The following is a 72,089-nucleotide window of genomic DNA, read 5'->3' on the forward strand; positions in this document are numbered from 1 at the left end:
CACAAACCAAGTCCCACAATTTTCCAATATCCTGGTTGAGATATTACACTATAGGTTTGCAAAATGTTACCATTGGGGGAAACTGGGCAAGTGTACAAAGGATTGTGTCTTATTCCTTTCAGCTGCATGTGAATCTACAATTATCTCAATACAAATTGAAATTAAAAATATAGTTTATAATGTCATCATTAGGCCTCAAACCTTATTAATATATTAATTCTTAACATCTGGGTGGCAAGATACATTTTAAAGGATCATGATATGATAAAACCAAACAGAATGAAATATACCTAGGAAAATGTAAACTGCAATTAAATCTGAATGACTGTGCATGTCTTTCTTCAGGAGAAAGCATACATGCGTGAAAATAGTAAGGGATTTCCTGTTTTTAGGACAGCTACATCATGTTAGTGCAATAATTTGCCCTTGTGTGACCCTCTTCTACCTGTGGAGAAGTTTCAGATCTCTAAATCTACTCAATTACAGATAAAAATACTCAGTCTCACCCATGAATTAAATTGAAATCTATTTTCTGGGCATTACAGGAGGTATCTCCGATGTTCTTATGCTATTTTACAGTGTACTCCAAATCCGTCTTTGTTTTGCTCACATTTCTGTAGAGCATATGCATCGGGTACACGCTGAATAAACAGTAATGCCCAAGAACTACTCATGCCAGGAGCCATTTAACGGGGCCACACAGAAAGTGTCATGGCATAGCACATTGGAGGATTCATTTTATTCTGGGACTTCATGTAGGAAATGACTCAACAAAATGGAAATGTGCTCAGAATCCAAGCTGGAAATGATCCTTTCCACCCAGGAAGAGTTTAGACACCCACCTCCAATTGTTAAAGAAGGCTGATTGTGTTCCTGAGAACATAGTTGAAGGAAGAAAAGTAACACTTTGTTATGCACACAGCATTCTCAATAACAAGAAATAGAATCAATTGGGCTGGAGTAGTGTGTATTTAGGTGAAGTTTCTGAAGAAAACAGCTAATGAAGACTCTGTCTGATATAAATATGCAGATGTAAAACAAAGGGTATAGTCAATTGGAAAAGGGGCGAACAAGCTCCAAGTGTGGGCAGGAAAGACATACTGGCCACATTGAGAAGGATGCAAAATCTAACCGGATTATTTCCTCTGCCAATTCTGGTTGAGTGTTCTCACCAGAGCTGGAGAGAGATACTGGAACCCACCATATAATGTTATGTGAATGGTTGTGCTTTTGTTACTATAGGATGAATTGTATTATAATTCTCATTCTAGAGGGATGAGCATCTCAGCAAGGCCTGTGGGATGGAGTCGTTTTCCATGGTGGTGTTTCTAATACAGACAGGTAACGCTGCCCCAACTATTAAGATTCTAGGGCATGGTGTGGCCAAAACTAGCTCAGCAACCTCTGTCAGAGGCTACATTTACAAAGATTATTTCTTTCTCTTGGGATATTTTGGTGTTCTAATACTACTGTAGCAAACTACCATAAAATTAGTGGCTTAAAACAACACATATTTATTATCTTATAACCCTATAAATCATAAGTCCAACATGGGTCTTACTGGAGTAAAATTGGGGTGTCAGCAAGGCCGTTTTTTTTTTTTTTTTTTTGGTTTGGAAGTGCTACAGGAGAATGTTTCCTTGCTCTTCCTAGCTTCTAGAGCATTCCCACATTCTTCGACTCATAGCTGCTTCCTCCGTCTTTACTGTTAGCAACAGCTAATTGAGCCCCTTTTACATTTCAGATTTTCTGCTGTCGTTTCTCTCTCCTGGCTGGAGAAAAAGTTGTCCACATTTGAGGACTTATGTGATTAGACTGGGCCCATGACCTCTAATCCTGCTTTTTCCAGAATATAATGGAGTTAAAATATAAGCCACATTTTTCTAGCAGTGAACTGGCTGGCAGTGCCTTTATCCCTCCAACCACATGGAAAACCCAGACACCATGGGATGCTATATTCTTCACTCTTCCTAATGGCATCTTGTCCTTATTTGTCCTAGACTTAAAGTGGAGACAGACAATGAAAACAATGAAACAAAGTGAAATAGAACACAGAAGGTGGCAAGAGAACCTGTTGAAAACAAAAGAAAGATAGGAAAAATCAGCATCCACAAAGCTGATTTTAAATTAAATTCTTCCAGTCAGCTATCCCAATCTTTCCAATCTTATTTGTGACTTAAAATATACACATGGATCTTCCTTTTGTTTACTAAAAGAAAACAGGACAAAGCAGTTAATACTCTCACGACTTCCTTGCTATGTGGTGGTTATTGAGCATGCAGTGAAAGGAGGCTTTCAGGAAATTTTAAGCCACAGAACATTTAAACTGTAAGCTAAAGAGGTTTTCAAGTAAAGAACTGTCACCACATTGCAAGTCTTGCTTGGGCTCTGGGGACACAGAGAATGAACAAGTTTCTCCTAGACACCAGGAGACTCATTCTCGTGGTTTTCTCCAGCAGAAGATATCTTACGTATGCTTTCCTGATAAATCAAAAGTTGGAGTACTGAGGGTTCTGATGAATCAGTGACTCTAACCTTGTGGCCTCTGAAAGAGTGTCTTGTTTACAAGAGTCAGTGATGTCAAATGGAATGACAATAGCTTTTTGATGACTTATTCACCCAGAAGGTTGAGAGATGTGGGGAAAACAGCAACAAAAAGCCCATGTTGAGAAACAGCCTTAGCGTGTGGGTGTTTATAAACTACCACGTCTCCGGAGTCAGCACCAGGGAAGTCATGGTGAGCGTATCAGAAAATAGAGGTGCATTCATCCATACCCACAGCAGAAACTCAGACCGCCTTATGGGCACTGCTGTTTTTGACTCCCTTCCCAGGAATTTTCTTCAGAAACAGCTTTGGGTGGAGAGAGCTTTATTAACAAAGGTGTTGATGTCTGTAATGAATGGTAATGATGATCAATTTAAGTGTTAGCCAGGCTCCGGGAGGCACTGGCCTCCTGGAGGTGGATAAAGCTAAGACACAACATTGAGACTGTAAGCGGGAGATGTGGCTGAAAGGTTCCCCCAGGATACATTGGGGCCCATCTCTTTTATGCCAATCTCTCCTGCCAGAAAGCTCCCTTCAAGGGCAGCTGTATTCTTCATTGTGTTTGTTTCCACCTGGACACACTGGATCAGTGATTACACTTCTGATACCACCACCCTGTGGCTTGGAAGTCTTTGCCGAAAGCATTGCACCCAGTTACAGTAAATCAAGAGTGTGAAAACAGCGGGCACTGTGTGCAAGTATATCAGTTCGTGGGGGCTGGTAAGCACGTGCATCTATTTGTAGTTTTTTAAATTTAAATACTAAAACATGGGTATCTGTACTTTTTTCCCCCAATGTTTTTTATCATAATACATCATCATTAGAGACTTGATGGATATAGATCTCATTCTATGTTGAGAAGAAAATACTATACTGTTCTTATAAATTTTTGGCTCATACCTCATTTATAGGTACTTCTTAACAGAAAGGCCAACTTGGCAGAAAGAAAAAGCGTGCGCCAAATTCTGTAATCCCCACAAGGAAGCATAATTTTCTCATGAAGTATTTCCAGACCAAATTTTTAAAACCCAACAATAGTCTATATTGCTAATATCTTGTTCATAGTTCTTGTTATTGACTGATCCTTTCTTTAGACTGGTAATACAACATAAGACATCAACAGTCCTCATCTGGGGAGTCTTTTAATGGTAAAGCAAGGTCCACTGGCTTAAACAGAAGAATAGCTTTTGTTCCATCAATTGACAATTAAATAATTATAATAATTATTTAATAATACAATAATTAAATAATAACATAATAATTATGGGAATGCCTCCAAAGAGTTTAGATGATCCACGAAATACATTTTTTGGTCTGTTTTCCATTTTTTTCTTCTATTATCCCACCTATAGTTATTCTAAACACTGAGCTGCTTAATATTTTTTTTCTCTGTGAAGTTGTATATATCATCTCCTATGACCCTCCAGCAACTTACGAAAATTCTTCTCAGGTCACTGATTCTTTCTTTTCTCTTTGTGTTTTTTCTTCCTTCCTAGAACCAAACATTTCAGCCCCAGTCTATCTTCATTAGGAAGATTCCTCTCTAAGTGTTTACTAATAAATGTGTTCTGCTTTTAGTAATTAAAGCCTGTAGAAAATACTTCAGTTGAATTCCCAGTTTCTAAAGGGCTGGAATTCCCAGTTCCTTGAAGTGATCTTCACCTATTTAATTAAGGGGAAAATGATGGAAAAGACACTTTCAAGCAAGAGCTGCGAATGGTCACGGACTGAAATGCCCTTGAAGCTGAAGCATGAACCCAAAATGAGTGAAGCAGGCTGGTGAGAGACTCTGGAAGAGTGAAGACTTGGCTGTCTGACCTGCAGGCACAGCCGTTGCTCAGCTGGATGTTGCCACGTGGGACCGTGGGCTCTGCTTGCCCAGATCTTCCACCTTTTCAAGAGAAACAAAAAACCCTTATTTTATGTTACATCTCTCAATTTTAAAACAATGGCAACAAAGTCAAACATTTTTAACTCTTTGCACACTAGAAAGAACGTATCTATGGGCCAGATGTGCCCTTTGAGGCAATGCTTTAAAGTCTTGACAAAGATCTGTTGGTATAGAGCTATTTTATTGGAGCAGAATTATCCAATATGTGAGAAAATTTGTATATGAAATTCCTTTGAAGACTTGTTATCAAACTGCCTGCCTCCCCCAGGGTTTTATTGTTTGTTTGTGTTTTTTGTTTTGCTGGGGATTTTTGCTTATCCTTTGAATTTCTATACATTACAGGCCTCTAGTGTGATTATACTAATGGTTTCCATAACCAGTTTTCCACTAAATGTCAGTATTACAATTACATAGTCATACCTGTGTGGCATTCAGGACTCTTGGGTACTCTGTGATTTAGATACTCAATATAGAGTGAAAATTATAGTCTTGATGTAACAATAGCTCTCACAGGGTGATATTATAAGCCTTAACAATGTAAAATGTCCTTGCAGAAGGCTCTACTTTGAAGCATAAAGAGTGCATTTCTCCCATTTTTTGTTTTCGTAGCTTTTCTAACACCATAGACCATTATGTCCAGGACTGACAGTTAGATTGAATGAAAATGAAAGAACAATACATTCCCTCAAAGCCATGCCTCAGATTAAATGACTTTTGTGGAAGTGTTACCATTTTTTGCCTTTCAAAGGCTCTTCCTGTATTTCTTAAACCATACTGCTTCCATTTCCCGGTTGCTCTCACATGGCCTCTTCCACTCACATCGGATTCACTGAGGACAGCAGGCACTGTCGGCCCAGGTGCTGCCCAGCAGGGAATGTGCAGAACCAGCCAGACTGAGCCAGACCAGCTCCTGGTCATCCTCAGTCCCCATTAGGGTCACTTTACTTGGACTCCCTGTGTGACAGTGGCAACCTATGGCTGGGTGGTCAGCAGGGGAAGGGGTGTCATATAAAACTTAGAAAAATATAAACATATGTAAAATGGCAGGTTTCCCCTTATTATTTTGTTCAGTTAGTGGCAAATGGAAGAGCAACACTTTCTAGCTCTGGAAACATGACGATGGTGTACAAATTACACAAATGCACTTCAGCGGTCTGAATGAGTTGAGGGTTAAAATGTTAAGATTTCCATCTTACTATTTGCTAAGGTGCTTTAAAAGAATTCATTTGCATTTATATTTATTGTAATAACTAATATGGAGTTTAACTATCACAGATTTTTATTACTTGTATTCTGAAGGTGGTTATATATCAGTTTGAATTATTAAAACTTCAAAACTTAGAAGAAGTCCCCTATGGAGTTGAAAACCAGATCTCCGGGGAGGCAGCACAGATTGGCTGGTAGTGTCATTTTGTGGGGGAGGGTCAGTTAGTCTGGTTTTACAAATGTTGGAAAAATTGTAGTTCAGCTGGATTCAGCTGCTGCTACAGGAAGGCGCTGCTGCTGCAGGGGGAAAGCAGTGTCCCTGGGCTGATGCTTTCAAAAGGAGTAAGTCCCTCTTCCTTCCCCAGTTCTGATTCTCCTTCCAGCACACTTGTGGGCAAAGCATAATGCAGAGCCAACTGGCAAAGCAGAAATGGGCCATACAGAGTCCCAGTACCAGCATCATAAAGCTGAGTATAGAAAAGAAGGTTGGGAGGATAGAGACAATAGGTTAAAAACCACACAACATTAATATCTCATAGCTCATAGAAAAATAGGTTTTTATTTTCCATAAGAAAAATATATCATTAAATTTTTTTCCTAAAAATAAAATATCTAGGAAAGGAAGTATTGTGAATCAATTCCTTAAGAACCATTGGTTCGGTATATATAGTTTTTTTTTTTTTTTTTTAAGAGATGGGGTCTAGCTCTGTTGCCCAGGCTAGAGTGCAGTGGCATCATTATAGCTCACTATAGCCTCAAACTCCTGGGCAAAAGTGACCCTCCTGCCTCAGCCTCCTGAGTAGGTAGGACTACAGGTGCATGCCACCATGGCTGATTAATTTTTAAATTTTTTGTTAGAGACTGGGTCTCACTATATTGCCCAAGCTGGTCTTGAATGTCTAGCCTCCCACCTTGGCCTCTCAAAGTGCTGGTATTACAGGCATGAGCTACCAGGCCTGGCCTCAAGATTTTTATTTCTGATTTTCAGGAAAAAGTGTATATTTAATAAGTCAAATTTCCCCCAAAACACATGCTACCTCAAAAAAATTCTCTAATGAAAAAAAGATCTTGAAATTTGAAATATCACTATTAGAATTAATTTGTGCTAAACCAATGACCACTATTAAAATATAGATATATCTCAATTAGTATTAGGTTTTCATGTGAGTAAGGGACCCTTAAAAAGTGGCTAAAGTACAAATAAACATTTATTTCTCTTACCTGAATAAAAGTCCAAGGAAGGCAGTCCAGGGCTCAGATCGTGGCTCCAACATTATCAGGGACCCAAGTCCGTTCAAGTCTCTGCTCTGTTATATCAAGGGTTATGCAGACGTTATCTGTTCTAATATGGCTGCTAGAGCTCCAGCCATCACATCTATATTCTAACCATCAGTACCAAGGAGAGGAAGAGAAGCAGACTGGGATCCTCTTACAAGTTCCACACAATACTTCCACTACCTACAAATGAGCTTGTAGACTTTTAACTGGGAAATCTTGTGTCCAGGTAAAAACTGGCACTCTGTTAATTTGAGGGGGTTGGGCAGAATGGTTATTGGTAGAGAACCAGCTGTCTCTGCCAGACGCTGGGAAGGATATTACTTCATCAGTCATAAGCCTTGGTGTGAAACAGTCCACAAGCTCCTTTCTGAAATGAGATTTCCTAGGGAAGAAGACTGGAGAGTATATGAGGAAAGTAGGCTGGGAGAGTGGAGGCCGCTGAGTGGGGTGGATGCAGGACCTTGAAGACAAAACTCTTCTATTTTAGAATTTTGCTCACAGCCAGCATCAGCCCCAACTCCATCTTCCTTATTTATATTTTCGTCCATTTAAAGAATTTGGGTTCTATAGTAACAGGGAAGGGGTCCTATCATGGACCATTTATATTTTGTTTCAAAGGACTAAATTATTTTTTAAAAGATTTAACCATACTTCTGGCTGTGCTCTTCCTCATCTCTTTTAGAGAAACACCTTCTAATGCCAAGAGGGGTTCTGGATTTCCATGGCTACTGCATTCATCTTTGTGACTTTGTCTCTGCCTTCCCATGAACCCCAAAGGGGATGGGAAAAAGGCATCATATTGATACAATGTGATGCCTTCCAAGACATTCTTTACATGTCCTATGTGCAAATATGGTCAAAATGAATAATTCAGGCCAACGGAGTGAACATTTCTCCAGAGATGCTTGGGTGAAACTGTCTGGTTTTGCAAAGTAGTTCTCTTTATAGACTAGCAACATTGCTTTACGATGTGTCTGGGTGACTGGCCAATTCTTTAAGTGATTTAAGTATATGTATTTAGTATTTTCCAGCACTTTTTCTTTTAGAACTAACTTATAGGGTAGAGCAGCTGACCATGCTGGGCCATGGCACATTGCCTTGGCAGAATCACTAGCAGAAACATCATAATTTCTCTATTAGGCACCTCAGTTCCCCCAAATTTCATTAGCTTCCAGCTACCTCTTCTTTCATACTTTGACACCTTCACTCACAATAAGCAAAAAATTTCAAGAGGACATTGGAGGAGGAAAAGGGTGGTAGAACAAAGAAAAGATGAAGATTCAAATGAGAATTGTATGATGTTTCATCATGTTTGCTGCAGAGAAAATATTTGCAGTACACCAACGTTTGTGTATGGTCAAGATCCATCCCGAATCAAATAGTGGAGTCCCTGCAGACTGAACCCCGCCTGGCCTCTGTGGGCAGCCCTCACTGTCACCCTGCGCCTGTTGTAAAGACAGATGAAATGCGCCATTCGTTGCTGACACACCCCAAGCTCCTCACTCATCCCTACCCCTGGCTGATTCTATTTTTCTTAAGATGTTGGTGCAATCAGAAAAATGATCTTCACTGAGCATCACTCAGGAAAAACCTTCATCTAGAAAACCACTTACACATAGTAAAATTAAACGGTCCCCGCCACCTAAGGAAAAACATTGCCTTCAGTGATCCAGTCCCCCTTCTGCTTTCCTATCTCCAGGGTTTCCCTTCTGTGCCCTGTCCCCTCTCCTCCCTTTCGCTTCCTCTTTCCTCTAAAGGCAAGCTAAAGACTGTGGGAGCTTCGTTACCTTCCCACGAGGCATATGAATAGTACATTAAAACAGGGATGAAAACTGAAGGGAAGAGGCTCTGCCGGTGGAATTTAGGCCGAATGAATAATGGAAAGAGCTGAGTATCGGCGCCAAAGAGAACTGGAAAGGATTCCCAGTCCTGTCATTTAGAAACGGACTGTCTTGGGCAAGTGACTTCTCTTTTCTGAGTCACAGTTTCTTTATTTATAAAATTGAAATAATAATACCTGCTTCATAACCATTTGAAAATTAACTAAAATTATGTTTATAAAAATTAGTGCAATATCTGGTATGTAGTTAGCATTCAGTAAATATTACTTCTCTTACCTTATCGGAAGGGAGATGGAGGAGTTGTCAGGGCAAGACATGGGGCTTTCTCAGTATTCTAATCGGCTGGGGACAGAATTGACAATGTGTGTGTGTGTGTGTGTGCGCGCGCGTGTGTATGTGTATGTGTATGTATGAAAAAGGGGGTGTTCAGGGGAAGGAAATTTACTTGATCGCATTAATTTTTGTAATGTCACCTTAAGCAGTGTTAGTGTGCAACTTCTTGGTATCAAGGAAAATGAAACACTAAAGGTCCTTTGTGAACAAGAAAGCAGAGCCGATGAAGCAGAGTAGTTTGAGGGTGATTTTGCCCATGGGCCGATAAAAACCTAATGAAATATTTTTACCCCATTCCTGTGTTCCTAGACCTACTTTCTCTTTTGGATGGTGCTGATCAAGTGATAAATTTCCCTAAGCTTCATTTTCTGTGCTGGTCACTCTGGGGCCAACACATACTTTTGCCACATGTGTTAATATTACCGTCTTAGGATCTGTCAAAATGAAGAATAACTTCCTTCTCCATGCCAGACCTGATTCGATATTCTTCATGGCAAAGATTCAGACCTTTCTTGGCACCAAAGTACAGGTACTGGGCACAGGTCTTCCAGCTCTTCTCATCCCTTGTCACACCCAATGCCCCATGTTTCCATATTACCAGCACTGCTGTCCTTGTTCTGCCTGAACTTGAGTGTTTGCATGGTGTGCAGGGTCCAGCCTCACATCAGGTAGGGCTTGCTCCTTCAGTGATTGAGGATGGGTGCTCTAGAGTCTCCAACCCTGATCTGGGTCATCATTCAGGGAATGAATAAGGTCTTGAGGCTTATGAAAACAATCATTTTTGGAGCTAGATTATAGATCCATGGTAAAATTTACCTGTGATTTTTCCCAAGATAAAAACTTAGGCTTCTCCCATAATGGGATATTATCAGCCCTCTCTTCTGGTTTGTGTGGAAAATACAGTGGCCTTGTTTTTTTAAAAATATTTGGAAGATATATATAATATATGTAACAAGAAAGTAAGTAGGATACCTAAAATAAAGAGCATTAAGTAGCATCTGAGCATCTTTATTCCATGGAAGAGCTCCAGATGCCCATGGGTGTAGGCCTAGGTTGCATTCGTTGCTTGAGAATTGTGGCCACACTTTATTAATATCCCTTTCCCATAATAAAGAAAAGTGGATACATGGTGAATTATACCCCTCTGAGGGTTTTCCTGATAATCCTTATATTAATAATATTCACTATTGCATTAAATTACTTCTTCTGCAGGGGTTCTTAGTTTCAGGTCCATAGAAGCTCAAGAAGTCTGTGAGACAACTATATCTCAATTAAAATGTATATCACAACTAAAAATATTTGACAAATTGTTTCAATGACTTGTAATAATAAAAATTTTATTCTTTGCTTTCAAAAGCATTTGTTCTGAGACGAAGTCCATAGGCTTCACAGAACTGTCTAAAGGATCCATGGAACTAAAAAGTTAAGAATTCCTGAGGTGGTGGAAGTTTCTGTGGGCTTCAGGAGGTCTTTCATATGACCTGCTGATTTCGTTAATCTGATTTTCAGTTTTCGGTTTCTTCTTCTATGGTCTCACTACCCTGGCCTGTCAGTTTCTGCCATCTGTGTCTACGTTGTGCTGTAATTGTCAGTTTTTCTGTGGACAGAACACTACTTTCATTATGGTAACGATACAATTCATGATGGAGAATTTCTTCATACTTATTTCAAAGTGTACTGAGCAAATCCTCTGGTGCTGGTTACGATGCCAGCCACAGGGGATACCAAGGTCAAAAAAACAACGCACTGCCCTTTATCAGCTCACAGTCTAGGGGAGGTGTGTGTGTCTGTGTGTGTGTGTGTGTGTGTGTGTGTGTGTGTATTTATACATAAAAACTTCTTGATTTGTGTCTCCCCCACAGATTTTGGAGACATCTGAGGCTTCCTGGGGACTTTCCAACATTCCAGACTGCTGCCCTGCAACGAAGCTCTGAGTCACCGGCTTTGGGACTGAGGTACTGGCAGCGGAGTGAACCCCAGGACAGCCAACCGCGCTCACCTTCACTCTAAGCAAAAGCCCAGAATGAGTCTGACCTGAAGTCAGAGCGGGCCCTGGAGAAAGACTTCTTTGTTAATGGAAAGAGGAAAGGAGAAAAGGGTTTCCAATAAATTGCAACAAACTTTTCACCATTCTAAAGAACCCACCTTCCTTATCAGCCAAGCTATCCTAGCCAGTGAGCCCTATTCCAGCCTTTTGCCAGAAACAGAGCGTGCCAATCCTGGTGAAAAAATAAAGACGAACGCTCAGAAAAATAGACCTGGGACTGTGATACTATCAAAACGGGCAAGTAGGAGAATCATGTCGGGAAGCCAGCTGAGCCCCCCTGTGATCCCGGCTCGCAGGCCTGGATTCCGGGTGTGTTATGTCTGTGGCCGAGAATTCGGGTCCCAGTCTCTTGCCATCCACGAGCCCCAGTGCTTGGAGAAGTGGCGCATTGAAAACAGCAAGTTGCCCAAGCACCTGAGGAGGCCAGAGCCCTCCAAACCGCAGCCCGTCAGCGCCAGCGGATCCTACAGTCTCCAGGCAGCTAACGAGGCCGCGTTTCAGAGTGCCCAGGCCCAGCTTCTGCCCTGCGACTCCTGTGGCCGCACATTCTTGCCAGACCGTCTTCTTGTTCACCAGAGAAGCTGCAAGCCAAAGGGTGAGGACCCCACAGCACCAAACCCCCACAGGTCTGACGGTCTTACTGGTCTCAAGAAAGTTCCCAGGGGAATCTCAGCCCGACCAAGAACTCTTATCTGCTACATTTGCGGTAGGGAATTTGGCTCCCTGTCTCTTCCGATTCATGAGCCCAAATGCCTGGAGAAGTGGAAAATAGAAAATGACCGGCTCCCCAGAGAGCTCCGCCGGCCACTCCCACGGAAGCCTCAGCCCCTTCCAGCGGGACAGTTGAGCCAAGAGGGAGCAAGTCAAGTTCAGCTTGTACCCTGCGCGAATTGTGGCCGGACCTTTGCCCCAGACCGCCTCCTGGCACATCAGAGAAGTTGTGAAGCTCAACCTCGTGGGCCAAAAGATCGGAATTTGACCTTAGGGAGTAAAGGTGGCCTAAAGGAGCCCACTAATCCCAAGCAGCAAAGGACCATGGCAGAACCCAGTGTAACTGATAAGGTAATTCAAGCTACGTGAGATGCATTAGGTGGACCTGGTGGTACCTTCTGCCTCCAGGGAGTGAGAGAAAACTCTCCCCATAATCAGCCGCCTCAGCCCCTAGGAACTTTTCTTTCAATGCCCTATTTCTGCCTCAGTGTAGCCTGTGCAGGTTGACTCCCTGTTGGACTCTAGGAGCTATAGCTCTCTTGGCAAAATAGATATAAGAACAACCTTGCCTGATGGGTTCATGTTCCTCTTCAATTCTGCTGCCTAAAAGAAAGAGAGATGGACTTTCTTTTTTCCCTGATCCTTCATACCAGTAATCCCTGGGAGAGACTGTAATTTGAAAATGAGTCATTAAAGCTGTGTCTACATTACAGAGATATAATTCCCATTCCAACAGCCAATATTTATTGCTGGTTTATTTTAGTCATCTACCTTAGGAATTCATTTTTGGCAATGCTGGGTCATGCTGAGTTTATCTTACTAAAATAGAAACTGTGTCAAAGACCCCAAATGACTTTAGCAACAGTTAAATACTGGAGCACTTTCAGAAATACACATGCTCTGTAAATACAGCATGTTTTCTATTAACACTTATATGATTATAGTAAGTAGGGAATTAACCCTAGCAACTAGATTTATGCTCATGGTTCTGGGAAGTGCTTAATCCCACTGCTGTTCTGTGCCCTGTGTTTGGGCTGAACACAGGGCTCTGACCTCCCGCTTGGGCCATTCTAAATAAGCATGATCCCAGGGTCCCCAGCTTATATGGTAAAGAGTTGTTGGGCTTTCACCTGAAGTTTCTTCATCAACCAGGACTGGGGAGGGATGCTTATGAGGGTGGCTACCTACAAGATGGGGCATGGTCCGGGCTCTTTGTCCTGCCATAAAGCCAGTTACCAGATGCAGTGTCTGTATGACCCTTACAGAATATCAAATCCCAGGCTTGCTACTTGACACACTCAGCCTGCAGGGATTCTTTAAATGAACTCTTGGGAAAACTACGGTTACACAGCATTTGTAAAAGATGAAACAGAGGGATTGGTGGGGGAGGGTGTATCCTTTATTTTTAATTCCATTTTTATTTCTTACTTTTTTTATTTTAGTACTTTGGGAACTGTCTAGGCCTTTTTCTCAAGATCCATGTTTAAAATAAAAGGATTATGGTCTTACTGGTTTAGGAGATTCCAAGACAATGATTCTAAAGCCGAAGAGTCAGACTAACAGATGCTGGGCAAGTTTTCCAATGAATGTTGAAGAAAAAAACGCTAGTTTCTTTGCCATATGAAAAACCAAACTCTTCAGTGTGGCATGGTCTTCAGGCTGGTCTCATAAACATGATCTGTTTTTCCCATCTTCTGACTGTTGCTTTTCTTCCAAAACGTGTGGGGTCTGGATTCAGAGAGCAAAAGAATGTGTGTCTCAGGGCCACAAATCAGGAACTCTGCTAACGTTCTGACTTGCAGCCCTGTTTCTTGATTGTATGCATTTACTTCAAACGTTCTCATTACAGATCTGGAGATAGGGAAGAGTGTGGTCAGGATTCTTGTGCTTGTTGTTGTAACACATACTTTGTGCTCAAGAGGGGAGCCAACAGGCTGGGCACAGCATGTTCTCACTCCGTCACGACTGCTAAAAGAGGCTGGCCTGGGCCCACAGCGTCCCAAGAAGACACCTTCCTGACTCACCCAGTCGTCTGGAGGGGAGAGTGTCAGGAGAGGAGAGCAGTGGTCCCTGAATGACTTGTGCCTTTAGGTAAGAGTAGGGGGAGGCCGTCTAGAGGACGGGGCTGTGTCAGAGCACTCCAAACCCTGCTCAGGCCTGAGAACGCACATGTCTCTGGGAAACTGTCCTCACCACGGTCAGATGTGTGCTGGCCTGTTTGAGGACCACACAGGCTTCAGTGGAGAGCACAGAAAGGTCATCCAAGATAGGGTCCCTTTAGCTGCCAGACTTACAACATGTGTGGGTTCATAAAAATGGAGACAACTCCTAGGCTTCAGAGAGGCTTAAGATCTTCCAAAGCAATGGCCTTTATCCCTTCCCTGGGGAAGACAGTGGCCCTTCTGCAGCGCTGTCAGCAGAAAGCCTTTCCTTCCTAGCGTAGTTTTCTTTTTTAGTTACTATTTGATTCTGTCAATGGTTTTCTTTCTTTGTGTCATTTAAATTTTAGATAGTGCGCTGAATCTCTCATTTTCCATAAAGAACGCTACCCTCTACGTTAGTAGACTTCAGAATTTCATCTATCCGTGACAGTTGACTTTTGGCAGCCTGTGACGTGCATACATTCCTTTTTACAGTTCAGATGATTTCCCTCTGGAATCCTTGATCTGACTTCAGATTAGAGCCAGCTATATTGCCTGATGTTCTCGAGGGAGTCACACTTGTAGTGAATTCAGGTGAGGGAAATGTGTTCAGAATCATGACCATAATGCCAGAACAATTCACTGCAGTTGGGCGACAGGAGCTGTTTCACTGGCGGAGTGAAATCACCTTCCCTCGGAACGTGCCTGCAACGCAGACTGGCTCCGTTCCCTTGTGACACAGGTGCTCCTGTTGTCCCTCAACCACATCTGAGCACAGACGCCAGTTAGACAAGTCCTGCTCCATGATCGCAGGGGGCATTTTGCGCTGCCCTCTAACCACCCACTGGCTTGAATTGTCCCGTTGTTTCTCACTCGAAATATCGGGCCAAATTCACTCTTCCTAATCTCACAGGAAAGCTGTGAAGGACACTAAAGCAGGATTTAAGAGGAATGAATGAAATCCTCAATGTGAATTTTTATTTAAAAGGCAGACTGTCCGGGTCTGCTGCTTTCCCGTTACCTGCTGTAAGGAGCAGCACCAGGCTCTGTCTTTCCTCTAAAAGAACAGCCCGGATGAGGAACATCCAATCTAGCAAGATTTTAAAAGTGGTGTTAATTTCTGATGAAATTTTGATGTATAATAGGGAAAACCACAGATTGTTGTTTTAAGTTTTAATATTGCATCTATTTAATGAGATCCTTTGATATCTACTTTAGCAAAGTGACTTTCTAAATTATGCTGAGAAATATAATGATAGAGGTCATCATTGCTCCTTATTTTAATATGAATGAATAACTTTTAACATTTAATATTTGATAAAAATATTGTCCTTTTCTAAAAGCTGATGATAACTCATTCTTTAGCTTCAGGCTCCTGGGAACACAGGTTGACAGAGTTAATTAAATACAACTGCAAACCAAGATGAAGCCTTTGGCTAATAACCTTTTATTAGTTAAGTAATGCTCGAGGTTATTTTCATAGGAATTTGCTCGCATCATGTGAAACACTCCTATATTGCAAAATAGGTATTATTTTTCTTAAGGGAAATGATCTTTTCTATAAATGATTGTCTGTCTTTGAAGGTAGTTTTAAGCAACTTTTGGCATCCTCGATGATCGGGTTTGAGCTAAAGCCCCGTCAGACACATCTCCAGCATCTGGTGCTGCCATCTGGTGTTTTCTTTTAAAGTAATGCCTTCTGCACTGTCAAATACAGTGTTGCCTTTCTCCTCTTTGTGTTATCTTCAAATGTATTTGAGAAGGTGCCCTTATGATACGAACTCCAGTTCCTTAGCGTGTGTTTGATGTGAAGTTATAAGTGCTGCTCCCCAGCTGAGTATCTCAAAGGCAGTGGGAAGGTCCCAATCAGAAAGAGGCAGAAGGGCAGGGTGGACATTCCCACAGTTTCAGATTCTGTATGTGCATGTGCATCTGTTGCGTGAGACAATTTTGGAGTTTAGAGGCAGTTACAAAAGAAAGGGAACTAACTTTTACTGAGTACCTTTATGTCTTAGTCTGTTTGTGCTGCTATAACAAAATACCCGAGCCGGGGTAATTCATAAAGAACAGAAATTTATTTCCCACAGTTCTGGAGGGCTGTGAAGTCCACTGTCGAGACATCAGCAGGATTAGTGTCTGGTGAGGGCTGTCGCCTGCCTCCGAGATGGCACTCTTTTGCTGCATCCTCCAGAGGGGAGAAATGTTATGTCTTCAAATGGCAGAGAAAAATGGAAGGATAAGGAGGTCCTCCCTTTTGTAACCTCAAGCCCTTTTATAAGGGTGTTAATCCTACTCATGAGAGTGGAGCCCTCATAACATAATTACTTCCCAAAATCCACAGCCCGTGAATTTTGGAGGGGACACCATCGTTCGATCCATAGCAGTTTATGATCAGAACCCTACATACATGATCCTATTTTAATCTTCATAATATTACCATATGATAGATACTATTTTCCCACTTTCCAGGTTGGGAGACTGAGTTAAGCAACTTGCCCAAAGACACATAGTTGGTTCACAAGTGGATATCAGAGCCAAGTCTGTCTGATTCCAGAGACTCATACTTTTTACATCACCATGAGAGAGGCATAGGGGTGGTGGTCAAAGGGGTATGGCTACCCTGCCAAGCTGTGAGTGTTAGATAAGACAAAAAAAAAAAAAGAAACAAGTTTGTGCGTTCACCAATATTTATTTTTAGGCATTGGACTGAGTCCTAAATATATAGTCATAAAAAATATAGACACAGTTCTTGATTTCTTGGAGTTTTTAGTTCTATTGAGGAAATTATATGAAATTTAAAAATACAAGTACAATTCTAAATTATGGTATGACAGCGTGAAATGGTGGGAGATAGACATTAAGGATCTTGGTTAGAGAAAACTTCTTGGAGGAAGACAGTTCAACCAAGACATGAAAGGTGTGGACACATTACCCAAGAGTACAGATGTGGGAAGGGAATGACTGGAGGAGGAGACATTCGGGTCAAGGGCAGCATGTGTGAAGGCCCTGAGGTAAGAAAGATCTGATAATGGAGCTAAAAAGTCCACATGTAGTCAGAGCCTCATTAGGGAGGGTGAAGATGAGGCTGAAGAGGTAGCATAGCTCCGTGCAGCTGCTCTGTGGACACAGGGACATCAGTTTGGCTATTGCAGGAACCCAGGTGAGAGCTGATTATGGCTCGGCCTGCGGTGTTGGTGGCAGAGATGGAGGAAAGGTACAGTGGTAATAATTGAGAGGTGGAGAGGTGAGGAAGATGATCAAGGATGACTTTCAGATTTCTAGCTCGACCAACTACACTAGTTATGCCATTTTCTAAGATGAGAAAGACTTGAGGAACGGTTGGCTTTGAGAGATTAAAAGCTATAGTTTCCTTTTGGACATATCAAATTTAAAACGCTTTGAGATGTTCAAGTGAGTAAGTTAGGCTGGATATATGAGTCTGGAACTCAGAAAAGAGGACTGAGCTGGGATATACTTTTGTGCATCATTAACATATATTTAATGTAATCAGAATGAATCCTGGGCTGGAATAACAGTCCCAGGGCTGAGCCCTGAGACATTATAATATCTAGGGGCTAGAGGAGAAGAAGCTGGAGAATGAGTGCCTGGGATGTGGGAGAAACACCTACACAGTATGATGCCATAACATCTGAGATCAGAGAAAATGTCAGAAAGAAGAGTATAGAAAACGGTGCAATGCTGAGAGGTTAAGTAGAGTGGGGACTAAAAACATCCCTTTAATCGGGCAATGTGGGTGCAGTTGCTGACCTTGGGAAGAACACAGTCAGTGTCGTGGTGGTGGCTGCAGAGTGTACAAGTGATAAAGACAGGATGTGTTTTGAGAAGTATGACTTTGAAAACTAGAAGAGAAATAGAAATAGAGATCTTGGGTTAAGAGAGGCTTCTTTAAAAGATGGGAGCTTTTAAACTACGTTTGAATGCTGAGGGTAATGATTCTATGGAGAGGAGGAGGTTGAAGAGGCAAGAAAGGTGGTAGGGCCAGTGGAAAACCTGAAGGAGAAACAGACGCCAGGGCAGGGGATCACCAGTGTGTTGGGGGAGGGCCCTGATAGGAGGGGGACTGCCTTGTTGCAGGAGGATGCTGAATGCAGAGGCAGGCAAGGTTACATGTTGGTAGTGGGGTGGTGACGGAGCTGCAATCTGTTAGCCTGTATCTTATATTTCCTCCATGAAATATCAGGCAAGCTTATCAATCCTACCAGATGAGAAAGAGTGAGGTATAAAGAGAGAGAAAAGAAGCTAATTTTAGGAGCCTTCTTAATCCTTTGTCTTTTTGGGCCATCTGTTAAACTGAGTTCCTGAAATCAAGAATAAGGCTCCTAGAACCATTTGCCCCTACAATCCCCAAACATGAAAATGACTTGAAATTCTTTGGAGATGGTCAATAAAACATTCAATGTGATCCTACTTGAGGTTCTTACCCTTTTAATCATCTCTAGTGGCCCTAGTTCACCTCCTCAGCTGTGCTGATGTCACGAAAACCAGCTTCGACCTCACAAACTGCCCTTTGATGATGCTGACAGCTGGACTACAAATGTCCAGATTTTTGTGCCATTTCTTCGTCTTTCCTTGGTGCCAACCATGCCCGCATATCAAGGCAACATTCTATGATCCCATGGCTCACAGCTCTACGAAGCACAACGTTAAGGTAAAAGGACTGGTTCTCTTCTACACTGTTGGTTCTAGAAGCCAACTCAAAGGAATCTGTGCATATATATTGCATGTACGGACTATGTGGGTGTTGGGGGTTGGGGGAGTTATAAATTTTTGAGAAATAGTATCATCAGTGAAATTGATGTATAACTTTCTAACATAAAAATTTAAAGGATAATACTCACCTGTACAAATTACATTCTAACATAATTATTAAAAGAAATCAGCCTGGACTTAGATATCACATACTGGTGAGTAGCGAGACCGTGATAGATTCAACTACCTACCTGTCCCAGAGCCCAAAGCCTGAAGCAAAAATAGATGCTCTTTGCACGGGGCCTCCGACGTGTGACTCTCTGCATCTCTAGAAAGAAGAGCATCCATTATAACTCCTGTGAGAGGAGAGGATCACATGTTATAAATTCAAAAATTATTTAGGCCTAAAAATGAGCAAAAACTATAACATGGTCATACTCTCAAAAAGTTAATCTAGCTTAACTGATTTCCGGTATCTTAAGTTTGCCTCTCCCTGTCACCCTCATCTTCTTGCTCCCAGCCCCAAACGCACAGACATCCCCATTTCCTATTGATCCGTGTGAGTATATCTTCATATAAGGACTGAATGGACATACATGGCTCTTAAAAATCCAAATTCCAAGGCAAACAACTAAAATCTCTCCCAAAGTTCTTAGAACTCCACCAAAGGTAGCGCAACGGCGCATCCTGGAAGGAGTCCTTATTGAAACGGAAGTGATTGTCTCGTGAACAGAATCTCACTGCTGAATGTGTGAGACACAAGTTCACCTTTATAAATAGGTGGAGCATTGAGAGAATTTTACTTAGGACTCTATCTCTTTCTCCTTCTTATATTATGTAATGCTCCTGTTCTTCAGGTCTCTTGTCTCTTTCTAACATTTACCTCTGTGAAGTTGTCTTGTGTAGAAAGAAATGACCTATGACTTGAAGAAGGGCCTAGAAAATCCAGGAACTCAATACGCTTCCAATATTCTCATTCCAAGCACCTGCTCTGACCCCATCTTTAAAGTTCCCCCAAGAAGTTCTCACATCCCAGGCTACTTTCAATCAGAGACGGTGAAAACTTAAGGCATCCTAAACTGGCCCCAGTTTAAAGCTTCAGGAAATTGGAGGCAGAGGGTAGAGAGCAAGGACAGGGAGGGATTAGGGTCAACAACTCTGATAGGAAACGGAAAAAAAGTTTCAAAGCTAGCATTCTTTACAGCCTATCCAAGGTGATTTTTTTTTGGAAAACTCCTTTCCTTGGCCATTCCCCCGTGTCTAGAGCATGTCAGCTGTGGACAAATCAGTCACTGGGAACAACTCAGCTTCCCAGTTCAGGTCACACAGTGTCTGTGCTGTCCTGTTATAGCCATAGACGCTGGACAAAGTGAATGTCTGCTTAGCCTATGGGCTTTTTCTGTCTGTGCCCCTCCACTCCCTTGTTGCTTCATTTTACCCTGAGACCTAGAGGCTACCCGACCACCAGGGTCAGGCCTCTTCCCAAAAGGGAGCACAGACACCAAACACCAGGAACACGCTCCCGCCATTTTCTTCAAGGAAAGTTATTTCTGGCAAGACTTTGGCAAGAGCCTTCATCAATACCCCAAATACTTCACTTTCCAACCAGTGTTCTTCTAAGGTATCAGAACAAAAAAAGTAACAAAAACCAAAAACTATTTTATCTCAAATGTGAAAAGAAGAAAGAAAAAAAAACTTCAAATAGGAAACTGCATTCCTTCCAGAAACGTAGACTCTAATTTGGAATTAGTTATTTGCCTTATATTTTTCAGGCTTGTACCTCAGGATGAACAATTAAATGACTAAAATGTCAATTAATGTATATTTAAATGTATATTTAAAATGCCAATAGTTCTTTTTAAAAAATCAAGTACATGAAGATATTTAATATTAACAGCACTTCCAAATGCATGGCAAGTCTTTCTTATTGTTTAAAAGGAGCAAGACAAAACTCCAAATCACAAGTAACAGACACTCTATAGTCGGCCAATAGACAGGCTGGATTGGAAAGTTCCTTTACGTGGCATCCAGTGATTTCCAAAAACAATTTAATTTCAAACAACGATCCTTCCAGATGTGACATTTGGGTAGAATTGTTTGGAAACACCAGAAGTCAATGTGAAATACCAGTGGTTTCTGGACAAACTTTGCAATTGTTGAGGTTTGAGACTGAACTATGCAGTTATTCCTATATATTAAAATGCTATTTATACTTTGTCTGCGTGTGTTGGACATGCCTGAGGGAGCAGGAACTTCACTGTATACATTTAGACTCAGTTAATTTAGTTGAAATTGTGTTTTAAATGGCTGAAGGCAAAATTCTGATTTTGGGAAAGGAGTCTTTGGTGGCGCGGCCTCATGTTCTGATCTCCTTGCTCACCCTACCTCCCCCACCCCGTGATAGTGTCGGAGGCAGAGAATCTGATACATTCCTTCCTGGAAAAATGTCTCTCGTATTTGCGTTCTGAAAGAGGATCTGGGGAGAAGGCAATGTTCCACTCAAAGGGATGAACTTTGGAGGCAGTTGGGAGGCCAAAAGCAGGAGTTTTGCTGGTTTGTCCCAAATCCCATCCGACGGCCGCTCTGTGGACATGGAAGGCAGAGCACGACACCCCACTGGCCACTGAGGCCCCGCCCCCCATGTTTCTGGAAGCTGCAGGAATCAGACAGACCTGGGTTCCCATCACAGATGCATAATGAAATCACATCTTTGAGCAAGTCACTTCACCTCCCCAAACCTCAGTTTCCCCACCGTGAGAAGCTGAAGTGAGAGAACCCCTGCAAAGGACCTGGGATGGAGCCGGACAGACCCTCGTTTTTCAGCTGCTCCCTGCGCTCCTCCCAGCAGCCGTGTGGTGAAAGGCTGGCTCAGAAGACCCCTCGTCTGGACTGAAAGACAGCTTTTGCACTTAGGAATCGCTGTGCGCCTCGGTTTCCTGGTTTGTAAAATGAGGGCAGCGAGTCTTGCCCGGAGGATTTTTATAAAGATAAATGAGATAAAGCAGGTGAAGTGCCTAGCAAAGAGCCTGTTATTTAGTGAATGCAGGGTAATTGTTAACGGCTACTATACTACTTGATCAAATATTTTTAATAATGCAATATACACAAGGATTTATAAAAGAGGTTTTACTCTTTCTCCTCAGTGTGGGGGGAGGGGAGCTTTCCCTCTTATTTCCCCATCCAAACTGCATTCCATGATATGCCCTGTGCACTTACCATACACATCTCAATTCTGTAGCCTAGTGGAAAGGATCAGGAGTGCGGAAAATCTAAAACAGAAGCTAAGGCCCAAATTCTTGGTTTCATTTTATCATGCAAAAAGAGAAACACTCGTTGATGGAATGACACCCATTCAAACAGCTACACAATCACATAATTCCTTCAGACCCTGGCAAGACAGCCTGGGGGCCAGCTGCTAGTGGGGAATGCGAAAATCCTCCAGAGAGTGAAGGACTGGAAGATTACCCTGCGTTGCTGCGTGCATGTGGTCTTGGAAATCAGTCTCACGCTTTAATGTAAGAGCTGTTTTGCGTAAGCTTCCCGTCAGGTTCTGTTGTCATTGCCATCATGCTTACATTCAAAGAAAGCTGGGAATCTTCGGCGTGATAATCTTGAACGTGTCACTGCTGTTTCTTGGCTGTAAAATACATCCCCTACTACCTGGCAAGTTTTTTTTAATTTTACAGTCAGAGATTCACTCCTTTGAGTTAAAGCACTGCCTTTATAGGCTACCCCAGCCATCAGGCAAAGATTCCCTAGATAAGTAACTAACTCTTTTTAGCCATCGGTGCGTTAATGCAAATTAACTATGAAGTTAGCCCATTTCCTAGAAATGAGATATAAGGGCTACAAGGCAATGCCTTTTACTGGGGAGATGAGTGAGGAGAGAAGTTGGGAAAATAGACAGCTCAGAGTCACAAGCTCAAGTGCTCTGGGGGCAGAGCATAGAGAACAATAGGGAGGGGTGGAGCCTGTGGTATCCTGGAGAGCAGGTCCCAGCTAAAGACATTCACATTTAAAACTTTTAAGAACTTTTGTGCTGGCCAAATAAAACATGCCTGTTGGCTGAAATGGCTGCTGGCCCATCAGTTTACAATCTGAGGTCCAGAGTGCGAAGCCAAGGGGAGGTAGTACCACGGGGTAGTCGGGGTGGGGCGCCGGGAAGACGACAGCCTGGGTTATGAGAAGACACCTGTGAACGCCGGAGGCATCCCCAGAGCCCTGTGACACTGCACGCAGGGACCAGGGCAGGCACACTTCATGCCTAACCCACCCCAGCTACCAACCACCGTTTGGAGTCTCCAGAACAGGGAGGCCATTTTTCTGAACCCCACACCTAAGGAGACAAACCTGAGAATTTCAAAATTCTCAGAATGGTAGAGGGGTTCCACGTCTGGAAAGTAGTTTTCAAAACTGATCTGTCCGCGTTCAAACATGCCAGTGGGCAGAGAAGCCAAGAAAATGCTTTCTCCACTCAGCAGGTCCCCTTCTCATCCTACCCCCGTTTCTCGACTACTTGCAGGTGGAATGTGCTCTGCACGTGCCAAACAGGGGTCTGTCAACCTGACCCTGCCCCAGAGATAGAGCTTAGGAAAAAGTAAAAAAATATTTTGCACATAAAGGTGTAGTGAGTGGCGTATGGTCCTTCCCAAGGGCCAGTTCCTGGGCCTGCACATCGCCTGGAATCCGAAAATCCTTCTGAGCAGCAGCACTGGGCTAACGGTCGAATCCCCTAGTGACAGAGTGACAGATGGCCCTGTCCTCCAGACGGCCTCCCTCTAGCGCGGTTCTCACCTGCATCGGCCCCAGCTGTTTTCGGCAGATGTCTCACAGCCCAAATGCAGGACCAGTATTTAGAGTCCCATTGCTTCATTGGCTTTTGTGAAATTGAAAAATACCTTATTCAGCCCAGCTGTTTAAAGACTAGCCGTACTGTGCTGTTACCAGTCACGCTGCCTCCGGGAGACAAAGTGCACATCAACGCACAGGGCCCACTCGGCCCCGTCGTGAGACAGGCTAAGGATTGGCGTGTCTGTCTCTTCCATGGTCACCTTTCTTTTTTTATTTTACACATTGTGACTTGTAGCCCTACAGATTAATGCTTACAACCATATGATTGGAAAGTATCTGAACAAGGAGCGTCTTTTTCTAATTTGTCCAAAATCACGGTTCAGGCTAACAGGGGCTCTTTCCTTTTCGGGATGTTCTCTCATCCCTGGGTTCCCCGAATTCTCTTTGACACTTAGGCTAATGAATGACCGCAAATGAACACAGGGAATATGACTGATATGGCTGTTTTGATGCAACGATGTTATGAAAAAAAAAGAAAAAAGAAAAGAGACTGCAAGCTGGGCACAGTGGAGTGTGTCTGTAGTCCCATCTACTCCAGGAGCCTGAGGTGGGAGGATCGCTGGAGCCCAGGCGTTCAAGACCAACCTGGGTGATACAGCACGACCCCATCATCAAAAAAAAATCATTAAACTTTCTGCATTAAAAAAATATTTCCAAGTAATATATGAAGCATGTTACTCGAGGGAAGGACTTAGGTATTTAATTTACATACATATTTAGTAATAAAAAAAGACATTTTTTACATTTTTATGTGGTTGCCTTGGCAAAGCCTCACTAAAATGGCCTCATCAAAAGAACAGGTCAACTGCTTCAACAACAACAAATAAATCTAGCAAACTACAGCTTTCCAATGCACGAATGCAGGCAGCTTCCTCTATGCCCTATAGCAGATGGGAAATTGTTCTTGTGACCTTCTAGAGCCAAAGTTCTCGGCCCTCCCTTCCTGAGCTGAATCACTCTAAAGAAGATAATCGTAGGCTGGAGGGTGGACCACGGCAAGGGCAAGAAAAATATAAAGGAGTAGCTAGTTTGAGGCCAGGGGAACCTTTCAGGATCCCTAAAATCGCCTGGAGATGGTGACTAACTGAACTTACATACTTTTTGTGCACATGCACACGCTTACACACTGATGGACCTTGAAGCTCCTCATACGGGAAGATGAGAAACCGGTCAGTTATGTTTCATACAGCCAAGATGCCCTGCGTATGGGCACAGAAGGGTCCTGCTTTTATGTTGTTCCTCCTGGCTGCAGGGCTCAGGTCCTGACACTCTAGAATTAGACCTTTCTTGATGAAATTTTATGTGAATGGAGTTGCTTCCTAGTGCACTTTCTCTGGCAGAAAAATTGAATGACCTGAGAAAGAAAAGACCTAATAAAATATTTTCTGATATTCCTTAGGTCTTTTTCGTTTTTGTTTTCTTTCATGGTTATGTATTTTGTGATTTTGGACTGGAGGACTTCTTGGGAGACAAGTCAAAGGGTTTAGAATCTAGATTATTAAAAAATATTTCAGTTTCTGGCAAAAAAAATCACTCTAAAATACATTACTTGATTTTGGATTTTTTTTTTTTTGGACAATGTGTACTTTGAGTTAATATATTGCATGAGCATGACAATGCAAAAATACTCCACTAACCTATGTCTGCATGAGTGTTTTCTAATCTGCTGTATTGAGAAATAATTTACAAACAATAGACTGTACCTATTAAACATGTACAATCCAGTGAGTTTTGATGGTTTTATATATCTGTGATATCACCACCATAACCAAGATACAGAACATTTTCACCATGCCCCAAATTCCTCACATTCCTTTGTCCTGCCTTCCACCTCCAGACACTTATTTTATTTTTGACCACTATACATTAGTTTGGATTGTGTATAAATGGAATCATGCAGTGTGTACTCTTCTGTGTCTGGCTTCTATCAGCATAACGATTCTTAGTTTCGTCAAGTAGCAGTAGTTCTTTTGTTGTTGTTGTTGCTGAGTAATAGTCAATTGAATGGCCGTATTATACTTTGTTGATCTATTCATGGATGTTTCCAGTTGCATTTGTGTTTCTATTATGACTTCGGAATATTGTCTACTTTAGTGCAGGCAGAACCAGTCTGCATTTCTCCAATATAGGATAATGAAGATGTTTTAGCATATAAAAAGTATAAATTATAAATTGTCCCATCTGGCCCATTTCTTAATCTGATTCTGTCCCAAAGGTATGAAGTCCTTATTCTTGCATTCAGGGCTCAACACAATCCCAAAACACTTTTCATCATGTTCTTTCGTTGTTTTGCCTCTGCCTTCCACAACAACACAACACCCTAACTTGGCTGATGCAGCTCTCTTAACATTCCAGTATTATCTGTCAAATCTCTGTTCCACTGTTGACGCATGGCCAGCTCCTGACATGAGGATTGAGTCTGGGATCAGGACCGACATGCGGAGGGGAGGGACACTTGGAAAAGTTGCCAACCTTTGACTGTGTTCTTCAGGTCTGACGACCCATGATTCAGCCCTTTATTGAGCAGACAGATCGTCACTTGTACACTTCCTCTAACCAGTCTTTTCATTATGGACTTTAAAGCTTTCATGTTAGCATACTACGGTACTAGTAAACAATTGTCGAAAAGGTTGTTCAGCAGTTTGCTTGAGGGAGTTCTACCCATTCAACAAACCCACATCAAATGTCATCCACTTCATTGGCTTCTGGTCAAAACTCTTCCCTTTCTTCATACTTCAGGGTCCCATGGCACTATGTCCCCATGTCATGGCACTTACACATTTTGCCTTATGATTTAACTTATATGTTTATCTCCATAACTAAGGAGAGCTAGGGGTCAGGCACAGGGAAGGTGCTATGTGCAGTTAAATGCATAATGCCAAAGGGAACAGATGAATGAAGGCATGGGGACAGCAAAGTTGGGGGCTTTGGCCTCCACCTTGGGGGATGGGGTTGAGTTTGATGTGGCTAGAAGATCTATTTCTTGGGGCTACGGCTGGTCATGACTGAAGTCAGCATGAAGTGTTTGTAATTTATTATGTAACCATGGAGAACCACAAAAATTACTGAAATCATGTCGACAGGCCAAGTGTGCACAAAACAGAGTCAAGTGCAGAGGGAAGGGAGATAGTTGAGGAGCTGACAATTATATAGTGATTTGTCTGTCCAGCTAGAATGAACAATACAGGACCCAAGGGATGGTTTTGGTCCATCCATCTTCTACATTATTCTTCTGGCTGCCATATACGCTGGCTAATACCATGCAGACCCATTTAGTCATTTGTGAGTTCATTTCTGGACTATTGAAACTAGGCCAGGGAAACAGCCTAAACAAAATTAAAATATGTAGAACTGTATTTAGGATTATCTTATGGTGGAAATGGTCTCATGCTAAATCCTGTCTTCGGGTTTTTTTGTAGGCCATTGTTACTTCTTTTTAAAGCAATGGAGTACAATCTAGGACTTCAATTAAGTTTCATCATATAAGCATTTAACCGATGTGTATTCAGCTATAAACAGCAAAATAAAATAGTATTGCTGTAATAATGTAATTTAAAATACTGTACATATTTTCACTTTGCAGTTTAAAGAAAAACTTTTTCTATTCACTACACTTCTGACTCCAAATGTGTGTCAACCAGTTCTCTAACTCTCCAGACAACTGGGTGTCCTATAATTCAATCGTGACACAAATTACCTGGAGTTAGTGCAGACCCCACAGGTTGAGGGCTCAGTCCCATAAGAAAGCCCCCTACTGCAGAAGCCAGTCACAGCTAGTGGGTCCTCAGGCTACTCATTCTTCTGTGCAACTTGGCTAAAAATTGGGGCTTCCCATGACCCCCTATTCATGTTTGATAATTTGCTATAAGGGCTCACAAAACACAGGGAAACACTTTACTATATTATTTATGTTACTGGTTTATTATAAAGGATACAAATGAACAGCCAGATGAAGAGGTATATAGGGCAAGGTATGGGGGTGGGGGGTGGCATGGAGCTTCCATGCCATCTGTGAGTGAACCACCTCCCCAGCACCTCGATGTGTTTACCAACCTAGAAACTCCTTAAAACCCCTTCATTTAGAGTCTTTTTTTAAAATTTCAGCTTATTATGGGGGGTACAAAAGTTCAGGTTCCATACGTTGCCCATGCACCCCCATCCCCCCAAGTCAAAGAGTCTTTATGGAGGCCCCATTACGTAGGGATGATTGATTAAATCACTGGCCATGGTGATTAACTCAAACCCCAGTCCCTCTCCCTTCCTCAGAGGTCAGAGGGCAGGGCTGAAACTTCCAACCCTCTGAGGAGGCCTTGGCCTTTATGGCAACCAGTCCCATCCTGAGGCTGTCCAGGAACCCCAGCCACCAGTCGTTCATCAGCATACACTCCCAGAGATTCCAAGGGTCTTAGAGGCTCCTGCTTCAGGAAGCAGGGACTAAGACCAAACATAACCAAGGAAAGCTCCTATCACTCCTATCATTCAGGAATTTACAAGGGTTTTGGGAGCTCTGTGTCAGGAACTGGGGGCAGAGAATAAATGTGCATTTCTTATTATGCTACAGTATTGTGCTTTTATGCTATGCAAAGCTGTATTCATTCCTAACATTAACTCTGATTCCAACTCTTAATTCATTATAATACTAAACTTTATTATATACATAATCTTTGAATATCTTTTATGAGTTATTTAAGAAATTTTCATAAGGTAATTTAGCTACACTTGATTTTACCTTTAGGACTGATTTTATTACCTGATCCAGCTTAAGTTTTGACTCTAGAGCTGATGTTCTTTTTTATTACTTTATTACTACATTATTCTTATAAAAATGATATAAGTTCATTATAAAAATTCAAGCCATTAGGAAAGTATAAAATTAGCATAAAACTTACCCCGGACTCCCCTTAATTTGATGGTAATGAATATCATTCCAGACATCATCTCTTTATGTACATGGACATATATAAGTAGATGTGCATATTTTTTCATAGAAGAGAGATCATTGCATACAAGTTATTTTAATAAATATATTACATTTAATTTTACTTGGATTTGACAAAAATAAACCAAAGCGAAAATAGTGATTTTGCTGAACTTTAGAAAAATATATCTTCACTAAAAAATTAAATTTTAAAAGACCCACTAAAGTAAAAAAATAAAGATAAATTATTAAAGGATTTGGGGAAAAACTCCATATTTTAATTTTACACTGCTTTAATTGACTGACATGAAAGGTGAGAAATTTAGTATTGTTAACTTCTTTGTACTTCTCTTTCCCCTGCCAATTTTGATATTAAAGTATTTTTATTTGTCAAGGGGCATTCCTTTTGCATTCCATTCTCTACAATTTCTGTAGTTATTTTGCCTTCTACGTTTAAATGGACTGATTGCCACTCTCTTAGTCACAGCCTCTATATTTTTGAGGTTTTTTGTTGTTGGTGTTTCATCTTTTGATTGCTTATATTCTATTAATTGGTGATTTTCAAAGGGGATCAGAGACAGGGTGGCTATATAATGAATTGACTCAAACTAAACAGGAACACTTTAGAGCTGCGGTCCCCAACCCCTGGGCTGGTACCAGTCTGTGGCCTGTTAGGAAACAGCCGGCTGCAAAGCAGGAGTGAGCAGCAGGTGAACAAGGGAAGCTTCATCTGTACTTACAGCTACTCCCCATCACTCACATCACCGCATAAGCTCCGCCTCCTGTCAGATCAGCAGGGACATTAGATTCCCCTAGGAGTGAGAACCCTACTGTAGACTGCACATGTGAGGGATCTAGGTTGTGCACTCGTTATGAAAAGCTAATGCCTGATGATCTGAGGTGGAGCTAAGGCCGTGATGCTAGCGCTGGGGAGTGGCTGCAAATACACATTATCATTAGCAGAGAGGTTTGACTGCACAATAAATGTAATGTGCTTAAATCATCCTGAAACCACACCCCAACCCCTGCTCCGTGGAAAAATTGTCTTCCATGAAACCAGTAACGGGTGCCAAAAAGGTTGGGGACTACTGCTTTAGAGAGCAAAAGAGAAGCTATTAATGCTTAGCCAAGACAATAGGTATAATAGTGCTATCCTAGGCAATGCAATACTTTAAAATCACTGTGAAGCCAGAGGTAGTGTATTTTATAAGTTCCTGCATGCTTCAACTCAGTACCTTTGGGGGCATTTAGGTGCCAAATGGCTTCTTAAGCAAAAGCAAAGAATTATCAATTTGAAGAAAAAATTTAGCTCTGGATAAAGGTCCTGTAGTTAGCTCACTTCCTGGGGCTAAGGGGTGGGTTTTAGGGAGTCCACCAATCAATCAAAATCATATCCACAATTCTGTATACATGTACGTGTTTTTCTGAGGGGATGACCACAACATTATCAGATTTTCCAAGGGACCTATGGCCCCTTTGAAACATTTCTTACTAATTTCTATTTCTCAGCAAGTCTCTAAAAAGCTGCATGCTTGGATCATGTTCCATTAACTCCCCTGTAAATAGCATTATGCAACTATGCTTTCACACTGTAAGTTGTCACTTAGTATTTATTGCACGATGAATAAAAGAAAGGAACAAATGTGGAGTGTTTCTGATCTTTTATAAAACTGCTAGTCATGACTTCCATTTTAGTTTTCAATATCTTTTTCATTAATATTCATGCAACAACATTAGCACTAGGAATATTTTTTCCCTTCTGACCAATTTTCATGCTTCCTTCTATAAACTCTATTAGTTGCATATTTCACCGTGGTTTCCTTTTAGCCTGAGCTATTGGGAAGGTCATCAAGAAATATTTGAAGCTATTTGAAATAAGTTTCTTAGTCTAGGTTATCTGAAACAATTATGCCCATTTCTCTTTTATCAATACCTCCCTTAAGATTCTCCACCAAACCAACCTCTATTCTTGGTCCTTATTCTTCCTTTCTGCCTTGCTTTAGTGGTGATGTTATGAGTATTTATTTTACCCTGTAACAACAAATAAATGGATAATAGGTCATACACACTGATGAGGAGAAAAGTTGTTAAATATCCACTTTTCTTCTTTGTGTTACCCAGACCTGGCCTAGAACACTGAACATGAGGTGCTCCTGACAGAGAAAGGCATTAATAAAAAGAAAAAGAAGCTGTGTGGAAAATAATATGACAATTCTCATAGTGGCCAGTGAAATGATTGAAAACATGTGAAAAGTTAGTGGATTCAAGTTAAAAGAAATACACACATACGAAAGCTTCCCCCAAAGTGTTCAAGTGCCTCTGTCTATATCCAGCCTACATCAACTTTCCCAGGAAACCAAAAGGGCAAAAGCAAAATCGTGATGAGCCCTGACAGACTTGTGTGTGTACGGTCATTCCATTGGCCCCGTAACACCGTTCACACTACAGTAACACTCATACAGAGCTAGTGCTTAACTTTAAAAAAATAAAAAGTCTTTTACTCTGATGTTAGGAAAGCAATGCCACATCATCAAAATGTTATCTGAACTGTTACAGGAAAACGATCTAATCCTTTGCTCTGCAGAAACTTCAGACTTCCCAGCTTCCTCTTTTACCTTCCTTCGATTACACTTGTCGGGAGCTGGCTCACCTGGCAAGGCCCCGCATAGACAAGACTCTTCGCCCTCGCATAAGCCCCGAGGCCACCCTTCCACTGCCCCTGCCTCGCTCTGTTACGCCAGGTCTCTGAGAGCTGCGGGCTGCACGTGAGCTAGGGAGGGCCTTCTGCTGCCTTGGGCTGCACGTGAGCTAGGGAGGGCCTTCTGCTGCCTTGGGCTGCACGTGAGCTAGGGAGGGCCTTCTGCTGCCTTGGGCTGCACGTGAGCTAGGGAGGGCCTTCTGCTGCCTTGGGCTGCACGTGAGCTAGGGAGGGCCTTCTGCTGGTTCTGCCAAAGCCCTACCTCGTCTTCCTCTCCATTCCCTTCCCCCCCATATCCATGTCTATCTGAAAACACTGAGAAATAGGCCAAACAGGAAACCTTGGCAGTTGGCACAGTGGCAATAACCACAGGTTGGAGCTTGCTCAGCTTTCCCTGGAAGTTTCAGACTGACAATTGCATTAATAAAATTAACGAAAAATAGAATAAGTTCACTTATCTCCATTCACACCGATGGAGGTGTGTTTTTCTCTTCAGCCATGTCTGGGTTGCTTGCACTTCCCTAGAGCGTGGCTTAGAAGTAAGATGTTCAAAACCTAAGGCTATGGAGTATGTTGCAAGTTCAACTGAAGTTCAGCCACAAATTTAGAGCATGGGAGAAGCTTTGGAAAATGTAATATAGAACATCTTAGCCTTTTTCTGGTATTAATCTTCTCCCACATCCCTTTCAGTTGTTCTGTGTGTCTTATGGCCTCTGTGTCTGCTGGTTTTCTTCTAACTTTTCCTTCCAAAGGAAACCTTCTGACAATGTGACATGAATGTCCTCATTTATGACCTAGGCCTTTTATTTTGCTTATATGCTTGGTTAAATACTAGATTTGGCTCATACATTTCATGTGGAATCTTAATTCACTATTTTCAAAGTAAAAAGAATAGCTTCCCATTTTTTAACTAGAAACCTGCATTTAATTAACCTTTCAAGTAAATAAATATGTAAAAAATAGTAAGGAACTTTTAGATGTCTTGAAAATTATTGCTTATGCTTTATACTTTCTCTTAGGTCTTGAAATTTCCTAAATACCTTTAAAGTCACTTTTCAGTTGTTAGAACCTGCTACGTGGCTAATAAAAAAAAAAGAAAGATAAATAACTATTTGGTTATTTTGATGAACGTAGTTAGGCTCTTGGCATAAGTTAATATAGAATAATAGAGTAAAAATATTTTACCTCAAATAATACCCTTCAATAAAAACTTCAATCATCCAGGGAGTGACTCCTTTTTCCATTTTGCTTGGTCTGTACTAACTGTGGATTTATTCATCTAGAATCTGTTTTTATTTCTGGTAGGCGGAAATCATAAATGTGCTTCCTTCTGATTTGCATCTTGTTCTGTGCAAGGTGTAACCCCCAATTAGTCATAATTAAAAGCAGGTTGATTCTAAAACATACACATTTACCAAGTTTTATTTCCCCAAAGGAGACCATGGCATTGGCTTAAATTGCTTCTGTTTTCATGCCACCTGGTGCTACTAAAGAACAGACTGAAAAAAGATCATTTAATTCCATCAACATTTTTTGCACCTTCGCTTAAGTGGGTCTTTTCCATTAGTCAGTGAGTATTCTTCCCTGATTGCATCACTGTTCCGTTCCCCACAGTGCCTCATCCCAGAATCTTTCACTCTTCAACTTCCCAGAATCCACATCTCTTCACTCTCTGAAGATCACTTTTCCTCTTATTTGGAACACTAAGTTCATCCATGTGAACTCCATCAACTCCTCACTTCTTCTCTACAAACATCTTTCTTTAACTTCATCTATTTCCTCTTCCTTCCCTTTCCACAGAAGCTAACACCTCCAATTCGGCTTTTGATCCCATCTTCTCCCGCCTCCTCTGAGACCTATTCCTATTGATCATCCCATTTTATCTTGGACCTATAAACTCTCATCCTCTGCCTAAGACACCGGTATTCTATAAATGGCAACACAACAAATCTTTATTTCACTTTTCTTATGTCTCAAGTTTCTTTTCTGCCAGGTTTTTGGAAGTGTATTCCTCTTTTCCTTGATCTAATTTTTAACTTCTAACAACTTAGTCTTTACCCTACCCCTCCATTGGAACCAAACTATCAAAAGTCATTCATATGTAACCTACTGGTAACTCAATTGATAGCCTTTTCTCAACCACTTGCTACTCTCTGTAGTACTGACAAATTTGATAACGTCATCTTTCTGGAAACCAGAAATATTTCCAGAATTCCGAATGGACTTTTATTTTCCTCCATGCCCTGTTTCTTTAACTACAAATTTGAACCTTTTTCTATGTTTTCTGGCTGCAATTGTCCAATATCCTTATTATAGATATTCTTCCAGGAATTTTTCTGGTTTTCTTTTTTTGATATTATTAAAATAATATTTATTTATTTTTTAAGTTTTTTTTTTTATTTTAGCACATTATGGAGGTACAGAAGTTTAGGTTATGTATATTGCCCATGCCCCCCTAACCCCCCGAGTCAGAGCTTCAAGCGTGTCCATTCCCCAGACAGTGCAAATTGCATTCATTATGTAGGTATACACCCATCCCCCCCCACATCTGCCCGACACCCAATTGGTGTTATTCCCAAATGTGCACTTAGGTGACGATCAGTCTCCCAGGAATTTTTCTGCGTACACTGTCTGTATACTCCCTTTTTATAGAATTTTCATGGTTTTAAACATCTTTTTCTGTGTAACTAGCTCTGAAATCCATTAATCCTGAATTGCAGGACTATATTTTCTGTTTTGGCTGGACCTAATCACATTTAAATTCTACTATTATGTCAAATTCAATAGGTCCAGAACAGCATCACTGTTTTTCTCCTTCCCTAATTTGCCTTGTATGATTTCCTCTCCGTAATGACATCACCATCTTCCCTGTCACCCAGAATAAGACATTGAGGTTTCCTTAGACTCATGATTTTCCTACCCCCAAAGCCATGAATGCTCAAGCTCATAAATATACTGCCCTGCTAGCTCCATACTGCCAGATTAACTTTCTCAAAGCATAATTACAGGTTATTCTCCTGATTAATAGCTTTCTATTATTTCCAAAATGCAATCCAGATCATAGCATGGCATTCATGCTTGTTCACAGCATGGCTGCCCCTACCTGTCTGGTTCTTGCTCTTGATGCTAGGCTCAACAGTAGGCAAACTGCATTATTTGCTATTCTCTATTCTCTCCTTATGATCCCTGCCCAGAGGTTTTACTCATGATGTTTCCTCAGTCTCTAATATCCTTGTGGTTTAAATTCTACCCATTCTTCAAATGACACATCCTTAAAGCTTTCCCTGATCTTCACAATTGGAAAAAATCTTTCTAAACTCTGAATTTTCAGTTACATTTTACTGATATGATTATCCCAACCATGGCTAGTGTCTTTTGCTTAGTGTTTACATCATGGAATATTTTTTTTTTCCATCTTTTATTATTAACCTGTTTGTGTCTGAATGTTCGTAAAGCATGTTTCTTGTAAATAGCATATAGTTAGGTCTTGCCTTTTTATCTAACTTTTTAAACAGTGATTCAATTAGTCTGGCAATCTGTGCTTTTTAATTGTGTTCTTTAGTTTGTTTATATTTACTGTAATTATTGATATATTTGTATTTAAGTCTATCATCTTGAGGATTTAATTCTATTTGCTCCCTCCCTGCCTTTTTGTCCTCCTCCTTTCCCCTTTCCTACCTTTCTTTTCAGGGTGGTTAACTCATCAAATTTTGTTTTAGTATTCTGTCACCCCTACTAATTTTTTAGTCGTGCCTCTGCATATCTTTGTGCATTAGTAATTACTGGGTAGATTAAAATATGCATCTTTAACTCATCACATTCTATCTCTAAAAAACTGTCCTTGAAAAACTGTAAGAATTCTTTGACAATCTATTTCCAGGTTTTGCTTTCCACCCTTTCTGCTCTGATTGACCATAATTTGTTTTACAAACATATACTGTAAATTATAAATTCTATATTGTGATTATTTTTCTTCATAAAAACAACAATCTAAAAGATTTAGACTCATATATATATATATATATAAATTGGGAATATCTTTTAAAAGATTATTTTAACTTATTGAGCTTTTTGTATTTTATGATATTCCTATTTCTTCTTCTTTTCTTTATTTCAGCATATTACGGGGGTACAAATGTTTAGCTTATACATATTGCCTTTGCCCCACCTGACTCAGAGCTTCAACCATGTCCAGCCCCCAGATGGTGTGCACCGCACCCATTAAGTGTGAATATACCCATCCCCTCCTACTCCCTCCCATCTGCCGACACCCGATGAATGTTACTACCATATGTGCACATAAGTGTTGATTAATTAATACCAATTTGATGGTGAGTACATGTGGTGCTTGTTTTTCCATTCTTGTGATACTTCACTTAGTAAAATGGGCTCCAGCTCTATCCAGGATAATACAAGAGGTGCTATACCACCATTGTTTTTTCTGACTGAGTAGTACCCCATGGTAAACATTTACCACATTTTATTAATCCACTCATGTATTGATGGGCACTTGTTTCCACATCTTTGCAATTGTGAATTGTGCTGCTATAAACATTCTAGTGCAGATGTCTTTTTTATAGAATGTCTTTTGTTCTTTTGGGTAGATGCCCAGTAATGTGATTGCTGGATCAAATGGTAGTTCTACTTGTAGCTCTTTGAGGTGTCTCCATATTGCTTTCCACAGAGGTTGCACTAGTTTGCAATCCCATCAGCAGTGTATGAGTGTTCCCGTCTCTCCGCATCCACGCCAACATTTATTGTTTTGGGACTTTTTGATAAAAGCCATTCTCACTGGTGTTAAGTGATATCTCATTGTGGTTTTGATTATAGAGTGTGGGAGAGTTTTTTCTTGTTTCTGTTTATCCATCCTCAAACTTAAGCAGGTTATATTAGTCTATTTGTGTTGTTATAAAGAAAATACCAGGCGCTGGATAATTTATAAAGAAAAGAAGTTTATTTGGCTCACAGTTCTACAGACTGTACAAGAAGCATAGTACCATCATGTGCTTCTGGTGAGGGTTTCAGGGCGCTTCCAATCAGGGTGGAAGGTAAAGGTGGAGTAGGTGTGTCACATGGAGAGAGAGGAGCAAGGGAGAGAAGGTGGTGCCAGACTTTTTTAAACAACCAGCTTTCGCATGAACTAATAAAGTAAGAACTCTACTGCAGACAGGGAACCAAGCCATTCTGAGAGATCTGCCCACATGACCCAAACATCTCCCACCAGGCCCCACATTCAATACTGGGGATCAAATTTCAACGTGAGATTTACAGGGGCCAAACATGCATACAGCACAGGCCTTTTAGTTCACTAATTTACCTTGCAACTTTAAGTCTCCAATGGACTCAAAAATTATAATTCTGTAGGGTATCCAATTTGTTCTTTGTTTGGGTGGGAGTAATGTCTCTTGTGCCTTTCTATATCCTAGACAGAAAAAGAAAATCCCTATTTCATTTTATACTTTACTCTCCCTTAGATTTGGCTCCCCCAGAAATGAAGAACACTAAGAAAAGGTTTATTTGGGAAATGATCCCAGGATACCCCAGTACATGAATGGGAAGGGACACAGGGACGGGAAGAAAGCCTAGATAATGTGTTAATGAGCAGCTGTGGTACAATCCCACTGAGGATTTGTGGAGAAGACTGTATGGACTCAACCTTGGGGATGAAGTGGAGTATTTATGTAGCACTTCTCATCTGTAATTGATTATCTGCCCTGCCTGTGGGTAGAGCCTACTCCAGATGAAAAAAAAAAAAAAAAAAAAAAGGAAGAGGATTACAGGTGCTTGCAGTAGAAAATTGTTGACAAGAGGGAATGTGGGCAGGCATAATACTGTCTGTTATAAACTCTCCAATGACATTTATTACTTTGTTTCTCAGATATATTGGTGTACTAAAGCCTGCTGCTACTGAGAGGAAGATTCCTGCCAGATTTATCTTTGTAGTCTCTCAGCATAGTAACTTGGATATAATAATCAGAAGGCAATCAACATTTATTAAATGAAAAATACATTTTATACAGTACCAATATGGAGAATTCTGGTTAGCTCTTCTTTGTTTCCTCCCAAACCCACATCTCCGCCCCTACCCCAATCACTCAGATAACCTAGTTTGGTCTCTTAATTGCTAAAAAGGTTAAATTCACCAGACTGGTTGGAATTTTTTTTTAAAAAAATCATATTAATTTTCCAGCTAATTTGAATGGACTATAATTTTAAAATATAACTTCCAAATCTAAACTTTATCTAACAGATATTTTATATTACTAGCAGCCAACAATGATAAGGCGTCCACCAACAATTGTTTGCTACATTTGTGGTCGTGAATATGGAACAAAATCTATCAGCATCCATGAGCCACAATGCCTGAAAAAATGGCATAATGAAAACAACTTGTTGCCTAAAGAGTTAAGGAGACCAGAACCTAAGAAACCAGAAGTCAGGACCATAACTGGTAAGTTCCTAGAAAAAAGATTTACATGCGTAAAGGGAAGCTTTTCTCTCTAAACTTGTAAGAGTAGAGGTGTTCTTTTCTTACTTGTTCAAAAAACGGAAATCGGCGATATTCGCTGCACTGGCTATAGCCAAATAAGAAAAAAAGTTCTGGAATGTCTGTTCCAAGTGTTGTCTTCAGCTGCTGAGACATAAAGACACTATGTATGTCCTGGCAACACTGTGCATGAGAGATGAGAGGAACTCACTGGAATTTACTGAATTTCCCACAAGTTACTTTCATATATTATCAAACATAGTATTTTAAAAACATGAAGCTTAAAAAACAAAACCTTTAGGCTGGGCGTGGTGGCTCACGCCTGTAATCCTAGCACTCTGGAAGGCCGAGGCGGGTGGATCGCTCGAGGTCAGGAGTTTGAGACCAGCCTGAGCAAGAGGGAGACCCCATCTCTACTAAAAATAGAAAGAAATTATCTGGCCAACTAAAATATATATATAGAAAAAATTAGCCAGGCATGGTGGCACATGCCTGTAGTCCCAGCTACTTGGGAGGCTGAGGCAGGAGGATTGCTTGAGCCCAGGAGTTTGAGGTTGCTGTGAGCTAGGCTGACGCCATGGCACTCACTCTAGCCTGGGCAACAGAGGGAGACTCTGTCTCAAAAAAATAAATAAAACCTTTGGAGACATGCAGAGTCATATTTCCAAGTATGAATGTGTCTTGGTGTTTATAGAGGAGAGGCACAAACTCAAATGTTTACAAAGACCACTAGGCAGGTTACAGAACTGGATAAACCGAGTCATGCATGAAAAAAAGGGAAGTGGGGGAATATAATGAGCTAGAGAGCACCAGCTCTTTCCAAAGGAGACAGCAGCTGCCCAGCAGCTGGTGTTATCATTAAGAAATTTAGTCCAATGTGGTCATATCTTTCAATAATAGAAACTAAACTGGAAATCTAGACATCTATATGAAATGTTCATTTTTTTTTAATTTTTGCAGTTATAGTTTGTAAAGCACTGTGCAAACCAAATGAAACCATAACTACACTGCCATGTGTGGCTTTGTCACAGACCTTAGTCACTTAGGCTGTGAAAATAGTTAAGAGAATATTTTTGCCATGCAAGCTCAGACTTGCTTATCATATTTCTACCATTGTCATTTTCTCAGTTGATCCCCTAAATCCCCTCAAAGGAAAATTTTGGTCTTAAGAGGAGTATCTTTCAATTCACTCATTCTCCTTACGTAACTATATTTGCAGCACTGGAAGGTACCTTGGAGGTCATTTAGTGTCAATTGTCCAAAGCACTCTACTCAGAGATGTGACTCAAAGAGAGTTTCATAACAACCCACAGAGTGGAATCTAGATTGTATGATAAGATTCTAGAAGCTGCTAGATCCCAGTTATTCACAGTCCTTGCTCAGAGGAGAACTTTGCATATAGGTGGGCAAAGAACTCAAGATGAAAAACATCCATTAATTGAAATTAGAGCATTTGCCACCTAAGCGATTGTTTACCTCATTGAAACTCTCTTCCGAGCAATTCTCACTTGGTGCCAAAATCTATTTCTTTTTCTTTTGATTTTTATCACTTTCTCTGCTTGAGCATAATTATCACAAGGCTAGAAAAAATGAGAGGCATGACTGGTTTGAAAGTTTTGGTGGATTCACTATTCTATTATTGCTTATGTATGGAAAATGTAGGCCCTATAACTGCACTGTTCTGCAATTTTCTACTTGGTCCCTGCTATTCTTATCTCTGAAGTTGCCCTTCCTCGCTAGGTAAAGAAAATTCACATTACAACTTCTACCCCATGGACTCACTGTGGTCATAACTCACTCATAGCGTTCAAATAACCCTTCCTCCCAATCCAAAGTCAAAGGCATATGCAAAAATATTTGGAAATGTGATGAATGTCAATGACTACTCTGGAATATTTGAGTCTGTAGTAAAACTCCTATGAGTAACAAAAAAAGTCAGTCTCATTCTTTCCTCAACAGAGTTTTCGAAGCACTTGAAATACACATTCATATTCTACAGAGAAAGTGACACTTGCTCTGTTCAAAACCCCAGATTTTGCTGGGGTTTACATTCCTGTGGACCAAAAAAAAAAAAAAAGAAAGTTATTAGAAGCAGGCATGTTAAGGAATCTAAGGTTCACTATAGTCACATGAACTATTAGATAGAAAAACTAAGTAATATGTTTTTGAGTGCCTGGCTACATTTTGGGGGCCTCTTTTGAGTGATTCCAAGACATAGTCAATTTAATGTACTAAATTCATTCTATTTAAATAAGGTTTATTAAAGCTAAATCCCACATTGTTTCTCTAAAATAAAGCCATATGCCCTTTTTCCCTATGCTCTGCCAATGACGATTATACATTTCTCAGCTGTCTTTGTTGTTTTCTTAAAGACATTTCTTTTTGTCAGATTATTCTGTTTGCATTCTTCATTTTAATTACTTAAAGAATCTCCAATTTTATGACCATGAAATGATGATAAACTTTTAGGATATAATTCATCTTAAATTCACTCTCAACTGTCAGTTTGGGCCTCTAAAAATTCCCACTGAAGGATTACAGAAGAGAAAAACACAAATATATGTTTTTTTCCCTTTGTAAGCTTATATTTAGAGTCAACTGAAACAAGGTCAGAAGTTGTATTTGTGAGCTAATAATGTGTAAGCAAAGATGTTAATAATTAGTGAATAATTTGCATATCATGACACATAAAACAATGTCCTCTCCTTTTTAAAATCCACAGAGTGAAAAGTCTCCGGTTCATAGCTAACTTTATTCAACCCTTGAAAGAATGAGCAGCCCCCCCCCCCTTTTTTTTTTGGCAAAAGTGATATGAATTTGTTTAAAAGCCTCAGTCAACAGGTATTTCCTGAAAATATTTTCCATAAGAAGTAGAATATGGTTCTCCAGAATAAAAAACTGATCTATTTTACCTTTTTCTTTCCCTTTTCTTTCTTTTTTATTTATTTTTCCTCCCCCACCTCCCTTTTCCTTGTTCTCTTTAACTTTCTAGCCAAAGGTTTCTATGATCTCGATGCCTTAAACGAAGCTGCTTGGACAAGTGCCCAGAGCCAGTTGGTTCCCTGTAATATTTGTGGGCGTACCTTCCTGCCAGACAGACTGATCGTTCATCAACGCTCTTGTAGACCCAAAGCTGCCAAGTAAAGCCCTTTTCTCTCTACTGAAGTGTTACAGGAATTAATCCCTTTGAAAGAGACTGGGCTAGAGTGGGCGGGAGAAAAAGGGGGCGAGAGGAGGAAACAAGGACAGCTGGCCCTGGCCAAGGGCTGGCCGAGCGGGGAAGCCGGGCCCAGGCAGCGGTGCGGTGGCCCACACCGTGCACTGGGGCGCACGCTCTGGTTCTCACACGCAGCTGCATGTGTGCAGACACGCTGGGGACCGGCTCACACTTTGGTCAGGCAGCAGTGCGAGCAGGCTGCTTCTCATCAGAGCTGGCATTTTTGCCTAAAAGAGATTACGGAGCCAATTGTTGCTACTTTTCTTCCATTTTACTTTCCTGAACCAGATTTTGAACCTCACAATTAGGATAATTATTCAGCCTACAGGGACTTTGGAGGCAACTTCAGGAAACTCTTTAGCCCCAGGAAGAACTGGATTCCTTCCTATCCCTGTGCTTTCTGAAATACTACGCCACTCCCTGTTTCCTCTGAACCGGGGACATTTTTTAATTGAGTTATTGATGGGAGAAGGCGGTTCTTTTCTTCTGTCAAATGAAGTCATTCAACAGGAGAGGCGTTCAGAAACGCTCTGAGGACTTAAAGTGCTGGAACCATATCTAACTCATACTCCCTTTCTAATGGCAAGAAATGCTACAGAGATATTTCTGAGCCAGTGCCAGCCTCATGTGTCAGGAGACTGCGGCAATATAATTCATCAGAATGGGCGGAGGCCAGCTCCTTCCTTCTTAGGAGAGTCCAGCACGAATTCCTGGTGCCCTCATAGGGGGTTATAGGTGTTTTATTGTTGCTGCCAGGAAGTTCCGTGCCTCCCCGTCCAAGGTCCAAGCACAGTAAGTGGCTGTGAAACTGCGCTGTAGTTTGGAGTCCTTGAATAAGTGTTCATGGAGGCGGGGCTCCCCTGGGAGGAAGTCAGGGCCAGGGAGGGGCTCTGCCCAGGAAATTCTGCTGCCCCAGGCCGCGCTGCTTCGCCTGGACTCCCAGCGGTTTTGCTTGAGATCTTTGTTCATTTTATGGCTGAATTCCAGGGCCACTTCGGGTCCACTGGGTTCCTGCAAGCCTCACATTAGTGACCTTACACGGCACAGTCAGCTCCGAATTATACGGGCAAATTTATTCAACCTAATATTTTGGTCGTACATCTGTTTATTATATAGGGTTAGGTTAGGATACTTGTGCTAATCATTCTGTTTTTCCAGCCTGCTCCAAAGGAAGGAAGAGATGAACTTTTAAAAAAGTTTTTAGGTATCCTCAAATAAGAATCTTGCAAAAGACATGGCCTTTGATGACTCTCTGCTGATGGTTCAGTTCTTTTATCTTATTAACAAAACACAACGAAAACCGCTAATATATGCTGGGGGTACTACGCACTTCATATACATCAGTTTGTACACATCTCACATCAATCCTGCAAACAGATATCATTATCCTCCCTTTACAGATCAGGAACTGATACCTAGACTAATTAGCTAACTCTAGGTCATGCTGAACTTGAGTTAAGGGATGGAGGAACTAAACAAACTCAGGACTGTTGGGCTTCCAAATCCACAACGTGATCCATTGCTATTTGTAGGACAGATATCACCATTAATAAGATTAGCTGGCCAGGCATGGTGGTCCAGGCCTGTAATCCTAGCACTTTGGGAGACCAAGGCATGAGGATTGCTTGAGCTCATGAGTTTGAGACCAGCCTGAGCAAGAGCAAGACCCCACCTCTACTAAAAATAGAAAAATTAGCAGGGAGTGGTGGTGTATGCTTGTAATCCAGCTACTCAGGAGGCTGAGGCAGGAGGATTGCTTGAGCCCAGGAGTTTGAGGTTGTAGTGAGCCATGATCATGTCACTGCCCTTATGCTCAGGCAACAAACCAAGACCCTGTCTCCTAAATAAATAAATAAGTTTAGCTATCCTAATACAAATGATCTGGCAAATGACAATTTTCATACACTGGTAAGTAAGGCAAACAGGAATCTTAGCATGCTTGCAGTTCTCCTGCTGGTTTGAGTTTATCTTATACTGAGGTGAAAACAAGTTTGAGCTGCATTGTCTTAGGAGTTTCAAAAGACACTTCTGCATTTTGATGATGTTCAGAAATCAAATAGCAGGGTAAATAAAGCAAAAGTTTTGGCCTCACCTATGAAATAAGTTGCCACTCAGGTCATAAAAAGGGATCCTTGGGCATGAAAAAAAAATCCCAAAGAACTCAACATCTTTATGTGTATGAATCATTAAGTCTGTGAGTTCCTGAAGTGGTTGCAAAGAAGAGCTCTTGTAGAGAGCATCACATCCACAGAGAACCGTGAGGCAGCTTGAGGTGTTTCAGGTGCTGACTAGGAGGATTCCACTTATGGCTCCACCTCAGCCTGCAGATGTTCCATGGAATTAAATCCGGAGCAAGCTCAGCTTTAAAGACATCAATTCAAGAGTTCTGGTCCATTATCGCGGCATGTTATCAAAGTCTCACCATTCATAAGAAAGAGCTCAAGTGCCCTCTGACAACTGCCGTCCCCACAATGAGTTCACGTCTGTGCAGATCTTTGTAACTCGCAAAAGGAAATAATGTCTTTAACAATGCGTGGCACCTCTATGAGCTGTGGATTCAAACCTTAAAATGGTTCCCATAGATGATGAAGAGCAGATCCTAGATGAAGGTACTTGGAAGTCTACACTGACCCAGGCAGTTATTGGCATGGGATGTAACGTTGTCACAGGCATCAACAGCAGTGTAGTTCCCTCACTGCTCTGTGACCTGGTGCTGTACAGACTTTAATTGAATTCCCCTCTGAGGGTATGGGAAGAATTCCAGGAGTGCTTGATGCTCATCTGCACACTGAATTCACATGAAAGTTTCAGGGCTTGTCCAAGCAGAAGGGGACTGAAAAGCATATCCCAGTCAGAGGCGAGGAGAGGAGGAAGCTCCCACAGTCAGTGAGCATGTGAATCTCTCAATCCATTATGCCGGCTCGTCGGGCAGCTTCATCACAGTATTTTCCAGTAAGTATTTCTAGGTGGGGTCTCAAGGATGGCTCCCTGATGCACTGCTTTATTTAGGGAACACTGGTCTGAGCCTCTTTACAAAAAAGAAGCTGCTGTGGATAATTGCGGCCATTTGTGAGCAAGGAAAAGACAGAGGGCAGATATCCAAAGTCCTCTTGCCCCTAAAAACCTGAAAACAGCAGAGTCTGTCTGGGTGCTTGTCTGCTTCTGACATAAGCAGCATTTCTTCTTTACACTCCATGTCTAAGGCCAACTCGTATGGTCTGAATCCCATATCAGGTCAGGGCAGGAAGTTCAGCCCTTTCCTTCCCCCCTCCTGAGGGGTCCTTTCCCCTCTCTGGCAACGATCCACCTTCCCTTATCATGTATGACTTTCATACTGACTCACTGTCTGGCCCGCGCAAACTGCAGCGCCTGTTTCTGCTGGCCCTGTCTGTGAGCGCTGTGGCGAGCGATGAAAAACAAGGTTTTCCTGCACTTGGAAGAAACAGCACTAATGAGAAGAAGTCAAGTGTCCAACAGAGGCCAAACTGGGTGGTGTAGACAGAATATATACCAGGAAAAACACCGCTAAGTTACCATGGGATGGTACACCTTGATTCTTAGTTCTTTTTCAATTTTGTTATAAAATAGACATAGAGAAAAGAATGATGAAGTTTCACGTTGTGTACACCCAGGTAAACTTAGTTCTTGGCATCTCACTGAGGTTGAATTTGAATGGTTTAAATATCAGCTACTACTCTTTTGAGTTAAAAGGATGATGGAGGTGGCAGGGGGAGGTGCTGAGATCCCAAGATTCCAGGGTGTCTCTGACAACACCTTTCAGTCCTATTTATGGAAACAGGAAATGAAGCCAGCGTGGACATAAACTTAACTGCAAGTGCGATAAAAAAGTGAAAGCTGGCCTCGGCATCATGGCTGTAGGCCCTATCACTGATGCACACTGAACACTCTAAATGCCAAGGTTTTTCAGATATCTTTTAGTTGAGAATGTGTTAGACAAAATAATGTTACTATACACAGCAAAAGAGACTTTGAAGATGTGATTAAGGTTGTAGACCTTAAGATGGGGGTAATCCCAGATTATCCAGGTGGGCCCAATCTAATCACAAGAGTTCTTAAAAGTAGAAGAAGGCAGAAAGGTGGGTGGGAGAGATGGCAGCAGCAGAAGGCTTTAGCACCCTGTTGCTGTTGCTGAGATACAGGAAGCTCTGTGCAAGGAGCGAGAGGGGCCCTAGGAGCGGAAGGTAGCCCTCAGCTGACAGCAAGGAAACTGGGGCTTCGTCCCACACCGCACAGAAGTGACTACATTCCCCCAACAACATCAATGAGCAAGGAAACAGGTTGCCCCCCAATAGCCTCCAGAATTGGAAAGCAGCCCTGCCAACACTGTTTCTATCAGGTGAGTCCAGGGCTGAACTTCTGACCCCACAGAACTATATGAAAGTCTGTGCTGTTTAAGCCGCTAAGCTTGTAGTAATTTGTTATGGCCACAACAGACAACTAATACAAGATGCATCTATGTGGCATAAGGTAGGATCAATAAAATTTATTGATCCGAGAGGTGTAGCTCTCAAGAGAGCAAGCAGACAGCATTCAGTAGGGGAAGAGATCCTATGAAAAACTGGCTCCAAGACTTGCCACCCTTGCTTACACAACTATTTTATATGTATCCAGAATATATATAAATTCTGGATGCCTATTTCTGATGTTCCGCTAAGAAAAATACTATCTTTGACATTCTTAACCATAAAACCGATTCCGTCATATGTACATACTTGTTTTAAAAATAATAACAAATGGACAAATGCAGTTGAGTTATTTGGTGATTGATTTTTGGCACCAGCAGCCCCATGGCCTTGCCCTGCCCCCACCTGTCTGTCTGTACTGGAAGTTATATTTCTTTCCACGAGCTGCAGAAAGGAAATAACTGCATAACCTGAAAGGGTAGGTAGTTGTTGTTATAGGAACCTCTAAATAAGGGACTGACTGAAAAATAACCAACACATCCAAACTCTGAAAGTGCAGACATGTCTTGAACAAATTCCAAAATTCTCTTACGATTTTCACCAGTGCTTTCCTGAGGACCCCTGTGTCCTAAAAAGTAGGCTAGACCATCAAAATAACTTGCTTAAAGGGTAGAAAAAAGGCAGACAGAAAGCGCCTGATTTAAGGACCAAAATTCAGCTAATTTACCAATCAAGAAAGTTGCCTTCAATACCCTCTTTTCCTCCCTTTGAGCCTCCTGCCCTCTGTCCCCCATCAAGCTTTCTCCTACAATCTCCATCCAACTCCCACCTTCCACCACCACTGCCCAGACTTCTGCTTCTCTTGGAGCAAAACCTCAAGTGCTCCATGACCCACATGCTCCTCCATTTCCCCCAGTCTGCCCCACAGCATTTCACTACCTGTGTCTTTTTCTCAACTTTCCACCAGGTATTTCCTTGGAAAGAAATCTGAGAAACTCATCCGTGCTCAGGGGTTTGTGGAGGATCATGATTGAATGTGTTCTTTCAGGTGCCATAATTATTTTAAAAGAGGATTCCTAGAAGTATTATGTCTTCAACCAAAATAATGAAATCCATGTGGTAGAATTTTAGACAACTGTTGCAATGGAGGTCAAGAGGGTGTGGGAAGTGGGCCTCTCCTTAACCATTAGTGTCCCGCATCCCATCACACGGACCTCTGCTAACGCCACGTCTGAGTAGGGGCATCTCAGACTGATGAGGTATTCATTTCCAGCTCGTATTGAGGTAAGCTAGTTGCTGTAACAAACAGACCCCAACAGTACAATGACTTAAATAAGACAGGGGACTATTTCTTGCTCTAAAAAGAGCACTGAGCAAGTGAGTAGTTTAGTGAGGTATCCTTTTTTCACTGAATCATTCAGGGCCCTAGGAAAACGAAGCCTGTGCCATTTTCAATATTCAACATGTGAGACTCAAAACTTGCCCTCAGGGTGGGGGTGAGGGTCCTCTCCTTTCAGCCCAACTTGAAGGAGAAAGAGCAAGAAGGTATCCATTTGTCAGGTTTGCACAGGCCAGACCTGGAAGAAGTGCTCGTCATTCCACTAATGTTCATTGGCTAAATCTCAGCCACAGGGCTGTGCCTAAGTGCAAGGAAGGCTGGGAATTGTGTTCTTACTGCAGCGGCAAAAAGAAGAGATGAACAGGGATTTGGTGGAACAATTGATAGTCTCTGCCATGCAGCTCAAACATAAATCTATTCCTGGCTTCTTGTTAGGGGGCCACTTTCTTTCTTGTGGAAAAGCAACAATATGTGGGCACAGATTCAGGAGGACAAGACATTGCTCTTGCCATCAAGGAAGACAAGTTTGGGAAATTAGGACAAAAAAAGGTGAAACTTCAAAAAATTGCAGCCATTTTCACATATTAGGAATAGCAACATCATTGATTTTTTTTGAGGAAGTAATCTTTTTATTTGTTTGAGGAAACATTTTAGGGGTGTTTTTCATGTGCAAAGTTTAGTCTTGAGTTTAGTCTCAAAAGGGTCATTGGGGTAAAGAGTTGAAAGACCATTTTGCAAAAGAATGGTCACCTTTATAGCGGGCAGAGCTCCAAATCTGGGTAATTATTATGGAGTATTAATAAACTGTTTTTTCCAAAAAAGCAACTGGGGCTTTGGACTAAGCACTAAGTCAAGGGGAATTCCAACCTATGTGACAAAGGACACTCCCACCTATGTGAGAAGGGACTAAAACCATAGCAACATGTCAGCAAGACAGACTGAGGTGAGAGACTGCATGTAGGGATAAGTAGACTGAGGAGCAGTGATCATAGTTACCAAGCTTTAAACATTCCTTTCCCACATTCTAATTCTAATTTTGTATGTAATCTTCCATCTCTGAGTAAAGTTTTATTATTCACTCTGGCCTATTACTAGCTGTGCTGGGGTATGGAGTGAGTTGTGAACTAAGAGGGGAGCTAATGTCTACACGTGGACAAATAGATCAAGAAACCATTGAAACTTCACAGAGTATGCAAAATGGCAGAAGCCAGAGATGGCAGGCAACAGCCAAGGCAGGTGCATACACTATAGCTGAAGTCCCCGAGCCCGGGTACCGGTCCATGGCCTGTTAGGAACCAGGCCGCACAGCAGGAGGTAAGTGGTGGTGGGCAAGTGAGCGAAGCCTCATCTGTATTACAGCAGCTCCCGTCGCTCACACCACCGCCTGAACTCTGCCTCACTGCCCCGCCCCACCCCTCAGCTGTGGAAGAATTTGTCTTCCATGAAACCAGTCCCTGGTGCCAAAAAGGTTGGGGACTGCTGCTCCGCAGTAATCCTCAGAATCATCTGAGGAGAGAACTGGGATTCCTGACGTCACCTAATAGGGGTTTGGATCTTGAGTTCTGGCCAGCAAAGGGGTATCTAACCCAGGACATACCAAAGAACATGGATATATGGTTAAACATGCTCAAATAAAACATCGGCAAACAGCACAAGACTGAGTGTAAATTACACCAGATGGCATTGTATAAGCTAGAACTCCTACAGCCAAAGCCGAGGGGAGGACTGAAGTCATTGGGAGAACCTCAAGGCAGAGGGAAGTTGAAGCTGGCCCTGAAAGGATAAAAGGCAGAGGAGCAGGAGCACTTGAGGACACCTCAGGGAAGAAACCCACAGAAACTGTGGGCTACTCCAAGAACTGCAGAGTCAGGTATGTTTTGTTTCCACTCTAATTGACCTGTTTTTCCTTGTACTCCTTGGGGTTTGTCCACAGGATTTCCTAATAATTTGATAAGACATGTTACTTTATCTCAATCTGTTGTATTTTCCAGACCACAGTTTCCTAATCAATGTGCCCATTATCGATGTGCTATTGATGGGCTCTCCAGCCATCTTCCAGGGCCTATGGTGGTCACCTCTGGCTATAAGCAGCCTCGTTAGTTAACGCTAGTGTGTAATATTAGCACTTTCTAGATGTGCTGTGAAGAGAACCACAGTGGGAAGCTCTATAGCCTACAGGCTGGTAAGTGATATTGACCATGGGGAGGACAAGATACAGTTGCCTTGGAGGAGACTGTGTTAGAAGTGGGATCTCAGCTGCATGTGGATCACTTAAAAGAAGTTACAAATTTAATGTTTTAGTTACTTGCTCTGCTAAAGTTACTGTTTGACTTCCTCTCTCTTTTACACACATCTGTTCAACTTCTATCACCAATGTGGTATTTTCCAGAGAGTTGAAGAACTCAGATCTAGAAGGTGATAAAGCAATTCCATATCCTTTTTAGCAACAAGGGGTAGAAAGAGACCCCATGTACAGCTGGGGTAATCAGAGGAGGCTCCCGGAGCATGTCCGAGAGGGCGCCGTGTGTGGGAGGTCGTCTGCAAGACCACCGGTGGCCGGCGCGTCAGAGCAGCGGCTGGAGCAAGTCAAAGGGCGGCAGCGGGATTCGTGTGCAGGGAAGGAGACGGCTGTTGACAGTGAGGACGTCAGGGCAGTCACGGCTTCATGTCTTCCCAGCTCCAGCCTTCCGTGGGCCCTGAAGCAAGTCAGACAAGTTGTATGGCTTCCTGTGTTTGCTCAGGGGGGTGCTGGACAGGATGACCTCTACAGGAAAGACGTGGATGAGTGGGCATCAAGGTTAGGAAGGTTATAAATCCACCTTTCCCATTTTTGATTCCATTTTTATTTTCCTGATTTTCATTCTTTCACAATATCCTCTCTGTCTCCATTTATTCCATTTCTCTTTTTATAAGCGGGCGCATTTCGGACGGCTCTGTTGGTCGGTGCTCTCCAGCCAGGAGAGGGCAGTGTTTGGAAGCAATGAGCGTAGACATCCTGGTGTAGGCACAGCATTATCAGGCAGACGGGGTTCTCTTTTTTCTTTTTCTTTCTTTTTTTCTGTCCTTTTTTCCCCCCTAATTGTGGAATCAAATATAGAAGGTACACGTATTTACCTCTGAAAACATCAAGTGACTCTTTCATCTTCCCCCTTCCAACTTTTTAAAGGAATAATCATAAATATTAAGATATAGATATCAACTTGGCTTAACAGCCCACAGTTTGGCTAGTTTTCTGAAAAACTTATACAGAATATAGAGTGCAAATATCTAGATACTACGAGTAGAAAATATATACTGATCTAGGCGAAGCAGGCATTTTGCTTAAAGTATGCCTGCTCTTATTAGGCAGTTCGGCAAGTAGAGTTAGTATTTTACCCAGTTTAAAAAAAAATAATTGTACAAGTCATTCATTAACTTTCTCAACACATATTTAATGAGCACCTATGAGGTGTCATGCGCTGGCTGGACAATGGGGAGACATGTAGATGACCAGGTGATATGGAAGGTGGCATGGGCTTGAAAGAAACTGGATTTTCAGAGAAGAAAGAAAAAGTTCAGAAAAAGGAAAAGCAGTGAGGAATAAAGAGGACACCCACTCCATCACCAGGCACTGTGGTACCTGGAACATGAGAATCTGACAGCACCCTCAGGGGACAGCTAAGTTTTAATGAGATTAAGCAGAATTCCTTTGAACATTGAGCGAAGTTGCGGACACAGGGGATTTTGCTGGTAACAGCCCATGAGGCAATGAAGACAGGGTGCAGGGTAGCTTCATGGGTGCATAACCTGTGTCGTCACACAGAGCTCCACGCTTGGAAGGACCAGTATTTGTTTTAATGTTTTGCTGATACAATCATGAAATTCTTCATAATTTTGGGGCAAAGGGCCCTGCATTTTCATTTTGCTCTAAGCCCAGCAAATTATGTAGGGAATGATGGTTCATCAGTTCCAATTAAAGCTTCCTTCTGGCATAAGGGGGGGCTTATGGGGGGGCTGGGAGGAGGGGGGCCTGGGGAGAGGCAGCGTCCCGGGAGCGCTTCCGCTGTGGGTCCAGAATGGGAGGCTCACGCTGCAGCACATGGGGCTTCACCCAGGTTCAGGGCAGTTGGTCGCTGCTCAGTCATGTCCTTTCTAGATGCGCTGTAAAGTGTGGTGCTGGATTCAAGGGAGCTTTGTGGGCCTCCCTTAAATCCCACCGTAGGCAACGTTGTGTCTGGAAGAGAAGTCATCTTATCAGAAGTCCTATAGCCAGCTGCACACCTCACTGTAGTGAAATATGTTAGACTTTTGCTTTCTGCTTTCTGAGTATGATGTCTAGCTTAAAGAGCCATTCGTTCAACCCCTCTCCCAAAACAATACAATCTCTTAAATTTTTTCTAACAATTTTTAGTTTTTATATTTAGCTCTTAATTCACCTGAAATTTTATTATTATATATTGCATAATAGGGATCTAATGAAGTTTTCCAGTATCATTTATTAATCAGTTTATTCTATATTTAAATAGGTCTATTTTGGGATGTTTCCTTCTGTTCTGTTGATCTATTTTCCTATGTCTGCAGCATTATCACACTGCTTACATGATCATATATCTAGAATATATTTTGATATTATATGGCAAAGGCTAACTTCTTTTCCAAAAATTTTCTTGGCTCTTATTATTCATTTCTTCTTCTAGACGAATTTTAGAATCAAGCTTCTCAAATAACATAAATAATTATGTGAAGATATTGATTTGTATTGAATCAAATTGATAAATTCTGTTAAGAAGAATCAGCATTTTTACAATATAGACTCTTTCCATTCAGGAACACAGTATGCAATTTATATTTTAAATCATAAATCTCCAATCCTAATTCTGTTCACCCACCCATGCTAATTTGTTTGTTTTACCAATAATTCAACCTTTTTTCACACTTTCTGCCTTTTGAGGGACACTTGGCATCTCCCTTTTTACAGCCATACGTGTTTCTCAGATAACTTTGAGGGGCACTAAATTCATGGGGAATAGAGAGTTTGAAGCCAGTAAAAACTTTATATTCAAAAATTTTCTCACTACTAGGAGCTTCTGTTCATTTGCTAAATCTATGTTGTCGAATTGTTTATTCTCTTAAGTGCTCTAGAAAAGATTTGAAAAGTTTTGCCTTAGACCCTGAAGATGTTCATGTCAATATTTCCTCTATAATCAGATCATTAAAATACGAAGTCATATAAAAATTAAATGTCAAGCATCATTGCAAATCAATATCTAATTGGAAAATCACTCCACATAGCTCACTTTTTTTAAGGAAACCAAAACCTTCGGTAATATCCATCTTGTAAAATAAGAATATTCAGAAAAAAATAATTTTTATTCCACCTGTTCACCTACTGTACTATGTAAGACTAATCAAAGCATATGATTAATAATAGTCCTTTAAAATTTCATCCTGGGAGTGTTTTATGAAGGTTGAATGAAGAACACTTGTAAGTAACTGAGTGCTATGCTGAAGTGGTTAGTTATTATCCTTGTTTATGAATTAGCATGAGTTTATATAGTAGCTGATGCTGAAAGCTAAAATTTTTACCCTTTTTCATCAGCATTTTCTTATTCAAACTGAAATTGAAAGATTGACAAACGTCAGAGGTTAGTTAGCCTACAACAGAAGCTAGATCCAGAGATTCAGAATCAGAAATGGTGAACTAGAGAGTCTGATGAAAACGTGGAGCCCAGCAGGGGGCAATAGAAGCCCTTCTCTTCCCTCCTTGTTGAGGCATTTTAAGTTATCATGTTTCTTAACCCATCATTAAGGCAAACATAATTTCAATTATCTATGGTCCCCTTGTTCTCAGGGAAATAAGAGTAGGAGGAGTCAGAATGGAGTAGGAGGAATGAACGCTTGTACATAAAATCTGAGCCCCTGAGAAAGGCATTGCTTTTCCCAGTCACTGAAAATGCCTATTATAAAGAACATGTGTGTTTTAGTAGCCTCTGTCCAGGTTAACCATTAGAAGGATTTTTTTTTTTTTAGTTGGGGACAGGAAATACAATTTTAATCATCAATAACTTTCTGTTTAATCATAAGGCTCTTAGAAGACTGGTATGGCTTATAGTTCAAAGGTAGCTCACTGAAATCCTTGAGCTATTCATGACCATTAAAAGAGTAAAAAATTTAAAAATCTCAAGTGTTTTCATGTAGAGCAGAGAGAGAACCGAAGTGCTACTCAAAAGGAAAATTTGGAAGAGAGAAACTTCTATGATAGGTTGATTTAGTACTCTAATTCACACCAAAATAAAACAAGAGACGATTCTATAGGATGTTTTTCAAAGATCTGTCCAGAAAGAAGACAGGCATTTCTATTAGGGCTTTAATTTATTTTATTTTTAAAGTATTATTGGTGGAAGCAGAATAGATTTCGGAGCTTAGAGCTTGAGTTAACAGTTCCACCTTCACCAATTACTACCCATGGGATCTGGAGTAAACGACTCATCCTTTTTGTACCTCAGGTTTTTATCTGTAAAATGGGATAAATATTAGTATTAACCTCATAGGGTTGAGAGTAATAGATGTAAAGCACTTAGAACAGTATTGTCACATGGAAGTATTCAATAGCTATTGGCTTTTGACAGAGAAAATTAGTGCTCATTGCTTATTAATTTGTTCTTTTACATTTCTCAGCCTCCCTTACAGTTAGTTCAAGGCCATGTCCTATTTATAGTGAATGAACTGAAGCAGAAGGACTGAAGCAGTTAGGAGCCAGAATGGTGGGCGGGCACAGTGGCTCACATCTATATTTCCAGCCCTCTGGGAGGCCAAGATGGGAGGATCACTTGAGGCCAGGAGTTTGAGATCAGTCTGGGCAGTATAGCAAGACCCCCCTCTCTACAAAAAAATAAAAATATTAGTCAGGCGTGGTGGCACTTGCCTGTAGTCCCAGCTACTCAGGAGGCTGAGGCAGGAAGATCACTTGAGCCCAGGAGTTTGAGGCTGCAGTGAGCTACAATTGTGCTGCTATTGCACTCCAGCTTGGGTAAGGGAGCAAGACCTTGCCTCAAAAACAACAACAACAACAAAAAAAAAAAAAAACCCAGAAAATCCAGAGTGCCTTTGAGCTCTCTCTTTCCCTAATGAGGAGGATTCAGAGGCCACATGTTGCAAATGATGGAGCTCCAAGATGGAGGAGAGCCACCCAACCCATATCAGGTATGAAATAAACTTTTGTTATGTAAAGTTACTGAGATTTGAGATTTCAGAGCTAATTTATTACCATAACTTAGTTTCACTATGTAAGGAAGATGTAAGATTTGGCAGTTTCTTTATATGTACAATATTGTTATTTCTAGATAATGACTAACTATATGTCAGGATAAAATAAGTAGTAGACTGACTTCTAGTTCTTAACAACCAAAATGTAACCTCCTTTAAGAGAAGAGCCTCTATCTATCTTATTTACTATTAAAACCCCAGTATCTAAAATAGTGCTTGGCGCAAAGTAAGTGCCTAAATGTATATTTTTGTGAAGGTGCTGCACATTTTTATTATGCACAGCACTGTGCATAAATTGTAGAGAACATAAGAAATTAAAACCATGGTTTTTGCCCTCAAGAAAAATATAATCCAAAATGAAGAGACAAATACACCCATCTCTTCTTTGCCCACTCCTATCTCCAGGTACACAAACCAGTGACATTGCTGCTTCAACTAAGAGACACTGTATTTAAATACTAACTGTTGCCACAGATGGAAGGTATGCAAATGACAGAGTGCGTAGAGGGCTGCAAACAACTGGGACATGAAGAAGTGATAATATCTCAATAGGTTAGTGAAAGACAGAGACCCAGGTTAGTAGTGAAACAGCAAAAGTGAAGACTCAGCATTCTAGACATGAGACTAAAATGTTCAAGAAATAGGGCCAGATTGGAAGAAAAACATGTGTTGGAGAAGGAAAAGAAAAATAATTGGATGGTGGACACCATGGTGGCGTTTCGCTTTCACAGTTTCCCTTCAGGATAAAAAATCCTCATTCCCCCAGCAGCTGGGACTGTTGGCTGCTGAAGTCTCTCAGCTGTGACCACTCCAGAAATTGTCCTGAGCTGAAGAGAGCCACCTGGCAGTCATATCCAATGACTGACTGATGCCACAGTATAAAGGCTGCACCCTCGTGCCTTAATGGAAGGACAGTTCTGCAGGACCATCCCAGCCCCGGGGCTCCCCACAGGATCATGGAAGGACTCTGTTGTGACCGTATCACAGCCTGAACCCTCTCTGCCCAATCCTGCTTCTGTCATTTCCCCAGAGCCATGAGTTCCCACAGTGGGCTCAGTACTTCCTGCATGCAAATCCCTTCCTCAAAATCTCTGCAACAGACAGTAAGGAGGAGACAAATTTATGGAGGTTACAAAATCCAGGAAAAGCTTAGGCTTGTTGGGGCAGGAAGAAAAAAAGAGAGAGAGGATTACTAATGGCTTCTGAAGAGGGGAATGACAGTGCAGGGAGGAGTGGGCTTGGGAATGGCGTGGAGGATTAGAGGCAAAGATCCTGCACTGGGAAAGGCAGAGATTGCTTTCAGGAATTCTGCTGGACAGTCTACGGGGCACTTGAGCGCAGTTCCACTGTCTAGACCCCAGAGTGTTCGCCTGGAATGTGTCTACTAGTTCCAAGTCCACTTAGCGCTGACTGGGAGCTACGAGGCTAATGACCAAAAGGGAGTGAAATTCCTTTCTTGGCTCTACTTCAAGTAGGATCATGTGACTAGAGATGAGTTTGGAGGAGGAGCCAGGGTTAAGAGTAAATTCTCGGTTTCTTGAAGAAAATCCTAACGTTTTGTGACCTTTCACGACACAGAATTGGGGTTGTGCGGGAATGAGCGATGGAAAGAAGAGCTCATCCTCACATGGAGAGCTTGACACAGCAGCCTCATTCTTGCCAGTCAGGACTTAGCATTCAGGGGTAGCACTGGCCACAGAATTAAAACCCAACTGACGGGAGTGTTCTGTCAGGAGAGGGAGAGAGAGAAACAGAAGCCAGGGCAGACAGCCAAGAGGAGCTAAGTAGACATGAGCAGCCATGAAAAATATCGGTCAATGAACATTATTGATTGCTTGACGTGGTGACTTTTCCAGACACAACCTATATAATATGTAAGACCTTTTCTCTAGACTAAGGAGAAGACATTTTCCTTCTTCCCAACCTTATTTTGATTTCTTATCTGTTGTTTTAAAGATGGTTCTAATGTCCCTGGGAGTACCAGGACATCATGTCTTACATGCCAATCGCTATTATTATAATGCTCAGTTGACAAAAACTACATGCAAATCTAATAAATGTTGTCAATGGAGTCTCAGGAAATGATTATTTTAGTTGGAGCAGTTCTGGAAGTGTTGATTGAACAATTAAATAAAAACATTGGGAAAAAGGTGAATCTTCCAAAATGTTTTCATAACAGGGCCATTGGTTCAAGTGAGCTTGGCATGTTGTATTGGTGATCCCAGATCTATGGAGCAAATGCTTAAGGCAGAAATGTGGGAATTTATTTATTCAAAGGAAAGAACAAAGGTGCAACATCCTAAGGCAGAGTGTGTGCAGTGGATGGTTTCAACACTAAAAAGTCCAGTAGGGTGGGAATTATCTGCTTTCTAAGCTCAGTCAACAAACATTTCTTAAGCCTCTGCCATGTACCAAGCACTGCAAGGGGGTGCATTTGGCAAATGTATGAAGAATTAGAACTGGTGAGGCTTTCTGAATTCAGAGAGATGAGGGGAAAGTAGAAGAGACAAAGGGAAAAAAGGACTAAAATTTGTAAGTGGGCAAATTAGGAGAACTGAGTCTGTGCTGAGTAGCCACAATGAGAAAAGGCTGGTTAGCAAAATTCCCTTGTAACTCCAACTAAATCAGTGACCCCGTGACTTCTGAGGGCAGAGGTACAATGTAGCATTTTGGAGTGTTTAGAAGAATCTGTTTTAGAGTCAGGCTGCCAGAGTTTCCATCCCATTATCAATCACTATGACTAGGGAACTTGGACTAGCTTCCTTAATCTCCCCGCCCCTCAGTTTCATCTGTACAATGAGGTTAATACAGTATCTCATGGGATCGTTGCTAGAAATTAATAAAAATAATTCAGGTAGAGTACTCTGTGTAATACCTGACACTCTAAAAAAAGTTTTCAAATATATTTGCATGTGCTAGAATTCAGTGATCCCCAAACTTTTTGGCACCAAGGACCAGTTTCATGGAAGACAATTTTTCCACTGACAATGTGCAGGGTGGGGGTTGGTGGGGGCAGAGCTCAGGTGGTGATGTCAGCGATGGAGAGAGACTGTAAATACAGATGAAGCTTTGCTCCCTGCCAGCTGCTAACCTCCTGCTGTGTGGCCAGTTACTAAGTTGGGGAGTGGGGAAGTGGAACTCTGCAGCCTGGGCCTGATTGGTAACAGGCCACCAATACTGGTCCGTGGCTCAGGGGTTGGGGACTGCAGCGCTAGATGATGGTAGAAATAGTGCAGGGAGAGATCTCACTGGAGGAATGAAAGGAGCACCTATTCTTGCGATGTAGTCCTTGCAAAAGTCCTCCCTAAGTTCCTTAGAGGCTTAGAATGGAAAAATCACCCAATACAAGCAGCCTGGGGAACAAAACTGGAATACATTCTCTTTGGAGTCATTCATCTCACTACAGACATCTACGCTGACATGCAATTTCTTTTCTCTTAAGTTTATAGTTTATAGAATGTCTTAGTATCTGATTGACTGCAGGTACCTTAGGGTGAGACTTAAGCAATTTTCTCAATTTTTGCTTAAATAGAATAATTCATTCTAAGTGCCAGATCTTCATAAGTAGTTTCTGACAGATGAAACAGTTTATAAATCCTCAAGATCTTTTTATCATTCCTTGCAAGAACCTTTCCACTTCCTATCTGTGTGCCCTGAGGGCCTGTTGTACGGGAAGATACTCACTCTAAAGAACAAAGGCAGGGAATGTTTTTATTTAAAAAAAAAAAAAAAAAAAAGCATAATTGTCTTGCACAACAAAGGCTCTCTTCTATTCTGTACCTTGAAACTACTGTTCACTTTTAGCATAAATGCATTAGCAAAAACAGGAGTGAGCCAGGTTCACAGGACTTCCATGTCAGTACTGCTGGGTCCTTGCATGACAGGTGACAAATGGCTTTTCTTCTTTTTCCTTCACCCCTGCAACCCCTGACATATCTGAACTCTTGCTCTTGCGTTTTCTCTGGCCTTTGAGGATAACAAAGGCGCTCCGTTTAAGCAGAGATTAAGTAGCCTTTGAAAGGATTATTTTGGCTTTCATAAGCTCTAGATAAGAATAAATGAAAGTACAGAGAAATGATTTAGTTTGCCCCAAATGACAATATATTCTGACAGGAGAGAGAAATGGCATTTTTGGGATCTTTCTTACCCCTGATTGCTGCATCAATCTTTAACGACCATCAGATGCAACAGAGCTGGTTGATAGAAGGGGTGTTTACCACCTGCCCTCTGTTTCTTAGCTGGACACTGGCTTGCCAGCCCTCCTCTCAGCTTATTCCACCCTCCTGTCGTCAGCACGTATGGGAGCCATGTAGAGTGCTAGAGGATATCTTTGTGCACAGCTTTGTGTGTCAATTGACTTAATAAAAGCCCTTGAAAAACACTTTCAAGAGATATGATGTTGGGGGACAATTCTCCATGTATAATATCTCATGTTTCTTGCAAAAGATGTACTGATTGTCCTTTTTTCTGGGTCATAGTTTAAAGAAAGTTTATGCAATGGAAGACAGCGTGTCTCTCTCTAGAGCAAAAGGCAGGCATGCTTACTGCCTTTAGCAAAGCTTCAGGTTCCCCGAGCTCGAGATTCCTGCCCTGTAACATAACCCACTGTGAGTGGAGGTGTACCGTGGCTCTCCTCACATTGACCTGGAGGAGCTGGAGCTCTGGGACCAGCATAGAAATGTTGTTCCTGCTACTGCTGGGTGTAAGGAACCATTCCTGGTCTCTGGTCAGGAGTCCTGTGTCTTTTGCCAGCAACCATGAAACTGTGGCCCTCTAACTTATTTGTAAGTAAGTTAAAAGTTTAGACCTGTCCCAGTTCTGGAAACGTAGTTCCAAATTTAAAATGATCTCAAGAGACTTGCTAATGTACCAACCCCCTGACAGGCATTCCTTATGTGTTGACCACCGTGATGTCATAGCAAACTGCTCATGATGTCCCACCGCTTTCTCGAGGTCTCAGGAACTCATCCTATCAGGTGTGTAACAACAGCTGCACTCAGTCAGCATTCTGCTTGAATCCTGATTTCTGGAAACTTCTTAAAAGTTGACAAAAAAGCATTCAACCCTAGGATTACTTTCTAAATGTTATCAGATGTTTAATCCACTGAATAAGGATTCAGCCTCTGTAAAAGGCTAGGACAATTTGTGTTTATCAAGAACATAAAAGTTGCTTCTGTTCCCACTGTATAGATTGGCCCAGTCATTCTGATCCATTCATTTATTCAAATTAATTTATGCATTGACTTTAAAAATATTTTTCACAGAGGTGAATAAGAAAGGCATAGTACCTGTCTTTACGGAAATTGTAAGCTAATGGGAAAGAAAATATTAAAAATAATTATATAAAAATTACTTAATAAGTCATAAATACTATGAAGAAAATAAATACCATGAAATACTATGAAGCATACTATAAAAACATATAATGGTGGATTTTTAAAATTCTGAAATATCAAAAATAGCAAAGGTTAACAAAGAACTACACTATGAAACTTTTTGAACAATTGAGAAATCAAGATCTCTTTTCCTTCTTTTTACTTTTCTTTTTTATATGATCTTGTATCTAGCAGGTAAACAAGAATTGAGAACTAAAATATGTATTCTTCACAATTTTACCAAAATAAAGTAACATTTCCCCTGGGCGAAGTGGATTTTTGGAAGATTTCATGAAGATCTCTCTGGAGAAAGAAAACATTGCTCCACTGACAATCTTTGAGGGGAAGTTGAAGTTTGTCAGCTGTCATGTAGGAATTAGAAGCTGGGGGAAATCTGAGAAAAATAAGAGACATACTTCACTTATTAAAACAGTAAGGTAGACTTAAGACGTGAAAGAATCTTCTCTTTCTTCTCGACACCACTTTAGGCTACATTTAGGTGACTCCAGCCTGCAATGATAAACACCTCATCTGTTCAGTATTAAATTTAAAATAAGCCAGTTGAAATAATGAGAGGGGAAAAGTACCTATAAATTAATAATTAGTTATAAACATTTTAAATAAAAATTTCAGAAAAACAGGAACTTGCATTTTCTAGACAACTCTCACTTCATTGAACTCACAGGGTTGATATGAGCAGAAAAAAAAATATTGTACAAAGCAGACAGATTCATCTGGCATTCTAGAGCTGCGGTCCCCAAGCCCTGGGCTTCGGACTGGTACCGGTCCGTGGCCTGTTAGGGACCGGGCTTCAGAGCTCCACCTCTCTGCCATCTGTCAAACAGACATTCATGTTTGAATTCTTTCAAATTATGCAGATAATTTACTAAAATCTATGCGTATGCCTATATTTGGCAAGATATAGTCATACAATTCAAGGAGTAAATTTATTTTCAAGTGGGAATGAAGGAAAGATGGAACAGGGAGGATTTGACTGAGGGATGGCTGAAAAAAAGAAGGTATTATTATGTTCATCTAGATTAAAGGGACTTAATCCAATTGAAATTCTCTTTTAAGGTGGTGCCAGGAAGGAATTTATTTTTCTTTGCAGTAATGCTAGGACTTGAAATAACTTACCTAGTAATTAGTTACTTCATAGGAAAGAAAAATCTCATTTGTGTTTGCATTACTAAAAATGAAGACAAAGAAGCCAAGATGTGGTAGACCGGTTCTCTTCATCTGTCGGCAATGGTAGATGTTTATCTGCTTCCCCCAAATGCTGCGTGTATATCTGCATGAGGCCCGGGCTTCCTGCCAAGGCACACAGAACTGATCCCTGCTACCCAGCAAACCACACTGCTCCCAGCTATTGCTTCTGGCTTGGTGACCCTCACTACACGTCTCATTTTGGACAAGGGTTGTTCAATATGACCACCTCTTGCTCCTAAAAGCAAATGCATTACAAATTGGTATAAAACTTCTGCTTTCTTTTCAGAGCAATTGTTAGATGATTGTGTTTTCTCTAACTCTCGAACTTCTCTCTCCTTCGACATTTTAACTTTATGACACCTTCCCCCCTGCCATCAAGATCAAATAAAAGGTCCAAAAGGCCGGAGCTCTTTTCATGCACGTCTTCATCCCTGTGAAGGAGGGAATCCTGGACAAGGCATGAATGGGGCTAAAAGGCCTTTTCGTGTGAGAAGCAGGTTTTTATCGATATTGTCTGCATTTATCCACAGTGTTCCATTTCTTTTTTTACATCCAACACAGGCTATTTCTGGCACCTAACAATAAAATCCTGGTGTTTCCTGTAGGATTCTTGGTGACTGCTACTACTTTATCTGAATTACCTCTTGTAAAATAATGTAAGCAATTGCCTCATATTGTATTAATGAAGGAAATTCCCCTGCTGGGTCCCAGTCAGTCTCATATTGCCTAAACAGAGAACAGTCGGATTGCATTGTGATGGCATTCTTGGTTCTATTTCTACAAGGGGGCATCTAAGTGATACGCCTTAAGGATTTTGTGTACAGTAAGTTATTCCCATTTAATTGCAGCTAAAACTAAAGCAAATTTTTCTCCTATAGAAAGTCGTCCTACATATGTAAATGTTTCCATTGACAATTTGAAGTGTCAGAAGTTATATACTTGGATAAGTTTTTAAGTGGAATAGATAAGGGGCTCTTGCTGGTCTGTATATCACTGTGTCTCCTAGAGTCTTACATAGAGAAATATTTACCTCGACTACTGATTTTTGGACCCACTACAGCAGAGTCAGTAGGGAACTTTACAGCTAATACAGATTTGAAGACATTGACCCAGAGATTCAAGTTCAGCCAGTCTGAGACACATCTTTGGAATCAGTGTTGTTTGTATGTCTCTCATTTGATTTTAAGATATGCCATGTTTGGTAAACAGTTTTTAAATCCATAAGATACGTTAGTTACTTTTTCCTACATTGCTTTTTTATGAAAAAATGTGATCATGCCAAAATAAATATCCTAGTGCTTTTTAAAATTTTTCTATTTTGCAAAGAAAATGTGGTGACGGAGCACTAGATTGTTAAGGAAGAGCCAGTTCGGGCAAACTTACGTAATATGTCAAATATGTCTTAGGTACTCTTGGGCCCTCCCTTTGACCGTGGTTGCCTAGGTGTTTGTACCAGTCAGGATAAATTAGGTTATACTGTGAAAACAAACAGTCCCCAAACCTCAATGGCTTAATACAGCAAAGCGTATTTATTACATATGCCGTGATGCACTGTGGCTTTGCTCCAGAACATTCTCTGGGGCACAGGCTGACAGAACAGCCTCTGTCTGGAACGTTGCTGGTCATGGTGGCAGAGGGGCCAAGACGTGGTGAACCACGCCCAGGCTCCTAAAGCTTCTTCCTAGACAGGGTGTCACAGCTGAGCCTGAATCCCATGGGCAGCATCTATAATCCTGCCACAGGACGGATATCACATATTTGAGAGTGCCCTACATAATTCTCTTTAGAAAATAAATAGTGCTGGTGTTAAACCAACAGAAAACAAGTATTTATTGAGACCTACCATGTTCCAGACACTGTCTAGACACTGGGAGGGAATGCAGCAGTAAATGAAAAATGCAAAATTCCCTAATTCTTGGGGCTTTCATTGAGGGGATGGAGGGGGAAATAAAAGTAAATATTTTTCCGTGAAGAAAAACAAAATGGGATAAGGGAATGACTGATGGGAATGTTGAGCATTCGGTTTAGATCGGGTAGTCAGAGAAATGTCTTGAAAAGAGATATTTGAGCATAGAATTTAAAAAGGAGAACGGAGGCCATTCAAGACTTGGGGAAGAAGACTTTGAGACACAGAGAGCAGCCATTGCAAAGGTCCCAGGGCAGGAATTAGTGTGGCCCGGCTGCGGAACTGCAACAAGGCCAGGGTGTCTGGCAAGGGGTAAGCCTAGGGACAAAAGAGATGAGGTGGAAGAGGTAACCGGGAACCTGATTAGGCAGGACCCTGCAGACCATGGTAAAGGCTTTGACTTTTCTTGCAATGAGAGGAGAAACAATTGGCAGATTTTGAACAAGGGAGAAATATGATCACATTTTTACTTTAAAGGAATCTTTCCATGTCCTGTTTGAATATAGACTATAAAGAAACAAGAGTGGAAGAGGGTGACCAGCCAGGAGACCATGGCAGGTAGTTAAATGGAGAAATGTTGGTGGCTTGGACCAAGCTGATGGTAGTGAAAGTGGAAAGAATTTTTTTTTTTTTTTTTTTTTTTTTTTTTTCTGTACTGTAGAAAGAGCTGGCTAGACTTACCAATGGGTTGGATTTGGATGTGAGCTCTGAGAGAAGAGAAGGCTCAAAAAATAAAAATAAAAAACCTCTCAGGATATTGGCCTGAGCAACTGGGTAAATAAAAGCCCATTTTGAGTTGAGAACTTGGAGAAGAGCTGGGGGAAGATCAAAAGTTAGTTTTTGAACAAATTAAATATAAGATGCCTATTATACTACATCTAAGTTTGGGTATATGAATTTGGAATACAGAGGAGAGTCTGGGTTAAAGTTATAAATTAGAGAGCCAAGAGACAGATAAAATCACTTAGGAAATAAGTGGAGATGGAGATATAAATGAAATATATGAAAAATTCTCAGCATCACTAATCATTAGAGAAATGTAAATTAAAACCACAGTGAGATATCACCTCATACCTGTCAGAATAACTATTATCAAGAAACAAAAGACAACAAGTGTTGACGAGGATGAAGAGAAACTGGAATCTTTGCATACAATTGATGGAAACTACAAATGATGCAGCTGCTAGGGGGAAAATATGGAAGTTTCTCAAAAAAGTAAAAATAAAACTATTATATGATCTAGGAATCCCACTTCTGGGCATTTACCTAAAAGAGTGAAATCAGAATCTCAAAGAAATATTGGCACTCTCATGTTAATTATAATATTACTACCAATAGCAAAAATATGAAAATAACCTAGATGTCCTTGAACTGATGAATGGATTGAAAAAACATGGTGGATACATGAAATAGAATATTATTCAGCCTTTGAAAAGAAAGAAATTGTGGAATATGCAATAATATAAATGAATCTTGAGGACATTATGCTAATTGAAATAAGTCAGTCACAGAAAGGCAAATACAGTAAGTCCTCACTTAGTATCATCTACAGATTCTTGGGAACTTCAATTTTAAGCAAAACAATGTATAACAAAACCAATTTTTCCATAGGCCAATGGATATAAACAAGTTAAGTTCCTATGGCATATTTCTGGTCCCAAAAACATCACCAAACTTCTAAATAAAGTCCCAAAACACTTCCAATATTAAACATTGAAATAAATGTGAGCTATACATATATGTAAGAGTGATTAATAAAAACATGTAAGATAATTATTTACCCAATTTTTGGTAAATCAAGGAGTAATGGCAGTTGCAGTGGTGGTGGGTTAAATCAAGGAATAAATGTTTGCAAAGCAAAAATTGTAGGGAACAGCTCATCCCATCCTGCAGTTCAAAAACAATAACAAATATGGTGGGCTTTTGTACTGCAGTATTTATTGTGATGCATTTGTATAATTATTGTGGACTCTATGAATTTTTAACTTATAATAGTTTGTATTTATTCATTTATTCATTTTCCAACCTGTTTACTCCTGTCCAGAGTTGAGAGTGGCCAGAGCCTACCCTGGCAGCTGGTAGTGCAAGGCAGGAAGCAAGCGTGGACCAGACACCATTCCACCGCAAGGCACACTCACACACACCCCCCACGGCCACTCCTGCTGGGACAATTTAGACCTGTGGATTAGTGCACATCTTTGAGATGTGGGAGGAAAGCACAGTACCCAGAGAAAACACAGTCAGACATGGAGAGAATATGCAAACTCCATATAGACAGTGGCTCGAGCTGGGGATCGATTTTTTTCTCATCAACATTATAAGGAAACCACATTGGATGAAATAACATTACTTGAGAACCTGCTGCACTGCATAATTCCACTTATGTGACGTATTTAAAATAGTCAGATTCACAGAATCAGAGAGTGGAATAGTGGTTGCCAGGGGATGGGAGATGGAGAGCAATGAGCATAAAGTTTCAGTTAAGCAAGATGAATAAGTTCTAGAGATCTGCTATATAACATTGTATCTATAGTCAACAATACCATATTGTACACTTAAAAATTTAAGAAGGTAGATCTCATGTTAACTGCTCTTATCACAATAAAGTAAATTTTTAAAAAATATTGTATGATGTAGGAATCTAATTTTCTTAAAATAGTCAATTGTTCTGCTACCACTTTTTGCATAATCCGTCAATTTCTCACCAATTTGAAATGACTTATTTTAATATAAACCATATCTGTTTATAAACACACATTTCTGCATGATCTATACTATTCCTTTTTGCTTATTACTTTTCCGGTATTTAATAGTATCATGTTAAACTCTTTTTGATTATGATATATATTATTCTTTTAGTGAAGTTCTTCATTAAAATTGCTAATACTTTATTTAGGGTTTTTACATCTAGTTTTAGAAGAGGTTTATTGTGTTCTCTTCTTTTCATATCCAGATTTGATTTTGTAGAATTCACTCATAAAATACCCTGGGCCTGGCCTTTGACTGTATTTTACATTTTCTCTGTGGTGCTGATCTATTCTGTTTTTAATTTCTTGATACAATCCCATTAATTTATATTTTTCTAGAAAAGTCAATCATTTTGATTTTTAAAATTACTTTGTATGAAATGTTCTTTTACTGTTTTGGAAATTCTTTGAATCATCCTTTGAATCATCTATATTTATGAGGTGTGTTTTTTCATTCTTTGTCTAGCTTATATTATTTAGTTCATTTAGATTTAATTTTTATTTTATTAAACAATTTTAATCCAGTTTTTGTTTATTGTTATCATTTTTTGTTTTCAAATTTTCAAATGGATTGATTTTCCTGTCTTGGTGTCTCTCTTTTTACTTATCCTTTAGGAGTTTTTAAAATTTGATTTTACTGCATTTTGGTTTAAAGATGTGACATTATAGTTTCTGATATTTTGAGTTTATTGATATTTTATTTTTAGCTGAATATGTGATCTATTATTGTGCATGAACCTTATGTGCCTGAGAAAATGTTCTTTTTATAAATGCATATCTGTTTAAACATATTATTTTTTTTCCAAATCCCCTATATGATCATACTTTTTTTTCTACTTGTATTTCTGAGAGAGATTTGCTAAAGTCTCTCAAATTAGAATCCTTTCCTATTGCTGGAATAGCCCCAGAACACGCATCCCAAAGTACCTATGCATTGCACTTTCCATGACTTTTCATAACCTCTGGAACCAGCTCAGAGTTCCAGAGTGAGAGAGCTAGGAAGACAATACCCAAAGGTCCTCAATGCAATGCGTGTTGCATCATCTCTTTGCTTCCCTAGCTAAAGCCAGATCAGCAGTACACTTGGCAAGTCAGACGCTCTCTCTGAAGGTAACTGCATGTAATTGATGAGCAAAGCAGTCTCTCTCTATGAGACATTGTTTGTAAGATATACTTGCTGTGATGAAGGAAATTGGAAATTCCCTGGGGAAAGTCCTTGTATACACTCTGAGCACTCATTTACTTCCATAAAATACAGATTTGTAAACAGTTAAATGACTGAACAACTTTGACAATGATATTTCCTTTTCAAGGAAGAAAGTTTGACATGTAAAGAAGTTGAAAGTATCATAGATTGAAAGAAATTTTTCCAAAGCAAATTAAAGTTTCTTATAGTTAATAGGGTATTCTCACATACTCTAGATAGTTTTATACTAACAACAATTCTGTGACAAAAGTAAAAAAGATGTGACTATCATCACCATTCTGTTAGATACCTCTGAGTACCAGGGATCAGAAATGAGTCACTCAAAGCTATACAACTCATACATGATGAAGCCAGTATTGGAATACACATCTCATGGCAGTGAATTTCAAGGTATTTACACTTCATCACAGCAGTCCCTTACAACCTAGAGACGCTTGAATTTCAATTCATGTGTATCATGAAATTTTGGAAATGAGAAATTCCTTAAATGTCGTTGAAGAAATATTAGTTGATTGTAGTAGAAACATGCTAGATCTCTTTCAGTTGCTCCATTTGTTCTTCCCACCATGCTTTGCACATCAGGAGGCCAACTTAAGTGCAGCATCATTGGGCCCCTTGCCTTTGAGACTCAGTAGAGTTGACCAATGGGAGCACCAGTAGGAGACCCAGGGAAGGAGGAGCGTGGGGTCCGGACATTTGTTTCCTTCATTTCCTCTTTGCTGGTTGCTGTGGGCTGGCCATGGACTTTAAATGAGGATTTCAGTTCTCATGAGGGGCCCCTTCACCCAGTTTTCTCTTTCTCCCTGTTCCAGTAGCAATTTCCTCCCCTCGTCCCCTCGGGCCTAGAGTGGAAGTGGTTCTCTGCTATTATTTACCCCAAGGACTGCAACTAATCCCTTGTGGTTTTGTCCACACCTTTGTAACTGGTCTCTTTTTAAATACAATCTTCAAATTAGCTAATTTGAATGTGCCAGTTATTTCTTGCAAGGACCCTGACTGACAGGATAAAGGAAACCAATTCCTCTCAAAGTGTATGGTTTAAGTAAAAAGGTGCTGGGTGATGGGACAAGTTTCTTTGCCAAGCCATAAGCTATTCATATACTAACATCTGATTAATACGGTTTTGGAAAGGAGTTGGCTTTTTTTTGATATATTCTTCATTGGGAATTACACATTTTCTGGACCAAAATCATAATCAGATCCAAAAGATTTCTAATACTTTATACATTATTAATAAAATGTAACAGCAACAGAAAAAAAAAATAAAGAAAAACAACACTTTCATTTGCCAAAGCAGAGAGAAAAATCAGCGCAGAGTTCCTAAACCATTCTGTTGCCAGGCTAACCTCATTGCCACACCGCCCTGGGAAAGTCCTGGGAAGAGTTAGCGTCTCCTGATCCTCGGTCTTTGGTTAATTAAAGCACGTGCCGGGCACTGCAAAGGCTCACTTTGCAAAATTCATTGTAAGGAAACAGTGGGATTGATGACCACATGTTAGAGGAGGGATTGAAACAACCCGTGTCCAGCAGACTCCGTGCCTGCTGGAGACTGTGCATGAGAGTTACACACACACACACACACACACACACACACACTGCCAGAAAGGCAAACCTGCGGAGAAAATGGTGTGATTCTCAGAATTCATTCTGGTGCATGGGGACTAGATGGGAAAGGAGGCTATTACTTCCCTTCTGAGCGAGAGCAGGGTGATATGCTGACATGTTTGCTATTTTCTGCCAGTTGGCCGCAATTCCTGTGAGTGGGAAAATATACTTCATTCCTATTCCCCTCCCTTATTCCCTTGCCATGGGCTAATTTTTAATATAATGCCATGAGCGATACCATAATTCAAAAAATAAGAAAAAAATTAGGCTATATAATTGCCTAATCAATATGAGGCAAGTTTCCACTGCCAAAGCAGAGTGGAGCCATGTCCTCCAGTGGGTGTGTTTCCTGTTGTTCGTGCAGGACTTAGACTGACTACAGTTATTGCCTCTTTTGCATTTTAATGAGAAGGGAGATTGAAAACTAAAATATAATAGTTGAGGTCACTGAAGGTGAGATGGATTTCAAAAGTGGATCTTTCATTTTAACCATTTTCAGTTTTGAAACAGTCTCTCTGTTGTCATTCAAGGTAAGGGAATAAAGTGGTCTACTAGAGATTTAAGTTTTAAATTTTGTGTCCTATACCAATCATTGTGGGCTGCTAGTTCCTTGGTTGTATTTTTAGCAGTATAATAGATATTTCCTTAGATCACCAACTTAGGGGTACAATCATATCACAAAATAACAAAACAGTCTGTGCCTCAGTCTTTTTAGGTTTTAAACAAGGGAGATGAGAGTAAGCACTTAGAAACTAAAATTATGATTACCAAAATTAATATTTATTTCCTAGTTTCTCAAAATGAGGAGAAATAGCTATACCTTGACTAAAAATCAATATATTAAGAACCACAGGAGACTGGGCACAGTGTCTCACACCTATAATCCTTGAGAGGCAGAGGCAGGAAGACTGGTTGAGGCCAGGAGTTGGAGACAAGCCTGAGTGAGACCCCATCTCCCTAAAAAAAAAAAAAAAGAAAAAGAAAAACTAGCCAGGCGTGGTGGCACAGGCCTGTAGTCCCAGTTACTCAGGAGGCTGAGGCAGGAGGTGTCTTGAGCTGGGGAATTTGAAGTTGCAGTGAGCTATGATCACAGCACTGCACTCTAGCCCAGCCCAGGTGACAGAGAGAGACTCTGTCTCAAAAAAACCAAAAAACAAACAAACAAACAAATAACCATAAGAGATGTCAGATGTCAGCAAGATGGTTGCCTAGAAGCTCCTAGCGCTTTTCTTCCCCACAAAACCACCAAAATAGCAAGTACACAATTACATTTCAACCAAAATACTAAAGGAGAGCACCAGAGAACAGCAAAAAAGAAGCCAAAATCCCATAGAGCACAGAAACCCAGGGTGGCCACACAGATAAGGGAAGGGAACACTTTGCCTTCATCCCCCAACCTCCCCAAGTCGGGATCAGCTCAGAACCAAGAGGGACTTCTCCCCACAGGGAAAGGTAAGCGAGAGAACCCCAGCATCCGCTGTGCCCGCGGTGGACACCTGCAGTCCTCGCTACTACAGACCCTTGCAGCCCTCCTGGGCGCTGAGCCCAGCTGAGGGAGAGCCCCAGAGTGCACGTGCTGAGCTGCCCCAGGACAGAGCCAACGCTGCGCCTGTGGCCGTGCCGCTACTGCTCTGCGCCATCTTGGAAACAGAGCCACTGCGAGCATGTGTTCTGCTCTGGGGGCAAGTAGCCCCTGCATCCTTCCATCCCTGAGGATTGGCCACACTGCACATGCTCACCCAGCGGGTGCCACCTCTGAGCCAAGCTGCTGCTATGAGCTGCTGCTGTGCCCTACTCCCCAGGGCCAAGTGACTGCACAGCCACCCTATTCTGCCCCTGCCAGTCGCTGGTACACCCTCCCCTTAGGGCTGAGACGAAGTGGTGCCCTGCTCCTGGGGACCTGGATCCTCAAAGTATTGAAGCAGTCATGTCCCAGGCACTACAGCTATGGCAGCACCTGGTCCCCAGCAACCTCAGGCCACCAGCACACCAGAGCAGTAGGCCCTGCCATGTCACAGGGGAGGCAGCGCCCCAGGCCCTGGGGTTCCGAGTCTCCGGCATACCAGAGCGGTTGCACCTTCCAGCACCACTGCTGACACTGCACCTAACCCCCAGAAATCTAGGGTCTCCACTGACCTGTGTGGCCATGCTTTCTGGGGCTAAGCAGACATGACGCCTTGTGTCCCAGTGAATCAGAGCCCTGGCTGAGCTGTACTGTGTTAGGCCTCCCAGGCCTATCTAATAGCCACAGTGCCCAACCTACCTGGAACCGGACTAGCTCCCCACAGTCCCAGCTGCACCCTGCCTCTGTGGGGTGTGGGTCATTGCTGCACTGTTCCCCGCTCTCCAGAGCCCAAGCCACAGTAGCATCTTGCCATGCCTGAGTCCTTGCTGCTGCTGCACCTGGCCTCACACAGCCTGGACTACTGCCTTGTCCTACTATCCCAGGGGCCAGAGTCAGCACTATGTGGTCCCTCAGCCCCAAAGCCTGTTCTTTCACTGTGCCCTGTTGGTTCCAGATCCGGAATTGCAGCGGTGCCCTGCTCCCCAGGGCCTGAGCCTCCAGAGCACCCCCTCTTCCCCAGAACCATGTCAGTGCTGTGCCCTGCGTATCAGATCAGAAACACAGCTACATCCCACCCCCTGAACTGCACTGCTGTGGCGCACCTCAGAGCAACAGACCCCGGCTAGTGGAAGAACTACATAGACTTTTGCCTTGGAGAGCGAACCTGCACCTCGAGTTTCAGGTGCTACAGTAGTTTCACAAGACCCTGAGCCCAGAAACCTGGCTCCACGGCTGCTCCAAGCACCTTTGCCCAAGAACACCATACCCAGCAAAGCCGGCGCTCAGAGTGAAGGAGAAATAAAATCTTTTACAGACAAGCAAAAGCTGAGGGAATTCATTACCATCAGAACTGCCTTATAAGAATTGCTTAGGAAAGTTCTTTAAGCAAAAATCAAAGTATGATAATTACTATCATAAATACATATGAAAATATAAGACTCACTGGTAGAGGCAAATATATAGTCCAATCTAGAATACTCCAGTACTGCAATGGTGGTATGTAAATCTTACATATCTCTAGTTTGAAGGTTGAAAGTCAAAACAGTCAAAAATAACTAAAACTACAATAGTTTGTTAAGGAATACAAAATATAAAAAGATGTAAATTGTGAGATCAAAAACATAAATTGTGTGGGGAGAAGAAAAGTCTAGGGTTTTTGCATGTGATAGAAGTTAAGTTGTTATCAGCTTAAAGTAGCAGATTATAACTAGAAGATGTTTTATGTAAGCCTCAAGATAACCACAAAACAAAAAACTGCAGCATATGTACAAATGATAACAAGAAAGGAATCAAAGTTTAGCACTACAGGAAATTATCAAATCACAAAGGTAAACAACAACAGAGAAAGAAAGGAACAAAAGCGCTACAAAACAACCACAAAACAAATAACAAAATGGCAGTAGTAAGTCCTTACCTATTAAAACCTTGACTATAAGTGGATTAAATTTTCAAATCAAAAGACTTAGAGTGGCTGACTGGATTAAAAAAATAACAAGATCCAACTATGTGCTGCCTACGAGAGACTCACTTAAGCTTTAAGGACACACACAAGCTGAAAGTGAAATGATAAAAGAAGATTTTCCATGCAAATGGTAACCAAAAGAGAGCAAGTGTGGCTAGCTTTATTTATATCTGATGAAATAGCCTTCAAGTCAAAAACTGTCGCAAGAGACAATGAAGGTCATTATTTGGTGATAAAAGGGTCAATTCATCATAAGGATGTTATCACTGTAAATATGCATGCACCCGCTATTGGAGCACCTAATACATAAAACAAATATTAATGGACATAAAGGGTGAAATAGATAGTAATATATTAATAGTAGGAGTCTTCAATACCCCATTTTCAATGATAAACTAGGCAGAAAAGTATTTGGTAAGAAAATGCTGGACTTGAATTGCACTTTTGACCAAATGGACCTAACAGATATGTACAGAACTTTCCTTCCAACAGCAGAAGAACACACATTTTTCTTTAGCACACATGGAACATTCCCTGGGATAGACCATATGTTAGGCCATAAAACTAGTCATAATAAATTTAAGAATATTGACATCATATCTGGCATTATTTCAGGCAACAATGGTATGAA

At 41.2% G+C, this 72,089-nt stretch overlaps 2 protein-coding genes across 2 annotated transcripts; both read left to right on the top strand.

The window, feature by feature from the left end:
- The first annotated feature begins 11,168 nt into the window (after nt 1-11,168).
- On the top strand, nt 11,169-12,221 carry ZNF474 (zinc finger protein 474). Its single transcript, XM_069492773.1, has one exon. The coding sequence runs from the start codon at nt 11,169-11,171 to the stop codon at nt 12,219-12,221; it is 1,053 nt and encodes a 350-aa protein (XP_069348874.1).
- Nucleotides 12,222-18,576: 6,355 nt separating this feature from the next.
- Nucleotides 18,577-40,817, top strand: ZNF475 (zinc finger protein 475). The gene is made up of 3 exons (XM_069491933.1): nt 18,577-18,662; nt 37,441-37,621; nt 40,650-40,817. Exons 1-3 carry the CDS (start codon nt 18,630-18,632, stop codon nt 40,799-40,801), a joined length of 366 nt encoding a protein of 121 aa, XP_069348034.1. The 5' UTR covers nt 18,577-18,629; the 3' UTR covers nt 40,802-40,817.
- The last annotated feature ends 31,272 nt before the right edge of the window (nt 40,818-72,089 follow it).

This window comes from Eulemur rufifrons, chromosome 17, assembly GCF_041146395.1.
Source record: "Eulemur rufifrons isolate Redbay chromosome 17, OSU_ERuf_1, whole genome shotgun sequence".
NCBI lineage: Eukaryota > Metazoa > Chordata > Mammalia > Primates > Lemuridae > Eulemur > Eulemur rufifrons.

Bases quoted from the DNA above. Each gene is read 5' to 3' on its own strand.
- ZNF474 (XM_069492773.1), top strand. From the start codon at position 11,169: ATGGAAAGAGGAAAGGAGAAAAGGGTTTCCAATAAATTGCAACAAACT.
- ZNF475 (XM_069491933.1), top strand. From the start codon at position 18,630: ATGGCTCACAGCTCTACGAAGCACAACGTTAAG. The intron at 18,663-37,440 runs GTAAAAGGACTG...TATTACTAGCAG, and splicing joins CTACGAAGCACAACGTTAAG to CCAACAATGATAAGGCGTCC. The intron at 37,622-40,649 runs GTAAGTTCCTAG...TTAACTTTCTAG, and splicing joins AGAAGTCAGGACCATAACTG to CCAAAGGTTTCTATGATCTC.